Here is a 72,089-nt window from a genome sequence, read left to right as displayed (position 1 = left end):
GGGCATTCACATGAGTCTTTCATACATGTTTACAGCATTTTGTTGTTTCGCTTTGACTTGTGGAATAAAGGGAAAACAAGTTCCTGGGTCAACAGTGTGAGTGTGTACAATCACAGCTCTCTGTGCCTCTATTTGATTCGACTCTCACTACCTATGTAGCAGGAATTCTTTTTCTCATTTCACACACGAGGAAGGTGAGGAAAATGAATCCATGTAGTTAGTTAAGAGGCAATACTGAACTCAAGCTTAAGACTTCTGACTTTTATCTGATATCATTTCCAAGTCCATCTCCATTTTCATTCTCTGGGGGTTGAGGGGCATAACAGAAATTAGCCATAACTTAGGTAGGGTAGAATACACAGGAGCCCTGAAGCTAATATTCTAGGTTGCTATGAGCCCTAAGGAAAGGATTCTGATTTTTATCAAACCACTGTCACCTTCACTGGTGTGTGAATACTTCCCTCTTAGACCCCCTGTATCTGAAGTAGAGGCCCCTTGGCTCCTAACGTAACCTGGTGCTGTCATTTCAATAGCTACCTTCACTTATTTTAAATAGCACCTCCTGGATAAAGTGTGGCGTGTGTTACAAGCCCAGGCTGTTAGAACCAACTGCCTAGGTTCAAATCCTGGCTCTACCACTTCTTCTGGGTGACCTGAGGGATATTACTTAACCTTCTGGTATCTATCTCACTTTTCTTATCTGTAAAATGGGCTAGCAATAGTGCCTTTCCGAGAAGAGTAGGTGTTCAGTAAATGTTAGTTGTTGCTATATTGGCTCTCGAGACAGCAGGAGGAATTCTGTCACAGATCTGACTTTTCTCCAGCAGTATGGAAAGAATACTTTCATAGCTCGTGATAACAGGTAGGCATTCCAGGGTGAGAAGTATCTCACGACATAATCATATACAGTTTACTCCTTGACTCCAGAGAAGGTTTGTTCCGGGCACTCTACTACAAGAGTTATCTTCTTCTCCAACAGCAGAAAGCTTTGGTTCACGCACCTGAAAAGCTGACCCGGAAGTTATGCTTAGAGAAGAAAAAGAGGGAAGAGCCTCTTAGGTAACTTGAAGAGCATAAAGGATCCAATGATAAAAACCACTGCCCTGAAGTGACGTGTGCTACTTTCAGCTGAGGACTCAACTGCTGACATGACACCCTCGAGATCTCTTTTTCTCCTCTGCCATCACATCCCCAAATTCTCCAGAGTGGATGCTTCATCATCGTGGGTTTGGAGCTAAGATGATGACGATACTGAGAAGAGCCTGGGGCAGACTCACTGTGAAAAATAAACTTTTATTGTTTTAAGCCACTGAAGAAAACAGAAAACACTGCCCTGAACTTTCCAAGGTGTAATAAATCTCTCTGCAGTCATTGCCAAGGTATCATTTGTCTTCTTGTTTTGGTCTTAAAATAGACTAGAAAAAATGCTAACAAACCCCTTCCCATTAGATTGTGTATTTGCACGTAAAGCCTATGAAATGCCATTATTTCAAGCTCTTCCCATCGTCTAAAATAACCCCCCTGTGTGTTTTATGGTTCCTGAGCAGTATTGATTGTGACTGATGACTTTGTCTATTTCCTCACATGCAAATGATTCTCCCTCTCCTTTCTGTTTCTCTCTCTCTCTCTCTCTCTCTCTCTCTTTTTTTTTTTGTTTTTTTTTTTTTTTTTTGGGTACGCGGGCCTCTCACTGTTGTGGCCTCTCCCGTTGCGGAGCACAGGCTCCAGATGCACAGGCTCAGCGGCCATGGCTCACGGGCCCAGCCGCTCCGCGGCATGTGGGATCTTCCCGGACCGGGGCACGAACCCGTGTCCCCTGCATCGGCAGGCGGACTCTCAACCACTGCGCCACCAGGGAAGCCCTCTCTCTCTTTTTTTGCATATACTTTTTGCATGTTTAGATCATCTCTCTACCAGCCTTTCAGTGGCTCAGCATTTTGTTGCAATGCATGAGCGAAGCTGGAAAACAGAGCCAAGTGACAAACTGTGAAGCAACAGCTCAGCCTCACAGAGCAAGTGCGCTTTGTGCTCTTTCTGGCCAGGGCAGATGTGGCCTTGATGGGCCGTGAGGAACAGTATCTCTCAGGTAAAAATAAGTTACTAAGATTAACACCAAAATGATGTAAATCCTGCATCTGCAGGCACATCCTGAACTGAGAGCCACGTGGAAAGAGGACTGGAATGGAAATCAGATTCGGGGTCCTGCTTGGGTTTCTTCCAGATGACCCCACCCGTCAGCCATCTGGTCTCAGGTAAGTATCTGTGACTTACAAAAAAAAATTTTTTTTAAACAACAACAACAAATAGGGAGAATATAATAACAGAACTGTGTGTGCCACCATCGAGTTCTAGGCAACCCTGACATTTGGATGAGTTCGCTTCAGACCTAGCTGAGTTTTTTGTGGATTCCTCCTTAACCCCATTTCCCTTCCTCCTACCCCAGAGCTTAACACTGTCCTGAATTTGTGTGCTTTCATACTTCTTCCGTATACATGTTTTCAACAATAGGTACTCTTGTTTTGCATGTTTTAAAACATTAAATAACTTTAAATACAACATGCATATCATTCTGCAACTTTTTTTTTTAATTTAGCATTAGATTTGAGCAGCAAAGCTCTGATCCGTTCATTTTAACTACTATATATTGTAATGATTTGTGAACAGACGTCAGTCTGTCTATCTGTCTATCCATCTATATCTATCTCCATTCTCCTGTTGATGAATAATTAGATTGTTTCTAATTTTGCACTATGATAAACAATGCTTCCATGAGTGTTCTTGTTTATTTCCTGTACTGACATACAAAAGCTTCTCAAAAATAGCATTTTTTCAAAATGTTTTGTCTACGCCCACAGTTAAACATACACTTTACATGGAAACCCGGCACCTACGTGTGCTACATTTCTGTGTGTCTGTGTGTATACACAGTGTGTGTGTAATAAAATTTCTCAGAATAATTACTCACCCTTGTTGTCTATTCGGCTATAATCCAGTTTGGTCTGGTCTATTTCACACACCAAAAAATATGCTGTTTGCAATTTACTAGATGATTCCATGACCCAGTGGTGCATCTCCACTGTTCTGGGGTCCACACTTGGACATGGAATTGCTGGGTCATACGTTATAGCCGTTTTCAGATTGAGGAGTTTATGCCTTTGTGAGTTCCTCTGATGCATTTAAATGGATATTTGCATTTAGCCAGCATTGTAGGGGTTTCTAAGATGGGGCTTTTTGAGTTATTTAGCGGCTGGAAATGGAAGTCCCGTCTTAGCTTTCCGGGCTTCAATTTGTTCATCTGTCACAAGAAGCGGAAACAAAACAAAAAGAGTGGACTCTTCAGTGTTTTGCAGACTGCTTTCTTTTCAGCCCCAAGGTCCTGGAGAGGGGTTCAGGGTCTGCCGTAACGTGTGTAAGCTGCGGGGAGAGAGGGGCTAGGGTAGCGAAAGGAAGAGAATGAGTAGATGGAATTCTGGGCCTTTCGCAACAGTCCTTCCCCAAGGAGCTCATTTTGATATTTATCCATTGTATTTCCATTGTGTGCAGCTTGAAAATATTCTTAAACTATAGGTTTAGATATTCTCCAAGGCTCTTTCCAGATCTAAACTGGAATGAAAATAACTTTTGAGTCTCTGGACAATTTAAAATTGCAGCCAGAATTAGAGAACATGATGGCTTAGGGCATGGGGCGTTGGCAAATAGTGTTGGTTAACCCAAGTTCTTTGCGGATTTCTGCCACTGTAGAATCTGACTTGTAAAGGATGCTTTCAGAGTCCTGTGGGGCAGTGAGTTTGGGGCGCTCTTGGGCTGGGGCTGCCACCTTGGGGACAGCCATTTCTACCCTGTCCCATGGGCTTCATCCACATGAGGCTGCTTTAACGAATTTTGGGGTTTTTTTCAGTACAGTTGATTTAAAGTGTTGTGTTAGTTTCAGGTGTATAGCAAAGTGATTCCGTTTTATATATATATAAAATCTAAACATTGTCTATTATATATATATATATTCTTTTTCAGATTCTTTTCCATTATAGGTATTGCAAGATATTGAATAGAGTTCCCTGTGCTATACAGTGTGTCTTTGTTGTTTATCTATTTTATGTATAGTAGTGTGTATCTGTTATTCCCAAACTCCTGATTTATCCCTTCTGCCCATGCTCGCCCCCTTTGCTAACCATAAGTTTGTTTTCTAGGTCTGTCAGTCTGTTTGTGGTTTGTAAATGTTTGTCTAATTTTTTTCCACATATAAGTGATATCATATGATATTTGTCTTTCTCTGTAAAAAAAAAAAAAATTGCTTTGTTTTCACTGGCTTGTTTATTTGGTGAATAAGGGCTTAATATAAATTTCTCGGAGCTCCATTTCTGCCCTGCAAACCGTTCTACAGGCTCACGGTCAAGCTCATTTACTCAGCAGGGCACACATACAGTTAAATCATTATATTCACAGAGAGGAAATTTTATTGTCATTTTAATGACAATATTCAGCTCCTTGTGGGTTGAGTTTTGCCTTCCCAAATAGGGGATGAGCCTAAAAAACTGGTGGTAACTTGGTAGTAAAGTGACTTCCGGGTGGCATGTGTTAATTCATAGAGAATCCTGGTTCCTGCCCCTAATCCCCATGCTTTCTCTCTCGCTCTCCCTGCCTTCCAGCGCCCGGAAGACTGCCTCCCGTAGTCCCTCCCTTTGATTTGTCCCACTTGCATTTCATCTTCCTTAATCACTGTTTTCATCACATCACTCCCTTGCTCAGAAACCCTCCAGGGATTTTTATTTCCCACCACATCAAATCTAAACGCGGCGGCCTGTTTTCAAGGCTTCTCCTAATCTATTCTTTCCTCGCGTCTCCAGCTTTATTTCCTTTGCCAGATGTGGTTCTGGTTCCTGTGGTTTAGCGATAATGGAATTTTTGTACACACTCACACACAAAAATTGAAATCTGCATCGTTTTTCTTAAGCACAGTTCAGCCTAGTTCCCTTACACAAAGCGCACATCAGCAGTGATGGCTCACTTCCCCCTCCCCCAGGCCACGTGAGCGAGACCGAGGGGTCCTCTGGGGGCAGCGTGTGGAGGAAAACAGTTTATGCCCCCACTCTCTCTCCATATCCTGGGAGAAGATTAGGCACCGAGAAAGGTGACTTTTCACTGGAGTGGCTTGTGAAAAACGCTGCCATTTTGACGAGACAGGCAGGATGCAAGTAGCTTAGAAGGCAAGTATGAAAGATATGAAATTTCAAGCCAGAAGGAGTTGGTTCAGAAACTTGGAAAGAGGTACCCCCTGGATAAGGCAAAACTCAGCAGATCAAGAAGCCCCAGAAAAGATGCTGCTGAGGCTGGTAAAGGAGATTCAAGGGTAGGTCTACCTATCGAAGTAGGCCTATAATATCTGTGAATATAGTTTATTTTTGACTTTTTATTCATTACGCAATGTGTGTGTGCGTGTAATTGTCATTTACTTTGTTTTTCTATAACTATTTCGGTAAGTCCTGGCTCTTCCACTTAGTAGCTGTATGATTTGAGGCACGGTTCTTTATCCATAAAGCGGAGGTTGTGATGCTACATAGTATATGGGGTTGTTGTGAGGACTCAACAAGATAATACATTTAAAGAGCATAGAACGAGGTCCAAGACAAAAATATTAGCCATTATTCCTATCACCATTATTACTATAAGTACACATAAGCTGCTCTACATTTGAGCAGCTGCTAAAATTCCACCTTCTCTCAAAATACCTTCCGGTCAGTTTCGTTGAGCAAACATTTGCTGAGTGCTCAATACATCTCAGGCACTGATGCAACACTGAGGGAACTACAAGCAAGAAATTGACCTCGCCCTTGAGTAGCTTGCCTTCCGGTAGGGAAGACAAACCCATAAGCAGATTATTTCAGTTTAAGGCTTGGCTGTCCAGTGCAGTCACTACTAGCCATGAGTGGCTATTAATTAAGCTTTTGCAATGTGGCTGGTCCGAATTGAGATGTGCTCTATGTGTAAAATACACAGTGGATTTTGGAGACTTGAAATGGTAAAAGAATGTAAAATACCTAATTAATAATTTTTAATATGATATCGATTACCTGTTGAAATGATAACATTCTGGATATGCTGGGCTAAATAAAACACATAATTAAAGTTAATTTCAGCTGTTTCTTTTTCATTTTTAAAAACTGTGCTACTAAAAAAAATTATGTGGCTCCCGTTAAAGATTTCTGTTGGATAGCACTTAGTCTAAGATGATACAATGGAAGTTCAAACGGGGTGTAGGAGGGAGGCACGTCATGCAGCCTGGGGTTGAAGGAAGGCTTCCTGAAGGAGCAGATGCATCCTGAACTGAATCTTAAAGGATGAGCAGAGGTTATCCAGGCAACGACAGATCTAAAGGGCATTCCAGATGGAGGTAACAGGAAGGCGTGGAAAGGATGGTGTTTATGAGGCACTGGAAGCAGTTGGTTATTCCACAGCATAAAGTATGGGGAGTTGGGGACTGGAAGAAAAAGCTACCAGAGAAGTGAGGTCTAATTTTCCCATCATTTAACATCTAGTTGTCATTAAATGCTCTGGTTCTTGTGTTATACTTGAGGTCTGGTTATGTTTCCACTATTGTTTGAAGTTTTAGACTGTCAGCTGTGGGAGAGTTGGAAAGTTATGTCTGTACAAGAATAGGGTTGTCCCAGAGGACGGGACTAATGAATGCACACATGATACTTGGAAGGCAGGATGCCATTGTCCCCTCTGCAGTTAGTCCTAAAGGTGGAAAGGCAGCCTAAAATTGCTGCCTAGAGTGTAGGACTAGTGAATGAGAATCAATATAGGAAGGCAGAGCTTTTGATTTGCTCTCATTCATTGGGTTCAAGGAGAGTATACATGGCTGCGCTCACACTCATTTACCTGTCAGTGGATGTCAGTAGGACTCCTCCCGCTATAAATGCCCACCAATAAGAAATATAATCATTCGTCAGATTATATTAATTTGGAAGTGCATTATACCGTTGTATCACAGATCACCCTCAGGTCTTCTGCCATTACTAACTAATTATTACATGGTTATTTAGTAGACCATGAAAGAGCACGTGGAAGAGGAGTAGCAAAAGAAGACTCTGAAAACCGAAGCAGATGGAGAAACTGGAGAGTTAGAGAGTAGCTTCCAGGTCTGCTTCTCACTCACTAATACACATAAGAATTACATGGGATCTTGTGAAAATACAGGCTCTGATTCATTGGGTCTAGGGATGGAAGCAACAAACTGCACTTTTTATCAAGCTCCCAGGTGATGTTAATGCCATCGGCCCACAGACCTCACTTTGAGCTGCAAGGTCTTAGAGTCTGTTTAGTACAGTCCTTTACCCAGGGCTGCAGTCTCCATTGCAACAGCCCTGAAAAGTAATTGGAAGCCTCCGCAGGAAGACCTCTGGTGTGCCTCACCTCCTGTTCCTTTGTGGGGTGAGTCTGATTGTTGGAAGAGGTTTGCCTTGTCCCTAGATGCTATCTGGGAAATTTCTGTGCATTGGTCCTTGATCTATTTTCGGAACCACTACAATAATGAATCTAATCTCTCTTTCTCATGATAGCCACTTGGAAATTTGAAGAGCATTTGTATCTTCCCGTTAACTCTCCTCTTCAATGGGTTAAATCTCCTCATCTCCTTTAGCTATTAATCACAGAACCCTCTGGACTCGCCCAGGAAACAGTGTACCTCTCCTAAAAGTGTACCTCTCACAATGTTCCAGGCTTTGTCCAAACATCAAAATGTAAAATGGGTTTATTAGCTACCTAGCTGTTGATTCTCTACTTCTGCCAGCGAGTCCTCAGTCTTGGTTGGTTGGCAGCCATGTGAGACTTTAGATTCAGAATGAACTTGGTTGATAAGAAAAAGCCCTGTTTTTTCTTGCTGTTGACTCATCTAGCACTTCCGGAGTTTATTTTTATTTTTAAAAAAAGAAGCTGTGATGACTTCTTTTCTGGTTACGAAATAAATATTTGGAAATGTGGAAAATGCGAACAAGCAAAATGACCATTATTAACATGTTGATGTACGTAAGCCTAATTGTTTTTATGCACAGGGATGCATATGTATTGTCAGTGGCCTTTTGCAATGGCACTGAACCATCCTCTGTGAACGTGTTTCATACAACATTTTTATTAGCTACATATTTAATCATATCAAAACTTCGTAGACTATTCAACTAGTCCCCTGCTGTTGGACATTTAGGTTTTGATTTTTTTTTTGTCACTGTGATCAGTGCTTTAATAAACATCCATGAACCTAAATTTTAAAATTTTTTTATTGAACTACAGTTGATTTACAGTATTGTGTTTCATGTGTACAGCAAAGTGATTTTTTATATATATATTCTTCTTCAGATTCTTTTCCATTATAGGTTATTACAAGATATTGAATATAGTTCCTTATGCTATACAGTAAATCCTTGTTGCTTATCTAGTTTATGTATAGTAGTGTGTATCTGTTAATCTCAAGCTCCTAATATAACCCTCCTCTCCGCCCTTTCTCATTTGGTAATCATGTTTGTTTTCCGTGTCTGTGAGTCAAGAACCTAAATATATATACATTTTTTATTAGGGTAAGTTCCTAGGAGTGAAATTACTGAGCTGAAAGATATGACATTTGAAGTTGTTTCGTTTGTTTGTATATGTCATATTGTCTTCTAGAATCATTGTACTAATATGGATGTGTTACTAGCAACAATAAGGACACTGATTTTTCTACACACTTGCACTCATAATCATAAAAAAGTCTGATGGTTTGAAGAACAAAAACAAGTGAAATTCCATTGTTTTATTTGCATTTTAATAGCTAGTGAGAGTGAACATTTTTTTGCTTGTCTATTGCCATTTTAACTTTATCTTTTGGAGAATTAACTATTCATATCTGTTGCTCATTTTTCTGTTAGGGCATTTTTATTTTTCTTAATGGCTTGATGGCTTAGAGTAGTTATTTTACTGCAAAGAATATTTATCCCAAAAAATTTTCTCAGTTTTATTTGCTTTTTAGTTTTGTATTTCATTATAACTGGATGTGTTCTGGAGTATGTCTTCTGTCCGATTATTCTTGATTTATAGAAAAGTTATATTTGTGTGTGTGTGTGTGTGTGTGTATGTATGTGTTATTTAACTGGTAAGCTTGCTAAACGTTCATATTCATTTGAAATGTGTTTTAAGTTAATTTTGAATTTCTTATCTTTTTCTTGTCTTATTGTACTAGCTAGAAATTCAAGAACAGTGCTACATAATAGTGGTGGTAATGGGCATCCTTGCTTTGTTCCTGACTTTAGGAATACCTTAAAGTTTAATTATTAAACATGATACTGGCTTTTGGTGTGAGATATGTGTCAAAACAAGTATGTATTTGCTAAGTAAATATCCGTTTATTAGATATTTTTACAATTTTAAAATTTAACAGTAATTCCCGAATTTTATCAAATATTTTTTAGCATCTGTTTATATAAATGTGGTCTCTCTCTCAGGAGCTCTCTGTCTCTCTTGAAACAATTGCAAATTTGGAGAAAAGTTGTGAGTACAGTACAAATGACTATTTTTCCAGAATCATTTGAGAGCTTGCTGCTGACATAATACCCATCAACTCTAAATAGTTTTGTGTATATTTTCTACAAACAAGAAATATTCTCTTGCATTACCAAAATACAACCACCAAACCTAAACACCGAAACATTACTGTCATCTAATCTGTAGATCCCATTCAAGTTCTGCCAAATGTCCCAGCCACTTCGCAATGACACTCAGTTCAGAATCACATGCTGTCCATACAAAAAAAATTATACACAAATGTCTATAGCAGCATTATTCATGATAGTCCAAACATGGAAGCAACTCAAATGTTTATCAATTGATAAATAGGTAAACGAAATGTGGTATCTCCATACAATGGAATATTATTCAGCCAGAAAAGAAGGATTGAAGTGCTGATACATGATACAGGGTTCATGGATGAACCTTGAAAATATTATGCTAAGCAAAAGAAACCAGTTAGTCAAGATCACATATGATCTGATTCCATTTATATGAAAGGCCCAGAATAGGCAAATCCATAGCCTGAAAGTAGATTAGTATTACCTAGGGATTGGGGAGTGTTGGGAGAGGGAATGGGGGTGACTACTAATGGGTGCAAGGTTTCTTTTGGGGTGATAAAAATGTTCTTAAATGGTGGTGATGGTTGCACATCTCTGTGAATGTAGTAAAAAAACATGGAAATGTATACTTTGAAAGGGTGAAATTTATGTGGTGTGAATTTTATCTTCATAAGGCTGTTATTAAAGAAAGGACTTGTATGTTGCATTTACTTCTCATGCCCCTTTGGTCTCCTTCAATATGGAACAATTGTTCAGTCTTTTCTGGGCTTTATTGACCTTGACACTTTTGAAAATTATGGGCCAGTTCTTTTGTAGATTGTTCCTCAATTTTAGGTTGTGTTCTTCACATTGTATCTTATCAAGTGGTACATGATTTCGATTTGTCCCATTACTGATGACGTTCAATTTGATCAGTTGATTAAGGTGTTATCTGTCAGGTTTCTCTCCTGTGGGGTTATTCCTTTCCCTTTTAAATAATTTTATTTTGTGGAAAGATACCTTGAAAGGGTATAAAAATCCCATTCTTTATCAAAGGTGTATTCATTTATTATGTTAGTGTGAACCCATGCTTTCATATTTAATTTGTCACGTTATGATCCATTACTCAGATTAATTTTTTGATGTCAAATTATCCCAGATTTGACCCACAGGAGCCCGTCCAACTGGTATCTGTGTCCTTTTAGTGTATCCCCTTCATTCCGTGAATGATCCCTTACTCTCTGGTATAAGAAGATGCTCTAGTTCATTTTGTACTTTGCCTTCCCCAGCCCTGGAATCAGCCATTTTCCCACGAAGCCCCAGTTCCTCTTAGGAGAAAATGTTATTTAGAAACTAAGAGTTGATCTCTAAGGTATGCTCGCTGCTTTTGGGGTTTCACTGCTCCAAACCCCTCTCAGTGGACTGAGCTAGAGGATACATGTAGGTTTCTGTGTACCTACACACACACTTATATGTATGTGATTTTCTGTATTATCTGTGTTTATCCATCCACCCATGTGTCAAAAACCATGACTTTATAGAGATACTTTTACCCCATTCCAACTCCATAAGTTTGAGTGTTCTGCGTTTCCACATTTGTAACTCCCTCCTCTGAGAGTAAGAAATCTGATTTCTGTTATCAGCAAGAGCGTTACCTATGTGATGAAACCCTGTGTAAAACCAGTCTTCCATCTACCACCACTGTTCTCTCCCCTGTGTTTGCCCTTCTCACCACACTCAAGTTCTAATACACACCCATTTCTTCTTGGCCCTAGCTACTGGTTTTTGGATTGAATTGGTCAGGAAGGGAAGGGGGACAAGATGAGAAGGAGGAGAAAGCTGTTTTTCTCTTTTGACTTATAATTTAGTGAATTATACTAATAGGTTTTTCTAATATTGACTCATCCTTGGACTTTTGCAATGTGCCCTGCTTTGATTTCTCTACTCTGTCATTTAAGATTTCTTGATAAGTTTTTTTTTAACATTTAAATTTTATTGGAATATAGTTGATTTGCCATGTTGTGTTAGTTTCAGGTGTACAGCAAAGTGATTCAGTTACACATATACACATATTCATTCTCTTTTAGATTCTTTTCTTATATAGGTTATCACAGAATATTGAGTAGCGTTCCCTGTGCTATACAGTAGGTCCTTGTCGGTTATCTATCTTATGTATAGTAGTGTGTGTCTGTTCATCCTAAACTCCTGATTTATCCCTCCCACGTTTCGCTTTTGGTTAACTGTAAGTTTTCAATATCCGTAAGTCTGTTGCTGTTTTGTAAATAAGTTCATTTGTATCTTTTTTTAAAAATTAGATTCCACATATGAGTGAGATCATATGATATTCATCATTCTGTGTCTGACTTTCTGCAACATGGATTGACCTAGAGATTATCATACTAAGTGAAGTAAGTCAAGGTTTCTTGATAAGTTAATTTATTTTGCTCATCTGAAAAAGCCTTGACATGCTAGAAATTTTCTTAGACATTCCTTTAATTTCATTCTCTTTGATTTCTACAGGGGGAATACATGGCTTTCTCCTCACTTCTTTGCGTTTTTCCAGTGCCTTTGAAAGTACCACCAGAATGATGGCTGCATTTTCAGTGGTGGAAATTATTGCTGTGTCTCAGAAGCAAGGAATCACAGGATATCTGCTTTCCAGCGGTGATCTATGACTCTCATAAATGAAAGCCACACCATCATATATAACACCCTAATGAGTTTTTTTCATAGAGACAGAACAGAGATTCCTAATGTTTCTTGGAACTTCCCGAAAAACAGGGAAAGAAAAAAAATTCAACTACATGCCTGTTTGTTAGCCCAGCATTGGAAGGGAGCAGCCTTAAAGAATAATTGGTGAGTAAACCCACACCAATACCACTATCCTTCATCTCCTTCAGATCAGCCTCACGCAAAAGAATTTGTTGGAGCCCACAATCTTCTTTTAAGCCAAGAAGATTAATTGAAAAGATAAATATGCTTTGCGAAGCACTTGTATTTTGAGGAGAGATGGAATTGGGGAAGTGCCACGTAGACGTCTATCATTCTACAAATCATAATTATTGTCAGTGACCTGAAACCTGGAGCATGTTATGTGGGTTAAATAATGTCCATAGTTTTGCTCTCCGGGAATGGTTTCGTTCCCCACCTGATCTTTACCACACTGCCTTGAGTCTTTTAGGCCTAAAGTACATAAGTTGCTTATATTTATCTGGGTAGTTGGTTAATTTGGGAGATAACCACCTTGCAGGTATGATTTTCTTCTGCTGACAGAGAACAAAGCCTGGATTCTTATCCTTTTTATGTTTCATTATTCATGCTTTCTTCCTCATCTCCTGCCAACCCTCCTACCAGTTCTGTTTAAAGAAGATATTATTTATTATATATGTATGTAGATTCCTCCAGAAAGATCTAGCTATGCCCAGGTTTGCTTGTGTGAATACACATATACCCACCGTGTAAGTGTACTTCAGTATGTTTTTTTTTCCCTTGACCAGGTCGCTCCTAAGAAACCATTAATATAACAAAAGCTGTCAAAACATATGAAGGAAGAAAGGATGGTACTTTTTGATTATGAGGTATGAATTTATTTTTGCATGAACACTTGACCCCTGGGGAACTGTGCCTTCCTGTGAAATGCATGCTCCAGCCATGCCGTTGGCTCTGGTGACCCCCAGAGAGGGTAATCCAATTATCCAGGTAAAGAAATGTCTGAAAACAAAGAATAAATAGCAGTTATATTTTGGAATTAAGCTCATTCATAAAACTGGTAGGTCACATTCATTTCAGTTCATTTCAGAAGTACATCAATTAGAATACTGTGTGAGGCTGTGATTAAAACATTCATTCATTTGTTCATTCAACAAATATTTATTGAGAGCCTTCCATGCGCTAGACACTGTCCTAGGTGCTGGGGGTGTATTAATAAGCAAAGACAAACATGGTCCTTGCTGGTAAATTTAACAACTGGTTTTCCAGAAACAAAAGCCCTGTCTTGGGCTTCCCTGGTGGCGCAGTGGTTGGGAGTCCGCCTGCCGACGCAGGGGACACGGGTTCGTGCCCCGGTCTGGGAGGATCCCACATGCCGCGGAGGGGCTGGGCCCGTGAGCCATGGCCGCTGAGCCTGCGCGTCTGGAGCCTGTGCTCTGCAGCGGGAGAGGCCACGGCAGTGAGAAGCCCGCGTACCAAAAAAAAAAAAAAAAAAAAAAAAAAAAAAAAAAGCCCTGTCTTTTGAGTATTTGCCAGTTTCAAGGTCTCCATATTCTGCATTACCCGGCACAGAGTCAGAACTCAAACATGGCAACCATCGTCATCACCTTTCTGTCTCGATCATAATTCTCATCAGTATTGTGTATGATGATTGTGCTTTAACAACATACTAAAAAGAAACTCATGATCTACGGAGGTAAATGTCCAAGACTTGTGTTCAGGAGTGTGTGAGTGTGTGCGTATAAAGGTAAAGAAAAGCAGAGAAGGGTCTGAAAGGATGCACACTGGATTTGGTATGGTTACCTCAAAAAGATGTGGGATTGAGTGGAAGTTAACTATCAAAGTGGGACTTCTTTTCTTTTACTAAAAATCTGTACAGTTTGAATTTTCATGAGTATGGATTAATTTTATAATTTTTAAAGAAAATTTGCACTGTCCAAGTTAAACAAGCATAGCTCTCTCACATGATGGCAGTCCAACAGTGACCAAATGCCTAGTAGTAGATAAAGGGCGGTTATTATGGGAGAGTCAGGTACCATAATATATGAATCATTGTAGATGGAGTCATCGTTAAATGATTGTTAGGTGGTTTTCCTGGTGAAAAGTGACTTCAGCTGTTGACAGAAGATGAAATAGAATCAAGACACTTGACAAGTGTTCCAGTTGCTGTAGAACAAACCACTCCAAAACAGCAACTTAAAATAATGACAGTGTTTATTTTGCTCACAGATTTGCAGGTGGGGTGGGTGGGGACATTTTGTCCCTTCTCTAGTTGGCATAAAGTGGGGTGACTGGCGGGCGGAAGGTGGAATCATCTGAAGGGCACTCACTCACGTGTCTGGTGGTTGATGCTGACTGTTGGCCGGGACCAACATGGGGCCGTGGCTGGAACACACCTACCTGTGGCCCTTCATACGGCCGCTCATCTTCCCCACAGTATGGTGGCTGGGTTCCAGAGGTGAGTGTCCCAAGAGAGAGCCGGGTGGAAGCTGTATCAGCTTTTATGACCTAACCTTGAAAGTCACACAGCATCACTTTCTTCACATTCTCTTGCTCAAGGTAGTCGCGAAGCATTGCCCAGGTGCCGAGAGAGGAAAACTGGACTCTACCTCTGGATGGGTAAGTAGCAAGTTCTACAGGAACATGTGGGACTGGGAATACTAACGTGGCCATTTTTGGAAAATACAACCTGCCCCAATAAGTCCTCTCCTTTCTGATGTGGTCTGTACTACATATCTACAGAGCAAATATGGGAAATTGCCCAGATCCTCTTGGCTGCCCTGCTGCATGTAAGTATACTACAGTTTCACCTTTACTCCAAAAACCATATTCGTGCGTTGTGAAAGCTGTAAATTCTTATGTGAGAAACAAAAAGAATTTTAGTATTAGAAGATCATATTTCCCACGCTTAGCACAACCATGGTTTTTAAAACAATTTCCCTGTGTGCTGTCAAATTTGCCTTAACCTAAAAGGGAGATTGACACCTTACAGGCATGGTGAAAGTCTACCTTTATTGGTTGGACCCGGGAAGCTGGTGGGTTTGTATTATTTTTATCTCTGAGCTTACTTGTCACATACAACAAAAGATAGAGCACAGAGGAGAGATTCATGAAAATGAATGGTTTGCAATGGAATTTCAAATATTCTTCTTAAAAGCACATTGGTGTTATTACCTACCAGCCACGCTATTCAAGACTATGTTAAGTCTGTTTATTTTTAAAATTTTATTTTATTTATTTTTGGCTGCGTTGGGTCTTCGTTGCTGCGCACGGGCTTTCTCTAGTTGAGGTGAGCGGGGGCTACTCTTCATTGCAGTGCGCGGGCTTCTCGTTGCGGTGGCTTCTCTTGTTGCGGAGCACGGGCTCTAGGCGCGCGGGCTTCAGTACTTGTGGCACACGGGCTTAGTTGCTCCGCAGCACGTGGGGTCTTCCTGGATGGACCAGGTCTCTAACCCGTGTCTGGCAGGCAGATTCTTAACCACTGCACCACCAAGCAAGTCCCAAGGCTCTGTTGTTTAATGTGTTGAGAGTCAGATGCATTTCTCATTTTTTGTTAAGGTTTGAGTCAACTTACTCATTTGTATCCCTAGTGTCCTTGGTTCCCACTAGGGCATGCATGCATAGAAAACATATTTACATAGACTGGCACTTAGAGAATGGTCAGAAAACATCCAATTAATGGAGTCTACTAAGTTCAAATCTCCTTTTACTTTACGGTATGAATTATTATCCCCAAATCAGCTGTAAATTAGATCTGCAGGGATTCTAGTTTTTAAAAACTCTATTACTGTTAACTTTTATTTCTTTGAACATAACCAAGTTCTTTCCTCATTGCAGATGTGGTCATCATGTAACCAAAGTCTTAAAAACGAAGCTCTTTTGGCGATTGACATGTGAAACAAACAAAAAAGAAAAAAACCTGACTTTCACATTGCCTTTTAAAGTGTGAAAAACAGCTTGTATTCATGGTTGGGTAAATCAGTCAAATTGAATTTTAACAAAGTTTTGCCTCCTAATATTTTCTTGTTTAGACTCAAGACAGCCATAAGACATTTCGTTTTAGCTCAGTCCACATTTTATTCTTCAGAAATTTGTTAAAGATTTGAAACTTTCTCCAGTCTGTTCTCTCCCACCTCTACAGCGCCAAAGTAACAAAAGGAGCAAGGTCAGTGCCTGTATCTTCCCTGAAACAGCATAAATGGAATTCAAATATTGTGAGCCCAGATTCTTATGTTCATTGATGTATCCTTGTAAAGAACATTTACTGATATGTCCAGCTCAGACAATTATGCGAACCATTAGCCAAGACAATAAACATGGCTGTTCTTCAGCTCACCTGGGGGAGCTTTTATAAAATACTGATTCTTTGTTCCACTCCCCAAAGATGTTGGCTCACAGGCCGAGTATGAGGCCAAGGAATCTATACTCTACAAAAGTCCCTCTTATGATTCTGGGTGTCAGCCCATGGTGGGAATGACAACTTGCTAACTTTTAAAGTAACTTTTGTGAAGTAAGATGTTTTGCCTTGATAGGGTTTTTATAGCTCAAAACAAAGGGATATTATGTTTGAATTTCTATCATTGTTACCTTTTACAATAGGAATCCAGGCTTTATCTAAACTTTCATATATTGACTTTACAGTAGAAGCTACAGCTTTATTAAAAAAAGGAGGGGGAGATTTAGTTCGTAACTCTCATCATTATTTCCGTCTCTAGTTTTGTATTTGGGCTGAAATATATTTTATATGTAAATAATGTTATATATAATAATAATGATTACTATCATTATCTGGTAAAATTTTTCTTTTACATCCTTTAGGCTCCTCTAGCTGGAACTCATGAAGTAAATGAAGAACTACAAACAATTTATTATGGTTAGAGGATATGAATGGGGCATGCCTCATAAAAGTGGAAATTTTTGTATAGAGCCACAAAGGATACCTAAGATTTCTACAGATAGAGGAAACAGAATAAGCAAAGGCACAGATGCTTGAACTTGCCTGGCACATTCAAGGATGTAGGTAAGTGTAGCCAGCGTACGAGATAATGGGAGATATCCATGGCTTAAAATAGTCAATCTTCAGCAGTGGGGGCAAAGAATTCTGTCTCGGTTCTATTTCCAATTGTCTGGAGTGGCTTTTTGAAAAAGTGTGTTAAGATGGATTCTGAGGATGCATCTGGCTCTGAGGTTGATTAGGGATCAGCTATGGCCAGAAGACCGGGCAGCAGAAAATCAGTGTATTTTCTATTCCTAGTCTACATGCTGTACCTTTTGGGCATGTATTCTTGATCTTAGTGTTTTTTTCCACACTTTCTCTTAATTTGGTATATACATTCAATGTCTTTGTCCTGCTTTTAATTCTCCCTGTGGTATCTTAGATTATATGTTGATCTTTGAGGGGTTCATGAAATACTGATCCTTTGAGAAAGGTGTTTTGCCTTTGGCTGCCCTTCTAACCCTATGGGTGGGCACTGTGAGTGGACTTTGCTGGAACATACTGAAGTGGTGAGAACCGGATGACTACAACCCAGTGTTCGCTTCTGAATTCCTGAATCAGCGATCGAGTCAAAGGGTGACTGATGAGCTGTTAAGCTGATTTGCTGCATTTATGGATTTCCATTGAAAAGCTGATGGGGCACAGACATACGTTTCTCCAGAAGAAAAAGAGCTAACGTAGAAATTAGGTCCTACTTCAGTTTTACCAAGAAAAGTTTACACTGATTGTCAAAGCACCTGTATTATTATACATGTAAATATTGATTGACATAATCAATTTACCAGTTTTCAGAAACAAATCTGAATACTGTACATGCTGCAAGGAAATTTTAAAGTGCATATTTCGTCAAAACTGTAATTTCTGTGAAAGCTCTTTTTGTTCCCACTTTTTTTGGTTCTATCTAGCAGTCTCATTTGGACAAAATATATAGGCTCTTCATTAATACTACTTGAAGACTTTATATTTAATTAGCATGTGTCTTCACTTCTAAGGCTTTCTTGGGGCCACATTTTAACACTCTAAAATCGGGCTATGTGCATTGTAATCCCTGTGAACGTTTCGTGTCGCATTTTCCGTGTCTTTTCCTTCTCCGGCCTCCCCATACCAAAAAGCTGTTAATAAATCTAGGCTGCTTCTTGGCTATTTTAGAATCCAGGAAGTGTGGAAAGTGCATGCGGGGAGGATGGATGACTTTCTTTGATTTTGCCAAAAGGAGAGAATGAGAACTTGATAAATAAGGCAGAAGAAGAATTGCTTTGACTGGAGATTTCGAAACCAGCTCTCCTCTTCCCCTGCATTTTGAATGGGGCTCCGTGAACATCTGAAAGCTGGAAGTGGGTCATGACTTTTTCTGCAGTGTCTTAAAGGAGCAAAAAAATGATGGATCAGCTGCTTATAATCACTTTATTTCCAGTATTATAAAATTGGTTTAGTAAGCTAATGACGTCAATCATTGCTGGTGCTAGACGGAACATTTTTACCTAGAGATTAAAAACCTTCGAAAGTTAAGTCTTTTCTAAAAATGTTTATATTGGAGTACAGTTGATTAACAATGTTGTGTTAGTTTCATAGTTTCAGGTGTACAGCACAGTGATTCAGTTATACATGTATCCATTCTTTTTCTAATTCTTTCCCCTTTTAGGTTATTACAGAAGATTGAGCAGAGCCCCCTGTGCTGTACAGCAGGTCCTTGTTGGTTTTCTACGTTATATACAGCAGTGTGTATATGCTCTGCCCCTCTGTCTCCTGCATACCCACTGCCACTGTCCAGACTTCCCGCATCCTTCTCCGGGACACTTCAGGTAATGCCTGTGTTCATTCACTATCTTGCAGAGAATGTTCTTCCTCTTCTTCCTCCAATATTCTTCATTCAGGTGAGCTCACCAGTTTTCAGAAAAACAGGTATGATCTTTATTTAAATATAGTTGATTTGTAATGATGTGTTAGTTTCAGGTACACAGAAAAGTGATTCAGATATATAGATAGATTCTTTTATAGATTCTTTTCCATTATAGGTTATTATAAGATATCGAGTATAGTCCCCTGTGCTATGCAGTAGGTCCCTGTTTGTTATGTATTTTATATATAGTAGTGTGTATATTTTAATCCCAAACTCCAATTTATCCCTCCCCCCTACTTTTCCTCTTTGGTAACCATAAATTTGTTTATCTAAGTCTGTGAATCTGTTTCTGTTTCATAAATAAGTTCATTTGTACCATTTTTTTAGATTCCACATATAAGCGGTATCATATATTTGTCTTTCTCTGTCTGACTTACTTCACGTAGTATGATAATCTCCAGGTCCATCCATGTTGCTGCAAATGGCATTATTTCATCCTTTTCTGTGGATGAGTAGTATTCCATTGTGTGTATGTACCACATCTTCCATTCATCTGTTGGTGGACACTGAGGCTGCTTCCAGGTCTTGGCTATTGTAAATAGTGCTTCAGTGAACATTTGGGGTGCGTGTATCTTTTCTTTTTTGAATTTTATTTTATACAGCAGGTTCTTATTACTTATCTGTTTTATACATCTTAGTGTATATAGGTCAATCCTAATCTCCCAGTTCACCCCACCACCACCACCCGCCGCCCCTGCTTTCTCCCCTTGGTGTCCATACATTTGTTCTCCACATCTGTGTCTCTGTTTCTACCTTGCAAACTGGTTCATCTGTACCATTTTTCTAGATTCCAGATATATGTGTTAGCATACGGTATTTGTTTTTCTCTTTCTGACTTATGACAGTCTCTAGGTCCATCCACATCTCTACAACTGACCCAGTTTCATTCCTTTTTATGGCTGATTAATATTCCATTGTATATATGTGCCACATCTTCTTTATCTATTCATCTGTCAATGGACAATTAGGTTGCTCCCATGACGTGGCTGTTGTAAATAGTGCTGCTATGAACATAGGTGTGCTTGTATCTTTTCAAATTATAGTTTTGTCTGGGTATATGCCCAGGAGTGGGATTGCTGGGGCATATGGTAATTCTATTTTTAGTCTTTTAAGGAACCTCCATACTGTTCTCCATAGTGGCTGTATCAATCTACATTCCCACCAACAGTGCAAGAGGGTTCCCTTTTCTCCACACCCTCTCCAGCATTTATTGTGTGTAGATTTTTTGATGATGGCCATTCTGACCTGTGTGAGGTGGTACCTCCTTGTAACTTTGATTTGCGTTCCTCTAATGATTAGTGATGTTGAGAATCTAGCCATCTGTATGTCTTCTCTGGAGAAATGTCTATTTAGGTTTTCAGCCCATTTTTTGATTGGGTTGTTTGGTTTTTTGATATTGAGCTGCATGAGCGGCTCGTAAATTTTGGAGATTAATTCCTCGTCGGTTGTTTTGTGAATATTTTCTCCCATGCTGTAGGTTGTTTTCTCGTTTTGTTTATGGTTTCCTTTACTGTGCAAAAGCTTTTGAGTTTAATTAGGTTCCATTTGTTTATTTTTGTTTTTATTTCCATTACTCTAGGTTGCTGCAATTTATGGCAGAGTGTTCTGCCTCTGTTTTCCTCTAAGAGTTTTAGAGTATCAGGTCTTACATTTAGGTCTGTAATCCATTTTGAGGCTATTTTTGGGTATGGTGTCACAGAATGTTCTAGTTTCAGGGACTTTTAAAGGTTGTCCCATCCTGCCATATCCTGTAAAAACCTTCTTCCAGCTTTAGGTCCAGAGTTCTGCTTGGTCATTCCTCAGCCTCATGAATATGGGAAGTTCTTAGACACTTCCTGCCCCATGACTTCTGACCTTAGAGCAGCAGCCTTTCAGCCAAGTTAAATTTTCTAGTTGCCATAGACAGATAAGTTGCTTAATGCTCAGCAAGGCAGAGGAGATATTTGGGGGTCAGACAGACTGCAGTTCAAGCCTCAATTCTGCCATGTCTTAGCTGTGTGACTGGTCAGGTTACTCAACCTCTCTGAGCCTTATTCATTTATTCACATCATTCCAAAAGTCATCAGCATACGGGAGGCTTGCGCATCTAGAAAGCGCCAGCACTAGCCTGGATGCTGGGTGTATGTTGCTAAACAAAACGGACATATGGTTCCTGCTCTCTAAGAGCTTAGCTCAGGAGGATACTTGGGAATGAGTTGCCAGTGACACTCCAGAGCGTAAGTTCTCCGGTAGGTTAGCCCAGGCTTGGAAATGCAGGCAAAACTTCTGGAGAAATTACAGCAAAGCTGAAATGCGAAGAATCACTCGGGGTAGTCAGGTGGTGAGGAATAATCACGAGTGCCTTAACTTTCTTCCCTGTAAGGTGGGGACACACCTACGTAGAGACCATGCATCTAACACACCAGAACTGTGCCTGGCAGGTCAATCTTGGGCCAGAAAACATGTAGTGAATAGGTACCATCCTAGGCAATGGGGATGGGAAAATGAGTAGGTTGCTGTCTCTGGGCTCCTGGGTCTTAGAGGCTTGAGGTCTACCTCTAGCTGCGTAGGGCTGCCTCTATTACCGCTCTTGTCCCACTGTCTCTTGTACTTGCCTGTTGTCATGTCTGAGTCTTGAGACCATGAGCTTAGTGAGGCCAGGAATGCTTCTCTCTTATCCACTGTCATATCTTCAACGCTGAGCAGTTCCTAGTGGACCTTCGCTCTTCTTATCCACCGTGGCTGATGTGGTAGGTTCCCTGTCGCCCCTTACCTTTTCAGCTGCTCTCCCCACTGCTTTTATTTGCCTGAAGGTTTGCTCTGGCCCACGAGGGCCACTCAGCTCACTAGTAGGGGAGGGAAGCTGGGAGTGCAGGAGAATTAAGGCCCACCCCAGCTGCTCTCAGCAGCTTGGGATAGAGCTGGTGTATAAATAACTCAGCTCCTAGGCCCTGGAATGACTCTGAGACATGTCTTCTACACTGGCTCCAAGTCCCCCGTGGAGGATTTACATCTAGTTACCTCATAACAATAACTCGATTGATAAGTTACCCTCCCTTCCTTTCCCCACTTCCTTACCAGTGATTCCTGGGATTTTCACAACTCCCAAAGAAAGCACTTACACTTGAATCCTTGTCTCAAGGTCTACTCAGGCATCCAGATCTCTATCGTATGTTTAGGGAATTCTGCCTATAAAGAGCCCGTCTCCCGTGACAGGAATGGAGAATGTCAGATACTCAGATACACTTGTGGCCAGGGTTGGGCACATGACCTGGGCATTGAGCATTAGATGTACCCATCTCCGCACTCTCTAAATGGGAAGCTAATGTCATGAAGAAGTAGGAGATGCCCAGATTTGATTCTGTTGACAGATGGTAGCTGAATGGCACCTTGCAGCATCCGGTGTTGCTGGCACACATGGCACGACCCACGACATCGAGCATGGCTTCCCCCACACGGTGTCGCCTGGAGATTTTCGAGCACTGTTCTTTCCCTTGTAGTCTCGGAGCTGGGTTCTGGGGTCCTCTCGGAGATTCTTTGATCTCTCCAATAGCTTTCGTGGTAAAATCCTTTCCTGCCAACATGTCAAGGGTGATTTCTGTAGCTTGTAACTAAGAATGGTGTCTGTGTCAGTCAGGATAGAGCCAGGAAAACAGCCCTCTAAATCTTGCACGCAGATGGGGTTTAATAGTTTAATACAGATAAAAGGGTGATGGAAAAGCTGGCAAGCCAAACAAGAAGAAAGGAAGCTGCTACCACCACTAGGGCTGGAGGGGCCGTGGAGGAAGGGAACCCGTCATCTGACAGGAGCTAGAACCATGTAGGGGCTGTGCAGAGGGTTGACCAGTGAGATCCAGGACCTGAAGCTCACAGGAAGGATGGGCAAGAGGGCGAGAAAGAAATATCTGGTCTTCTTTCTTTTTCCCTCCCTCCAATTTTACACCGTACCTCCCATCAGTTGGAAGTAATCACCAGAAGCTAGAGGGCAAGGGAGCCTATAGTACACAGGAGAAGAGGGGAAGAGCCAGAAGCAGACCTGAAAGCCGACAGGCAATTGCCATGCCCATGTGCTAGGAGTTCAAATGCTCTTTGGCTGAATGAGTGAAGAGAATAACCAAGGAGAGGGCTGGCACCAGAATCTTGGGCTTGTACCAACTCTTAAAAGAACAGGGAAATGAGAGGATTTCCCTTAAGAAGAAGCAGTCGGAGAGAAAGGAGGAAAATGAGGCAAGAGTAAGGCCCTGGATGTCTTGGCTCTGAAGCAATCAACTCTGCCAGGCTCCTAACTGGACACCCACCAACTAGATCTATGAATTATTCATCGAGTCTAGACGGGAGACTCAGAGCGCTTATCCAGGAGCTTTGAGTATCATAGCTTCTAATCCAGGCTATTCCCTGGGTAACGTGGGTTATTAAGTGAGGATAACAGTGCTTGCCAACTTTCATTGGGCAAGGTAAGAAACAACGAATCATGAAGAGTTTTAAATACTTGGCAAAATAGAGAAATGAGTCACAGCAGCAAGAATCTTGATAACCAAGAGATGAGCGCATTCACTCACAGTTTGAACTGATGGTATCGTCCTCGATGAGTTCCATGAATAAATGGGATGTAGTCTCTTTGTTAGTGGCAGTGCATAAGAGGAAGCAAAGGTCTGTGTTTGGATTTGTGAGAAGGAGCATGGTATACAGGCAAAGCTTCTAGGCCATTATAAATATTTGTTCCCTTCCTCAGCCTCCCTTCTTTTTATCATAGCTGTAACCTAGAGGGAAAAAAGTGAGAAAGTGAAATATTGTCTAGAAAAAGTGGCTGGGGTGAATCCCTTTTATAGGAAAATGCTTAGAGGAATTAAACCCCAAATTCCTGCGTATTATTAAAACACCAGAAATCCATGGGCATTGTAAATCCAAGGCCATTTACTCAGGATTTCAGATGTTCTAAAAAAAAAATCCATCTGCACTTATTTTGTTTCTTCAATGTGAGGAATGAGGAGGTGAGGAATCCTCACTTCCCATGGGTGCCGTGAAATGTCTATTGGTTTCTATTTTCTGTGGGATTTCATCCTCAGGTGGTGTCTTGGTGTTTCTGTGACCCAAGCAAGGAGTCCCGTGGCTATAGCACACTTTTGACATGGTTGGAAATATGATCACCTCGAGGCCCATGGCAAAAGGAGCCGGGCCTCTGCCATGGGTCAGCAGCAGCCAGGAGGGTTGCCAAGATACGGTACAAAACACAAGACCCCTACATCTCCCTCTGGGTTTCTGGAGCAGCTTTCTTGAACTCAGCTGTTGAAATTTCACTTCCTTCACTGAAATCCAAACACACCTGTCCCCCCAGATAGGAAAGTGCTTATTAAGTGACTTCCTCCATGCTGGCTAGTCTTGTGGTTTTATTCAGCCCTTAACGAGTGTGTGGGGGCTTCCCTGCTGGCGCAGTGGTTGAGAGTCCGCCTGCCGATGCAGGGGACATGGGTTTGTGCCCCGGTCCGGGAAGATCCCACATGCCGCGGAGCGGCTGGGCCCGTGAGCCAGGGCCGCTGAGCCTGCGCGTCCAGAGCCTGTGCTCCGCAATGGGGGAGGCCACAACAGTAAGAGGCCAACAGTGAGAGGCCTGCGTACCACAAAAAAGAGAAAAAAAAAGACAGTGTGGGCGCTGAGTACCACAAGGATACCTGAGTACCAGGGATGAAGGCAAAGCCCAGTGATGGGTCGCTGGGGTGGAAGCGTGCCAGCCGGCACTGATACCTGGAGACGGTCGTCAGGGTACTCACCGCTTGGCTTTGAAACATCAGCTGGAGCCCAGGCAATATCAGGTCTCTCTCATTCTTCTACTTGTCATGGACACAATCCTTTTCATCTGTTTAATTCCAGAGCACAACAGGGTTATTGATTGCTTTATTTACGTGTTGGTCAGGTGCATTCAAATATCAATTTTGTCATGACTTGTTGTTTTAGAAACTGTGATTTCAAACCAAAATGTAATTTTTTTTTTTTTAACAAAATGAATGGTGGTAGTGTCGAGCCAAGCTTATCCTATGTCCTAGGTGGTGGAGGTCAAAAAGGGAATCTCTCCCCCATGAATTTTTGGGATGGGGCTGCCCATCAGGCCCTATTCCAGACCAGAAAAGAACCTTCCCAGAATAGGCGAGACCCATGTTCGGGGTTTGTGTGATGGAATGCTAAGGAGGGCAACTCTTCCCTTCCTAGCATTGTTCCCAGCAGTGCCAACCCCATGGTGGACCCCTCACCCTCAGGTCCCTCTGGGAAGCTGGTGCTCTGGAAGCCCAGCAGCAGAGCAGTCCCTGGTCCCCCTGCGTGTGTCTCACTCACTCAGTCACTTATCACGGTACCCAAAGGGCCATCATTACCCATGTCCTGTTCTTTCAGGACTATCTTAAACATATTTCTTCATTCATTTTAATATTTAAGTCCTCATTCTACATAGAATGCCTACCTCTAATTCACTTCTTATTGTGGTAAAGAGGTATCTCATATCCCTTTACCCTTCCTCCATCCTTCTAACTTTTTACACTACAGTTTTTACTATTTGTATTATCTGACAATGGAATATTCACTGTTGACCTGAGTCTATTATCATTATGTTTCCTTTCTTATTCAATTGTTATTTTTTTTCCTAGAGCTGATAAATTACTTACGTTTTAGAAATGTACTTACTTTTCTCTGTACACGTCGTTAATGTTTTCTCAGCCCCTCCGAGCGCCTGTAATATTCAAAACACTATTTTAACACATTAAGTAGTGTATTTAATTTTTTAAGAAACTCTGTGCGGCAGGTACATTACAATCCACATTTTATAGATGGGAAACATGAAGCACCGGGAGGCTGCCTGTGCTTCACGGGGATGTAAGATCATTGTGGCAGAGGCAGCATTGGAGCCCGGCCCCTCTGGCTTTTGTATCCACATTCCCAAACTGAAGCAGCACAGCCTTTGAGGAAAACTTTCTACACAAGCAAGTTTACCCGATAAGCAATTGGTTTTTTTTTTTTTTTTTTTTTTTTTTTACACTAGAACTTTCTCCTGCATGTCCCTGTGCTCTCATTTTCCTCTGGATTTTGCTTGTTTACTATACCTGTACCTGCTGTCATAGTAGGGTTGATTTTCAGTATTGTCAACTCATTTTCTGGATATCACTTCTTTTGGGTGTACCTTATTGCTTTAGGGGGAAGCCAGGCCTTTAGAAGACTTCTTGAGAAAAGGTGAATGGGAGACAAATAATTTTTAGATCTTAAATGTTAGCAAGTGTTTGTATTCTAGTTTGATAGCCCTGGGTATAGTGTCCACTGCCCTCTTATCCTCGATTGTTTACATGTGACCTGTCTTTTACTATCTTCCTGGTATTCTGAAATTTTACAGCAGTGGTTGGTATTTTTCATTTATTGTGCTGGGTGTTCAGGAGGACTTTTCTGCAGGTCCAGAAAATGTTCTTGTACTATTTTGCTTCACATTCTTCTCTTGTGGATCCTTACGGTAGGCTGTCGGGCCTCTGGGATTGGCCTTCTAGTTTCATCTTTTTTTCTGTCCCATTTTTTAAAGGTTTTGAGGTATTTTCCTGTTTTCCATATATATACAATATGCATGTAAATGTATATTTATCCATGCAATTTTAGCTCTCATATTTACATTTCTAAGAACGCTTTCTTATCCTGATAATAATGTCTGCTTATTCCTTTTCCTTTTTCTTAATAGCATCCTGACCTTGTTTTAACCATAAGCTTATCTTCTCTTTCTGAGATCATTAAATATAAGTTTTTTAAAATTTTCTTCTTTTCTTTTTTGAGTTTTCTTTCCTCCTTGCTTCTGTTTTGATGTCTCTATCTTTTATGTTAGAGGCTTTCTTCAACTCACTGGTTTTCTGTTCATATTTTAAAAGTTAGAATGCTGGAAGCTCTGTGTGCTTAGACTTGGCTTGTCAACTGTAAAGTGCACTGTAGAGTAACTGGGTGATGAGTTGGCTTTTTAATTGGGAGATTCCTACGTGTCAGGACCTACAGAGTGTTCTCTAAGCACATGACGTATTTATTTGTGTAAATGTGTATTGAAGTCTTGAGAAGATTGAGATAATTTCTATTACGGCAGCACAAACAAACAACAACAAAGTCCCTGTGAGATACGTGCGTGGGTTCCTAAAGCTCTTCCTGCTATTTCTGCACCTTGGACTCATCTATCTCCCCACTGTATTGCTTATCATGGTCTCCTCTCCCCACTACTAAATTCGTACCCATTTTAAGGTAGAGCTATTAGGGTCATGCTGACGTATGTCCTCAGAATAATCAGCTTTCCGAATTCTCACGAATTCTGAAGACAGTTCTAGCCCAAAGAAGAATCATTCTTTTTTTTTTTTTTTTTTTTTGCGGTACGCGGGCCTCTCACCGTTGCGGCCTCTCCCGTCGCGGAGCACAGGCTCCGGACGCGCAGGCTCAGCGGCCATGGCTCACGGGCCCAGCCGCTCCGCGGCATGTGGGATCCTCCCGGACCGGGGCACGAACCCGCGTCCCCTGCATCGACAGGTGGACTCTCAACCACGGCGCCACCAGGGAAGCCCAGAAGAAGCATTCTTAAGTTTGTGCCACATACCCAACTATTAGAGGTGAAAACTCTAGTAGTTACATGATAGCTATCAGGAAACTTGACTTCTGGACTGGTGCCAATTGACATATAATCCTTATTTCTGTAATTACTGCGTGTAGATCCATTCTACGCCTCACGATAATTACATCTATCTTGATGTACCTCCTTCTCCTTGTTTCAGTGACTCTGCTGAAACCACATGTTTCTTTATCCTCTTGATGCTTGAGATTTTCTCCATTTTGGGACAGTCACACTAGACTGTCCCGCTATGGACTTTCAATTTAACGCTCTAGACCTCTCGTCTAACATATTGTTGAGAGTTCCTCCCCAAGCCCTCAAGGTTACAGAAACTAGTTGTAGACAGAGCCGGATCCTTAAACATGATTTCCTTTATGTGGACTCACATACTTGATCTTTCTGGTATTATTGTAACTTGACCTCCTAGCAGCATTTAATACACTGGATTGGTTTCTGCTTCTTAAAGGTTCCCTGGATACCACAGTCTCCCAAGATTGCTGCTACCTCCGATCACGTTGGCCACTCTTTTCTCTCCTCCTGTGTTAGGTCCACCTCCTCAACCTGACCTCTAATGTAAGAGTGCTTCAGGATCCTGTACTCACCTCTTCTCTTCTGTCTACCAGGTCTCTTTAGGTGATGCCATCTAGTCCATATTTTTATGCTAATGACTCCCAGACGTTTATCTTTAACTAACTGTGTTGTATCCCCAGGACTCCTGACTCCAGTTGCCTCCTTGACATCTTCATACAAATGTTCAGTAGGCGTCTAGTGCTTAGCATGACCAGTACACAACTCTTGAGTCACTGCTGTCTGGATAACATCCTAATTAGCCCTTACATACCTCTTTCTTCCCATTTTGGAAAACGGCACCAAAATCCAGCTACTTGCTCAAGCCCCTAATCTGACAATTACCCTTGATTCATTTCTTTCACTTTACCCACGAAAACTATTTATCTACGAACACTATGGGTTCTACTCCCATAAATACCTTGAATCTGTCCAATTCTCTGCATTTTCTTGACTCTTACCTTAGGCAAAGACATCATAATATTTCTTCTAGGCTACTGCGGTAGCTTCTTACCTGGGATCCCTGCTTCCAAGCTTGCACATAGCAAACTTTTAGAAGCATAAATCAGATCACGCCACTGCTTAAAATCCTCCAAGTCTTTATGATTTACAGAACCATACATGTCCTAGCTCTGGTCTACCAACCCTTCCTTTGGTTCCTCACAGCACCAGGCTCATTCCTTCCCTAGAGTTTTTGACCCAGCTCTTCCTCTGCCTAGAATGAGCTTCTCTCTCATTCTCACAGCGCACATTCAATATTCTCTTCTTATCTAAAAAGTCACCGCCTCAGAGAATCCTTCCCAGGGTACCCACCTAGAGTACTTATTCAGTCATTTTCTCTACTATCAGCCTATTTTAATTCTATGGATAACACTTATTACTCTCTGATATTTTTCTTGTCTGTTTATTGTCTAACGCCCACCACTCCTTGAGAGAAGTGACCTCATCCATCTTTACTCAACTAGTATCATCAGTGCCTGGAACTTAAAAAAAAAAAAAAAAAAAAATCACTCAGTGCCTATTTCTAGAATGAATGGATTAACAGATGGCCTTAGGGGCCATCTAGTCCGACTTCCTCACTTTCAGAGGTGAGAAAACCAGAGAGAAAAGCGACTTGCCAAAGATGATGTAGTTCTCAGGCCCTTTGGCTTATTGTTTTAAATTTGTTCCTTGTTATAGTGGCCTCAACTACATCTCAAGGCAACTATCTTTACTTGTACTCTTGGCTCTGCCAATTTCACTAGTTCATCATCTCACCTTAGGGTCATATCTTATTAGCGTTATCCTACCCAAGGATGTTTGGGATAGGAGCCAACTCTACATTCTATTGTGTCAGTTTGCCATTAACACAGGTCATATTTTTCCTGGGGCAGTTATAAGTTTATAAACAAAGCTTATAGAGACCTGACTTTTTGGCTGTTCTCACCTGCTGACCCACTAAAAACCCACCTTTTTACCAAACTAGGTACTTGATAGTGTTTATGTGCAGGGTAGAATTATAAATCTATTTTGTCATCATCGTAGTGGCCCAGTTTACAGGGCAGTCATGGTTTGGCAGAAAGACCTTCGCCTTGGGAAACCTGGTTTTTCGTCCATTCTATTACTCAGAAGCTGTCTGAGCTTAAGCAAGCCCTTAATACTCTAAGCTTCAATTTCGTAGCCTGTCCAGCTTTGCCATGAGCAGGGAAAAAACAACAACAAAACCAAAAAAACCAATAACCACTCTCTCACACTTCCTCTCAAGCACTCTCTCTCACTTCCTCTCAAGCACTCTCTCTCACTTCCTCTCTCCCCTTTTTTTTTCTTCTATTTTTTGCCCAATGCAGGATCTTTGCGGGATCTTAGTTCCCCGACCAAGGATGGAACCCGCACTCCCTGTAATAGAAGCACACAGTCTTAACCACTGGACCGCCAGGGAAGTCCCTCTCTTCCCTTCTTTATTTGGAATAACAAATATGAAAATTCACTTCACAGGGACTAAGTGAACTTATTAATAAACCAGTTAGTTGGATTAAATCAACTCATGAATGTGAAGGCATTTTGCTAAGTGTAAAATGCATTACAGATATAAGGGATTAGATGTAAGGGATTGCTTACATTCATCAGTTTCTAATGTATTAAATATACAGCCGTCAGTAATTGTGATTTTGGTTAAGTCCCTGTTACATGTCAAACTTTCAAAGCAAGCGTCTTCTTATCCAGTATACTTCTGAATAATGATTTTAATTATTCTTTTTAATAAAAGTACTGTGTTCACTGTAACTAATCCAAATGATATAAAATGAAAATGGAAAAGTCTACTCTTTCACCTCAAACTCCACAAGTATAAGCCCCAGAAATAAGCAGTTAGCATTAGTTATTTTTAGTTACTACTCATAATAGCTAACTTAACAGCTAACATAATGATAGTTTAGTACTTCACTGTGAGTCTGATGTTGTTATAAGCACTTCATGTATGAACTTATTTTGGTGCTTACAATAACCCTGTGGCTTAAATATTACTGTTATCCTCATCTGATACGTGAGCAAACTGAGGCACAGAGCTGGGAAGCTATCTGCCTGGTGTCACACAGGCATTTGGGCTCAGGCAGACTGGCTCCAAAGCTCACGCTCTCAGTCACTATAAACAGCGTATCTCGGACACCGTTCCATTTGCGTATACAGAGATCTACTGCGTAATTTTAGTACCTACAGAACAACTCCGTTGTGTGATGGCGCTTATCAGCTCCCAATCGATGAGAATTTTTATTCTCTTCCACATTTTTCATTATGAGAACCTGCTAAAAATTAAAAATTGAACTGCCCTGGACAACCTCATACTTCTGTGCGAGTGTGCCTGTGGCATATACTTCTAGAAGTGAGTAGCTGAAACAAAGGACGTGTACACTGAACTTTTTGAGCGCCACCACCACCTTGCCTTCTGTAATGATTACTGATTTTCACCTGGAGTCTACCAACCACCAGCATCACTGAGCGAACTGGTTATTTTTACGTGCTACTGTTTTTTTCTCTAATTGTGTTTTACATCTCATTGCTCTGCTGTTTGACAAGGAATTTTACCATATGGTAAATACAGCATTTGGGGAAAGCTCCTCCTAGGCCTGTGGGGTGATGTCTCTGCTCCTGGGCCTAAGGTGAGCAGGAATCCAGGGACCTCCCTGCTTGTGCTGCCTGATACCTGAGGCTCTGGAGAAATTACTGTGTGACCGTGCACCTTGGCTCAGCCTGAGAGCTACCTGTGACAGATTTAGTGGCTCTGAAACATTTATCCAAGCAGAACCTCTAAACCAATATACGTTTTCACTCACATGCACCCTAGGAAGAGAAGGAGAACTCTACGGAGTGAAGCTCCACAGAAATGTAGTCTACCCCGCACTTCACCCTTGGAAACTTCTTGAGAAATGAAATTCATTTCTTCCAATCCCAGGTCTGTCTTTCTTTAACCAGTTTTTCTCGGTCGGTCGGTACGGAAAAGTACATTAATAAAAGGAAATTAACAAGGTCCTTCAATCAACTACTATTTCATTATTTGCTTTGTAAGAGAAAATATTGAATAGTCTATGGTTCTTGCCTCCAAGAAACTTGCAGTCTGCTCCCACCTTTGTAGGTATGGAGGCTGGAGAAATGGCTTGAGTTTATCAAGGAAGGAATTTAGAGCAATAAGGAAGAACATAGAAGGAAAACTACTAATAGTATTATCCCTAGTTTCCTGATGATAAAAATAAAGCTCAGAGAGATTATGTGACTTAGCAGAGCTTACTCAAGTAGAAAGTAGTAAAGTTAAACAGTTCAAACTCTGGTTCCAGTTTCAAAGATCACATATTCTCTACTGCACTTGCTGGTGGTCTCCAAACCTGATTAATGCAGGGTTGTAGTTTCAACTACTTAACATATTGACGTCCTTCTGTGTACTACATGCACGCAGAAAGAAATGCCGGATAAAATATAACAAAACTATTTGATATACATTGCCAAGGAAGAAAGAGAGGGAGAGAGAAAGGAAATTCTTACAGGCCAAAAATAAAGAAGAATCTCATAACCGATACGGTAAGTGCATGAGCTGATGCCAGAACAAAGAGGATATCAGACATGGCTATATGACCTAACGGCTAGGGGCTGTGGTTTCTAACACATGTCTAGAACAAAAGACTTGCCTTTGGGCCTGTGAAAGGTGAGGAGTTGGAACTGAAATAGAGCTGCTCCCACCATATAAAGGGACTATGAAACATCGTTCACTTACTTACTACAAACGCACAAGTGGCAAAATTCTCACTGATTAGATATCTGGATGGGAAGAAGTTCCACACGATAAATGGCAATTTAAAAATCTATGTTATGCACAGGTGTAGAATCCAAATTTTAGACTATTTTCATAGAATAGGAATCCCAAATGGAGATACTTATGGAGATACTGGAAATATTTCTGACCAGTGAAACTCCTGGAATCCTCAGAAAAATCAAATGTAAGACTTCTCTGAATGGTTACCACCAAATCTTTCAGTACACACAGGGATTCCACAGGGAAATATAACCTAGCCGAAAATATGCTCACAATTAAAAAGTACAGATTAAGTAAGAAAGTGGTTCACAACATGGGAGAGTCAGCAGATACATGTGGGAGGAACAGCACCACAAGAACCTGAGATATAATGATCAAAAGCTGTCTGTAAATTAAGTATATTTACAATCATTGAAGAGATAAAGGGAGAAATAACAACCCTCATAAAAAAACCGGGCATTCAAAAAGAACAAGCAGATATGAAACACAACCCAATAGAACGATTCAAAATGAAAAGCTGTGAATAAAATGAAACACAATGACCAATTTAAGAGCAGATTGGGACAGTTAGTTATAGAGAGAATTGATGATATGAAAGATGTACGTGAGAAAATTACCCAGAGGGAGATAAAGAGATATGAAACCCAAAGGAGAGGTTAGGATAAATGGATGATCAAACTAGAAACTGGAGGAATCAGATTCCCTGATTTCAGGCTATATTACCAAGCTACAGTCATCAAAACAATATGGTACTAGCACAAAAACAGAAATACAGATCAATGAAACAGGACAAAAAGCCCAGAAATAAACCCACACACCTATGGTCAATTAATCTACAACAAAGAAGGCAAGACTATACAATGGAGAAAAGACAGTCTCTTCAATAAATGGTGCTGGGAAAACTGGACAGTTACATGTAAAAAAAATGAAATTAGAACATCTCTAACAACATACACAAAAATAAACTCAAAATGGATTAAAGACCTAAATATAAGGCCAGCTGCTATAAAACGCTTAGAGGAAAACATAGGCAGAACACTCTATGACATAAATCACAGCAGTATCTTTTTGGATCCATCTCTTAGAGTAATCAAAATAAAAACAAAAATAAACCAATGGGATCTGATTGAACTTAAAAGCTTTTAAGCCATAAACAAAATGAAAAGATAGCCCACACGATGGGAGAAGATATTTGCAAACAAGGCGACTGACAAGGGGTTAATCTCCAAAATATAAAAACAGCTCACGCATCTCTATATCAAAAAAAAAAAAAAAAAAAAAAAACAATCAAAAAAACGGGCATATGAACTAAATAGACATTTCTCCAAAGAAGACATACAGATGGCCAAAAAGTACATGAAGAGGTGCTCAACATCACTAATTATGAGAGAAATGCAAATCAAAACTACAGTGAGAGATCACCTCACATGGGTCAGAATGGCCATCATCAAAAAATCTACAAATGATAAATGCTGGAGAAGGTGTGGAGAAGTGGGGACCCTCCTACACTGTTGGTGGGAATGTAAATTGGTACAGTCACTATGGAGAACAGTATGGAGGTTCCTTAAAATACTAAAAATAAAACTACCTATGATCCAGCAATCCCACTCCTGGGCATATATCTGGAGAAAACCATAATTTGAAAAGGTACATGCACCCCAATGTTCATTGCAGCACTATTTACAAAAGCAAAGACATGGAAGCAACCTAAATATCCATCGACAGATGAATGGATAAAGAAGATGTCGTACATATACACGATGGAATATTACTCAGCCATAAAAAAGAATGAAATAATGCCATTTGCAGCAACATGGATGGACCTAGAGATGATCATACTAAGTGAACTAAGTCAGAGAAAGACAAATATCATATCACGATATCACTTACATGTGAAATCTAAAAAAAATAATACAAATGAACTTACTTATAAAACAGATTCACAGACTTCAAAAACAAACTTACGGTTACCAAAGGAAAAACGTGGGTGGGAGGGATAAATTAGCAGTTTGGGATTAACATATACACACTACTATATATAAAACAGATAATCAACTAGGACCTACTTTATAGCACCGGGAGCTCTACTCAATATTCCGTAATAACCTATATGGAAAAAGAACCCGAGAAAGAATGGATATATGTGTACATATAACTGAATCACTTTGCTGTACACCTGAAACTAATTTCACTCATCTGATAAAAATTAGTTGAAGAAAAAAAGATCGGTAACACCCAGTGTTGGTGAAATTGTGGAGAAATGGGCATAACTTTGCTGTTGCTAGTATAAGTTGGTACATAGCTTCTAGACAGAAAGTTGGTAGTATGTAAGCAAAGTCTTAATTCTTTTTTTTTTTTTTTTGCTCAGCAAATCCATATAGAAATATATTTTTTAAAAAATTGAACAAGTGTAACATTGTTTATATTAAGAAAAAATTGGGAACTTAAATATCCCCAAATAGGAACTAATACAATATGGTGCTATACAATGGAATATAGTTAGCAAAAATATTAATAATATATAGGTAATAATAAAAAATGAAGAATAGCTGAAATATTATAATTTTGGTAAATTATAGATCAGAACACATAAAACGCCAAGAAAGAGTGGTACTAAGAATTGGTAATGATTATCTCTGGGTGGTTGGAACTTATGGTTAGTTTTCTTTTTGCGTAGTATTGCTTATAAATTTTGTAATGAAATTTTATTTTTTAACAATAAGATACAATGATTTGTTGATAAAACTTTTTAATCTGAGATAATACTGAATATGGCAAAAAGATTACAACTATGTATAAATTAAAAGAATAAAGGATATAAATAAAGGAAAAAAGGAGGAAGGGCTGAAAACTCTCTCCTTATAGTTTTCTTTGGCCAGTGAAACATGGGGCAAATGTTTTCTACTTATGACTTTTTCATACTTTCTAATATAATACCAATTTTATTCTTAGAAGAATGAGTAGGAAATTTATTTTTTAAATATAAAATTGAACTTAATAAAGTAATCAGCATCTTTCCATCATATCTTACACACCTCTCTGCTCTGTCAAATGTCCATACTGAGTCCTAGTGCCAAGTTTCTGGGCTCCAACCAGGCCACCACATTAGGTAAGTTTACATACAAATATTGCTGCTGAATTTATGATTTGAATCATGAAAACAAAGGCTTGGAAACTTTTCTAGAATCCTCTCAGGATTCTAGCAGGGAGCTGGGTGGGATTCGAACTGGCTGGTTTCCACTCAACATTCCATCTTAGTCTCCAGTGCGGATGGGGAGTGATGAGATCCTGTTCGAGACCCAAGTTGTAGTGCATTGGTTTTTTGGCTGGAACTCCTCACACATATGGTTTGCCTTTCTGCAATCAAGCAGAGGGCTCCTTGCCTGCACCAGTCTGGATGTCAGCAGGTGGCCTGCTGTCCCCCAAAGCCTTCTGCATGAATTACTGTGTGTGGTTTCTACACATTGAAACATGGAACCCACACACATCCACACCTCCCTGCCCCCCACCCCCTCAACATACACTCTGTATTCCATTAGAAGCCTGTTCCGTTTGGCCACGATATTGGGCCACCGGCAGACCTTCAAAGAATCACCAAGTTTCCATCTGCTAAGATACCATATTTCTTTTCCCCTTTCCAGATAAAGCACACTCTCTGGTCCCTTTCCAACTCCTTGGTTCTTTCCTCTCCAGTCCTGCCTTTGCAGAGCCACCTGAATGAACTGATCTTGTCACTCCATGGCCCTTGAATCTTCTGTGGCTTCCCATCACATTCAGGATAATATATGTATTCCTTGGATGGCTAGCCGGGTCCTTCGTGATATGCCCCCAACTTACCGAGTTAGCCCTCACTGTCACCACAGACTTCCCACCTTCCGCTATTTCTCTAACACACTGTATTTGGACTTGACCTGCTTTCTCACTTGCATCTGCTTTTCCACAGGTTGTTCCCTTCCCTTCTTCCCTTGGTCCCCCCGTCAATGCCTCCTTGTCTTTCAAAACGCAATTTGAGTGTCATCCCTACTGAGAGAAACCTTTTCTGCCTCTCCCTCCCTCCCTCCCTCTCACCTCCCTTGTCCCCCCCATTCAGTCCAAGGCTCTCTCACACATGACCCCTACAAACAGCTAAGAGTATTTGCTGGCCCATCTCTGTCCTTGATTGGGTCTTGAGGTCCTTGCAAGCAAGGGCTGGGTTTTTCTATGACTTTATTCCAGTGCCTAGCCTACTTTCATCGTTTCCAGTCAATAGCAAGCACTCAAAAATATGTCCAATAAAAATTTCACTCTTGGGTATGATCCCAACATATGCAAGACATGTACAAGAATGTTCAAAGCAGCATTTTCTGGTTTAGTCCCAAACTGTAAATAACCCAAATATCTCGTAACCATAGAATGGGTAAGTAAATCATGGCATTTAAAATAAATAAATCCTATACAACAGTGAGACTGACTGACTGTGAATGCATTTCACAAACGTAATGTTGAGTGAAGGAAGCCAGAAATAAATGATGCAGAATTCCATTTATATAAGCTCAAAAAGCAGGTAAAAGTTATATATGGTGTTAGAAATCATGAGAATAGTTACTCTCCAATGTGCAGGGTAACTGATAGAAGGGGCATCTGGGACCCCAGTAGTGTCTACTTCTTGATCTGGGTGCTGGCTGTGGAGTTCTCATCCAGCTGTATGTTTATGATTTGGGCATGTATCTGTCTCTCACATTTTAATAAAAATTTTAATTTAGAGACGTTCCCCTTGTGAAACATGTTTCTCTGTGGCATTGACGACAGTGACAGAAGTGGGGAGTGTAGGTTTGACTCAAATGAATTTCCAGGCTTCACTAATGCTCTTTTCCCCACTCAGAGCAGTGTTTCGTGGCAGAAAGGAAAATTTTAAAAAAAAAAGGAAAATCTCTCCCGTACAGAGTTTAGCATTTGCTTTAAATGTGATACTCAGTGGTGTCAGCAGGTGTTAATTTGAATAGTTCGACTTCGCCACTTGAATTTCGGCAAGCTCAAATAATTTTAGAATGAGTCAGGGTATAAATAAATAGCTATAACTGCAATTTCACTCTTTGCTTGCTATCTTCATCCTTCTGCTTTTAAGGCTTCTGTCACCGATAGGCATAAGCTTATTGGCATGCACACATCAGTCAAACCTTCTATATACTTTGTTGATTCACAGTTCACTGCTGCAGTTGAAAATTGGGTTTTTTCCCTCTTGGTGTAAGGATTGTGGTTAATTATCGAAATTAACATCTTTGAGCTAATAGGAGTTTTTCCCCTCCCTTCCAAATCTTAAGGGCTCTAGAAATCCCAGACTATGGGACATCTTTAAAAACACATTTTCTTCTCTTTAAACAGATCAGTGTGGGAAAGGAGCCTTGAACCCTTGTCTCTGAAATCATTGCAGCCATTTTGGCTGTGGCCTTCTGCAGCCTCCACGCTGGAGCCCATCCAGCCATCAGTGCGGGAACTCACCGAGTTTCTCTCTCAAGTTCTGTAATAAAGGCCTTTCGGTGTCTGCACAGATGGGAATTCTGCCACCTTCTCATTTCACATTTCCTGCACTTTTCTTCCTAAGCACTCTACTGCCCAAAATAGAATCACCGTTTTTTAAGTCCCTGTGTAGGAATTTACAGGGAGAACGGACAGGGTCTCTGGAGCTCCCTGTAATTATCACACCCTGAAGTAATTTTTCTACTGGCTACGAGGTAGATAAAGGATTCAGAAGGATGCTCCGAGTGTCTCTCAGAGAACAGCGTGGATTTTCTTTCAGGGGAATAGTTGGGGAGGAACCCATCGCGAGGCAGGGCATTAGCGCTGACTCTGTGGACAGCGAGGATACAATAGGACGGGCCTGTGCCAGCCCTGCCACCCATGAACCCCCTTCATGAGTCCTCTGCTCTCCTGAGGTCTCTTCCTGATGGGATATATCCTTCCTCTCTACCTTTTTTTTTGAGGGGGGGGAGATGTTCCCAAAGGGATCAACTCCCCTTACTCCTCTCTGCCTAGTTGAATTATCTCCATCCTTTAAGGTCTTGTTCAAATCTCGCCTCCTCTGGGAAGCCTTCCTGGATGACTTCAGCTAGAAGTGATTTCCCCCTTGTTTGAATTTTTAGATCCCTTAATGACTGTACATTCTGGGGGTGCCCACATGAAATATAATTTACAGCAATAATAAATATTAACTGAGTACTTATGTGCCAGGCATTATTCTTGCCACTTTACTGATATAAAGTCAGAATCCATACAGTGACTCCATAAATTAGGCTGTATTATTATTCCCATTTTACAGATGAGGATCCCAGAGCCCATAGTGCTATCCTATCTCCCTCATCAGATTAGAAGCTCCATTTACCATCTCTTTGACTTACTGACTTGTCTCTTTTTCAGCACAAGGTTTAGGGACTTGCAGTTGGTGATTGTTCACCTCATATTTGTCCATTTAATTGTGTGCTTAAAGGACTTGAGATCATGAAAATAGCATTTGAAAATAATTTGTGTTACATATGCTACCTTTCCATTTCTGTCAACAGGGAGGATGGTGCAGTGCAGTAGGTGAGACTGATAAAAAATCGTAATAAAAGAAAAAAGACCTCATTTCATATGTACTGTACGCCAGGTACTGTGAGAAGTGGTATATGTTCACTCTCTTTCTTCTCAGCTTTCCCCCCGCCGCCCCCACAAAGATCAGAGAGACGTTGCAAAATGCTTGCAAAATGATCAAATAAGTAGATGAAGGCGTTTTAGCAAAAGGAATATGAATGTAGGAAGTCAAACAGATTCCTGGGTTCAGTCATTACCCAAGAATGCATGCCCTGAGGACCCTCGTTTGTAGGTGAACCACAAACTTGGCTCTAGGCTTCCTAGTGTTTGACAAAAAAGGATACACAATCAATTACAACACTTATATTGCCTTTAAGATAAAGATAAACCAGCTATTCAGAGGAAGCACACATAAATGTCACATCGAATAATTTCCTAATACAATTCTCAGTGCAGGCCAGTCTCATTTTGCTGAAGGGCAGAATGGTAAAATCCATTCGAGGAAGAGACAGAACTATAGGGTCTAGCTATGCAGTCTAATTTGGTTTAAGACATTCATAGACTGTACACATTTCAGGAAACTCTCTCTCAAGTGGGCTCCATACTATCTGCTCCAGACAATTACCTTTCCACCTTCAACTAAAAGCTGAATAGGAGTTTTCCTTTAACACCTATTAACAGTCTGTAAAACTAGCATGCCCAGGAAGAGATTTTGGAAAACCTAGTCGTACAGGCAACATAAATCTTTAAAAATTGAGGTTTTCAGTGGGGAAAATGAAATGCAAACTCCTTTCCGCGATTTATGATGCTTTTCACAACCCAACCTCAACCTGCCGTTCCAGACCTAATTTATTCCCACCCCTCACCCTTCACCATCTTTGTTTAGCCCAAACTACATAGAGTTCCAGGAATATACTCCATACTCTCTCATTGAGACCTCATAGATGCTTCCTGAAACATCCTTTCTTCTCTCCCTTATCCCCTGGCTTCTCTGCCTACTGGGGCTTGAAGGATGTCAACTTTTCTGATTCCACCTAACAATTAATCTTACCCTTTACTACGCTTCCATAGCACTTTGCTTCTATCACATTTTATTATCCCCTTTTGTTAGCTTCTTTGATTTTTCTGCCAAACTGTGACCTCCTCCAGCGTGGAATGTGTCTTATTTAACTTTTTTTCCTAGCACTGGGGACATAGTCTGACCTGGATTTATTTCATCAAATATTTATTGAGTGCTTCCTGTACTGACAAAGCTGGGACAATTTCCATCCTGCAACGCTAAGTAAAAAAAAGCATGAGTTACTCCATGGTGACCTAAATATGTTTCCACTATTCTTTGAAGCCATCCAGTATTGTGTAGACGGATTGCTCTATATGGCTTGATTTAGAAAAGGATGACCCAGTAAATAGGTTGGACCATGAACTGATTCTACTGAACTCTTTCTTTTTCCTGACTCAGTATTTCCCAGATTTGAAAAGCTCCAAAGGAAGCTGCACTTGTATGTTGCTATTTATTCCAAGTGCCTTCTCTCGTTTGTGTAACATCTGTGATGCCAAAGAACTTTGGAAAATTACACTTGGCATAAGGATGCATCACTTCATCCACCAATAAAACGTATGCCCCTTACAAGTCAAACAGAGCAACCATCCCAGGAGACCTTCATAATTTTACCGCAGAGCTAAGAGGAGGGTCAGAAATCTTAAAAAGCTGTCTACTCCTCCATGATCTCTTGACATGAATAGGATATTTAAGAACTAAGTTACCAAATTTCATTGTCAATGAAACAACCTATTGAATGGAGGCTGTATACAGTAAGTATCGTGCAAATCTGACCTTATTTCTGGACTTCCAGAGCACTTCATCAGCCGTCCGTTACAAAAACCCATATTGTGGCCATTCAGATCCACATAAACACTGTGCAAATATGAGAATGTTTCCATAAATGGTGTTCCAAAAATGTGTTGAGCAAGCAATGGAAGCATTTGAGATACAGAAATCAGAACCAGTATTGGAATTTACTTTACATCAAATTGTTTATATTTATAACTAGCCTAACAGAGTTTCTTTTGCTTTGTTAAGTATATACTCAAAGTAGAATGACACTAGTGAAATTTGTTAGGAAATGTTATTTTACTTTACAAAGGATGTTCAATATAACAGAACATACATCTTTCAGCAGAAGGTAGATCTAGTGGACAAGAAAGATTAAGTCCAGGACCTTATAAATTCACCATTAGTTTTCTATTTTTATTTTCAAAACCTCACCAAATTTATATTGAGAGTTAATTGTGTGCCAGCCTCTGTAGTTGGTACCAGAGAAAGAAAGATGACTAAAATACTCTATCCAGGTGGAGATTATACTACATTAGGGAAGACAGACCAGCAAAGATACAATTTCAACATTATATTATATAAATTCTAAGTTGCAGATACTCACGAGTGCTATGGAAACTCAGAGGAAAGGCATTGAGGAGAGGTCAATGAAAGGCTTCCGGAAGTTGCTGAGTCTTAGAAGGATGAGCAAAGTGAGCACCATTTATCAGATGGAGAAAAAATGACAATGAAATAAGAACAGTAGGGACCAAAGACAAGATCTGGGATATCCCATAGATTAAGGGGTAGGTGGAGGAAAAGGAGACTTTGAAGGGGATCAAGAAGTGATGAGAGAGATAGAAATAGAACCGGGAGAAAATAGTGCCAGAGAAGCCTGTTGTGCAGAGCAAGAAATTATAGACAGCAACTCAAGGAGAAGGTAATATTCAACAGTAAAGTACAGAGAAAAAGTAGAGAGAAGACATCATTGCTAATTATTAGAGAAATGCAAATCAAAACTACAGTGAGGTACCACCTCACACTGGTCAGAATGGCCATCATTAAAAACGTCTGCAATTAATAAATGCTGGCGAGAGTGTGGAGAAATGGGAACCCTCTTACACTGTTGGTGGGAATGTAAATTGGTGCAGCCACTATGGAGAACAGTATGGAGATTCCTGAAAAGACTAAAAATTGAGTTGCCACATGATCCAGAAATCTCACTCCTGGGCATATACACAGACAAAACTACAATCCAAAAAGATATATGTACCCCTACGTTCATAGCAGCACTACTTACAATAGCCAAGACATGGAAACAGCCTAAATGTCCATCAACAGATGAATGGATAAAGAAGATGTGTGTGTGTGTGTGTGTGTGTGTGTGTGTGTGTGTGTGTATGATGGAATATTACTCAGCCATTAAAAAGAATGAAACAATGCCATTTCCAGCAGCATGGATGGACAGAGATTATCATACTAAGTGAAGTAAGTCAGAAAGAGAAAGACAAATACCATATGATATACTTAAATGTGGGATCTAAAATATGACATGAATCAACGTATCTGTGAAACAAAAAAAGACTCATAGAGAACAGACTTGTGGTTGCCAAGGGGGAGGGGGGGTGGAGGAGGGAAGGATTAGGAGTTTGGGATTAGCAGATACAGACTATTGTATATAGGATGGGTAAACAACAGGGTCCTACTATATGGCACAGGGAAGTATATTCAATATCTTATAATAAGCCATAATGGAAGAGAATAGGAAAAAGAATATATATATATGTATATGTATAACTGAGTCACTTTGCTGTACAGCAGAAATTAATACAACATTGTATACCAACTACAGTAAAATTTTTTTTAAAAAGTAGGGAGAAGAGAGGTTGGAGCAATGTCCCCAAGCTGATGGGAGGCCAAGTGTATGGGTTGGAAGAGTTGACCATGAGTACCTCTAATCCTCCAAGACCATAGGGAAAGATCCAAGAATGGAAGCAGAGGTAGGTAAACTTGGAGGTGGGAACACCACAGGATGGTACAGTTCAAGGCAGACGGCTTCAGTTTTTGTTGAAGTAGGTTACAAAGTCACATCTGCTGGTAGTAAGGACATTGAGACTGGGGAAAGAGCTGAGGGAAAATGGTAGCTTGGGAACATCAGAGAAGTAAGTAGAAGGAGAAATATCACTGATGGCAGGGGAGTGCATTGTGTTTGAGATGCCTCTGGTTTTCATGGTCGTGACTTTTTCCACCTGCAAGCAGAAGCCCAGGAACAGAGGCAGAAAAGAACAGCAAACATTTATTGAGCATTTCCTATGTACCTGAAACTTATCTTAGCATCTCTACATATTGTGGTAAGCAGAATAATGACCTTCTAGTAATGCCCACATCCTAATCTCTGGAATCTGTGAATTTGCTACATTATGTGGCAAAGGGGAATTAAGGTTACAGATGGAATGCAGGTTGCTGATCAGCCAACTGCGAAATAGGGAGATCATCCTAGATTATATGGGTTATGTGGGCCCAATATAATAATAAGGGTCCAAGAAGTAGAAGATGGAAGTGCAAGAGAAGATCAGAGTGATATGAAGTGAGAAGGACTTAACCTGCCATTGCTGGTTTTGAAGAAGGAGGAAGGGGCCCTGAGTCAAGGAATGTGGGTGGCCTCTAAAATCTAGAAAAGGCAAGGAAACGGATCCTACCCTCTAGCCTCTAAAAGGACGGCAGCCCTGCTGACAACTTGATTTTAACCCCTGAGGCTCTGCCAGACTTCTGATCTACAGAAACGTAAAACAGTAAATTGTATTATTGAATTTTTAAAATGTGTGGTAACTGGGTACAGCAGCAACATAAAACTAAAACCTATATATGTTTTCTTTTATCCTTCACAACATTATTTTATAGTTGGGCAGTTTGGGGAGTTGATCCTGGTTATTGACCTGGATGTCATGAAGGAGGTGGAGACAAATTTTGAGAAAGAAATGTTTCCAACTTGCAAGGTGTCTGCCTCAAGGGAAGCCTTTGTAGTATTTTTAGGCAAGGAATAATGGACCACTTCTGAAGGCCCAGAGGGTTCAAGGGATTCTGAGGACCCAGAGTACTCAATTCTTCCATCTAGATGTCCCCATTCTATGCCCCAGTATCCCATGCGTTCCCTATCAAACCTTGACTTTGGCGTATGAGATTTGGTGGGGCTACATATTAAGGCTTCTCTGTAATTTGTTTTTCACAGTCAGGTCCTGGGCCCGATTTTCAGCCCAATCTGCCTTCTGTCTGTGGTAGTGCAGGATCTCTTTAAGTCCGTGAGAGAGGCCTCTTGAGTTGCACATTATGCCCTGAATAAGTGGTTGGTTTGGTTGAGCCTGCCAACTCCACAGCCCTTATAGTTACCACTGGACTTTATCTCTCAAGTATTAGCAAGTTTGCAAATGCCAGTATCTCATCCCACCTGGCCTCAGGTGAGATGCTTAGTAATTGTGATATTACACAGCATACTCACCTTAAATGTCACTTCACCTAAATCCTAGGGAGTCCTTCCTTGACTCTTCAGTCTAAAACCTCATAAAATTCACCATCCCTACACACTATTTCTTTTATAATATGTATAACACTGTATTTTATTTTTGTGTCTAAAATTTATTGTTTGTACGCCCAGATATAATGAGGCCTTTTAAAATGCAGTGCTAGTTCAAGGCTTGGCACAAAATGGACTCAATAAATATTTGCAAAACAAATATCTGAATCTAATTCACTGAGCTTGAGTGTATTAACAATGCAGTATATGTGAAAAACATTTTAGTTGTAAAGAATTTTTATCTGTACCAAGCACTAGATGAAAACATTTTGTAATGTTCAAAACTGTGCCTTGGTGGATCAGTGATTTGATGCTACACCAAAAATAGCAGTACTTGTAGGAACTTTATGGATATTTATTATATAACAGTATTTCAAATGCTCACATCCATGTTTTTTGCAATATTTTTTGAAATGTGTCATTTTATCTTTAGAAAATGAATTCCGTGCAAAATTCGAGCTGTGAAAAACTGGCACATTTTGGGGGTTCTGAATGTGTAAATGATTATATATACAGTGAATAATTACTTTCCCTTTACCCACCAGCCAAATTGTTTAAATTCCTTTGAGGCTGGAGTTAAAAGAGAAAGGCAATATAGGGCCGAAACTAATACACCTCTGAAACGCCAGTCACAGAGGCACCAATCAGCTTTGAGCCCTGATGTAATTGAGCACTGGATATGTGTAAGAATGAGTTGCTTGCCACTGTCGCATGATTTGTATCTATAGTCAGAAAAATATGAGTCTTAAATGTCAGGTGCATATTGACATTCTCCACCCTGTTGAAGGAGGCCACGAGCTATCCCTTAATGTCCGTTTCTTCTCAGCCACCTAGGACATCAAATCAAGAAGCATCTTTGGAAGGCTCAGATTTTGAATTGTAAAGTGATCTAGCTATTACACAACTTGGGCAAGGGGAAATTAATCAAGCAGTAGATTTTTAAAGGAGAAATTTGGCCTGCATCTTTTATACATGAGTTGAAGGAGGCTTATGTTGAAAACATTTTCCAGAAACAAAATCCTTTGTGACTGTAATTCTTTCAACAGCTTAATGATAATTGCCCTGAAGTCATCATTAGAAATACGTAGGGGACTTCTGTGGTGGAGCATTGGTTAAGAAGCTCCCTGCCAATGCAGGGGACATGGATTTGAGCCCTAGTCTGGGAAGATCCCACATGCCACAGAGCAACTAAGCCCATGCACCACAACTACAGAGCCTGCACTCTAGGGCCCATGAGCCACAACTACAGAGCCTACATGCTGCAACTACTGAAGCCCACGTGCCTAGAACCCATGCTGTGCCACAAAGAGAGGCCACGGCAATGGGAGGCCTGTGCACCACAACAAGCAGTGGCCCCCGCTCACCGCAACTAGAGAAAGACCATGCACAGGAGCGAAGACCCAACGCAGCAATAAATAAAGAAGAAAAGGGGGTGAGGGAGAGAGGGAGGGAGAGAGTGAGACAGAGAGAGAGAGAGAGAGGAAGGGAGGGAGGGAGTGAGAGAGAGAAAGAAAAAGAGAGGAAGGGAGGGAGGGAGAAAGAGAGGAAGGGAGGGAGGGAGGAAGAAAGAAAGAAAAAGAAAGAAAGGAAGGAAAGAAAGAAAAGAAAGAAAGAAAAATAGAATGGGTATGCCAGCTTCTATAGCACATGAAATTTCTAGGATCAATCCCAAGTCCACCTCCTTATAATAGAGTGCTAGCTCTCACAGGCACAGGGCCTGCTTCTCATACTTTATTTAACGAATTTCCCAAACAACACTCTTCTAGATTATTTCCATAGGAGTACAAGAAACAAGTTATAATTCAAGGATTCAGTAACTGGCTGGGTGCCTTAGAGTTTCATGCTTTCCATTTCACATGGGGTTCAGATAGGAAAGAACACTGCTGGCTATCACAGTCTGAGAACATACCATGCACCAGTGGTATCGCCTGTATTATCTCATTCAGCCCTCTCTGTAACATCCTGACATGATTTTTCTAAATGTTGGTGACAAGGAAACTGAGACAAATCATCAATGGACACAAAAGTATGTATCAGAGCAAGGATACAAACCCAGCTCTAATAGGCTCCAAGGCTCATGCTCTTTCAACCATACTATCTGCTCTTCCCACCAACGTTAAGACCAATGCTTACCACTGGCCTGCAAAGAATGCTCCCAATTTTGGAATCTAAATTCAGCCCCCTGGAGAGTTTTCTCTCAGTGGCTCACAGCAGTATCTATTGACAGCACCAGTCGAATTAGTGGTGTCCTTAGGAAAAGCCCAGTTGAGCCCGTTCCCATCAGTGCCAACCGTCAGGAGCTGAAGTTGGTCCCCACTGAACAGTACACCCTGGAGCCTCTGTAGTAGGAACTCTCAGCAGCAGCAGGTGCTCTTAGAAGTGGTGGCTCCCAATTGTAGGTCACTTAAGCTGCCTTCTAGCCATCTCTCCTAGCAATGAGACCTCTTGCCAGTAAATAGGCAAATTATCATCAGGGTCCTCTGTGGGCTTTCCAGTCTCAGGTAGCTATGACTACCCAATAAGTGATGATGAATAAAGTCACATAGCTCTTTGGAGATCATTATTGCAATTTCAGTGCAAATTTCCACTCAGTGTTATACTTCTGGTTGTCCCTTCAGCCATATTCTATTTTGCTTGAGGCCAAGAAGTACTCAGCCTTCTCTTAATCTCCAAGGGGAACTATTCTCCAAAGAGAGAGGAATAGAGAACTACTTACTCTCTTCTGAAAGTACTGGATTCAGGTTATTTCAAGATGGACTGCTGTAAAAATCTGACTCTCTTCTTGGAGGCACAGAAGCATCTCAACAAATCAAGACCCCAAAAGAGTATAAGAAATTCCTTAGGTAGTATTCAAATGCAGTACTATTAGAAACCCAGTCTAATGCAGGCTACATACTGCATGTTCTCCTTTCTCTTCAGCTTTCTATGATAAATGATCTCTTAGCTTAAAAGAAAGCCTTTATTTGATTGAACTGTCTCTCTGGTTACCAACCAATCTCTCTATTGCCTTTAAGCATTTACATTCTGGACTAGAGATGAACCTGCTTCAATTCTATTTCCTCCTCTGTTTGCAATTTGATCTCTTTCCCCCAAATTCTAGTATGCTTGGATTCTAATGTAGGTGATTCCAATGACCTCTTTAAGTCCTCATTTTCCTTGCTCCCTCTTTAGAACTTTCCAGGTGAGAAACCAAGATCTCTGGCTCTCAGCACCATCTCACTAGTCACATGAGGGCACCATCTTGGAAGCAAATCCTCCAGCCCTCTGCTAATCATTATTACCCACCAGCTACTCCGCAGTTAACACTGCATGGAGTAGAGACAAGCCTTTCCCAGGAGTCTTGCCCAAATTGAAGATTTATGAGGAAGAGGGAAAAAATGCTACTGTTTTAAGCCACTGGTTTTTGTTTGTTTGTTTGTTTTTTTGTTTTTTTGTTTTTTTTTTTTTTGCGGTATGTGGGCCTCTCACTGTTGTGGTCTCTCCCGTTGCGGAGCACAGGCTCTGCACACGCAGGCTCAGTGGCCATGGCTCACGGGCCCAGCCGCTTCGCAGCATGTGGGATCCTCCCGGACCGGGGCGTGAACCCGCGTCCCCTGCATCGGCAGGTGGACTCCCAACCACTGCGCCACCAGGGAAGCCCTAAGCCACTGTTTTAACTAAACTATATGACTTTAATCCTAAAGGGCCTGACTATCCTCTGAATCCCCTAGTACCACTCATCTGTCATTGAACTCTGCTATCTTGAGTTAGAAATTATTTTTTCTTGTGTTTAGAGAATACCTTACCAGCTCAGTAATTAGCTTCTTGGAGACAGGTGTCTTAGACTACATTTGTGGAGTTTGCTGTATCTTGTAGCACAGTGACTTTTGAGGCAGTATATACTCTATAAATATTTCTTGGCTAATTAAATCAGAGATTATGTGTTCTATAAGATAAAATAATTTCTTACTGTGCCAGTTCGGCAAACATGAGATATGGTGTAGAGCAGACATATTAAAACCTACCCAGACTCTGGGTAGATAAGCACACTGACATTTAAGATACTAAAGTATTTGCATTATAGAAAATGTATATAATCACCAATTCTTCAATCCTCTAAAGTGCTTATTTAATGCTCCACTGGAATTTGATATCCAAATCTTGGAATTTATTTAAAAAGTCAAACCACATTAGAGTCTCATCACTCAACATATTTTTTTGATTAATGGGTTATAACACAAATGAAGCAAGTTTGCAGTTAATGAGCTACAAATAATCTATCTGTAAATAATAATTACTACTAATATACAAATTAGTTAGACTTCAGGTTTGTTCTAACTCTTTGTATTTACACCAATTTATTTCCTTTACCCTAATCAGCTAAGTTTCATCTAAAGATAATTAGAGATGACTTCTGGAATGGCAATATGAAGAATTCTGCAAACTAACTCCCACAAAAACAACCTTAATTGGTCAAAATTATTTCAAATAACAATAACTATTTAAAAATCTCTGTAAGATGCCCAAGGAAATACAGAAATTGAGGAAACATTTATCTAAGAAAATCTAATAAAACTTGGACAGAACAGTGAGCACCTATGTCACTTGAGTCAGGGTCTAGTCCCTCCCTTGCTCCTCCCCCATGGCTCAGCACAATGGAAACTCCACTTCAGAGGGGGCTCCCTCTATACCAAGCTACCAGTCAAGCACTAGAGTATCTCTCTGGGATCGACAGGCTGCCAACACTTCTCACCCTCCCCTAGCCACCTGCAGCAAAGGCTAATTTTTAGACAAGTGTGGTCATGAGGTCAGGGGCTCCCTTCTTCCGTCCAGCTCCTTTTGTAGCCCCACTGGTTCTATCCCACGCAAAGAGGGCTGATAATACTGGGGCCAATTACCCTCACCACAGTTTGCTCATAGGGAGAATATTTCACACTGGGAGAAGAAAGCTGAGAGGACAAGAGGCTACCGCCCCTTCCCATTGCCCTCCTCAATAGAGCAGGAATGGTACTCTAAGAGAAGTGGGTCATTGTCCCTGCTCTCAGATCCAAAGCAGTGGCTCTGATATTTTGCTTAGAGGGAGAGGCAGGCCAAAAGAATATGAATTTGAATTGATTTGCAACAGAATGTGGAGAAGCTCAATCCTACGTGCATTCTCAAACAACAATGGAGGTTCTGGTGGTAAGCAATTCAGAGGAGGTTGGTAGCTCCATGAAAGCAAGAAGAAAAACTACAGGCCAGCTGGATTACCAGAGGAAATGAGGTAAAGAGAGAACTGCTAAGATGAGCAGTCCTGGAGTCAAAAAACACCTGAAATACTGGCCCTATGAAGAGGTCCAAATTTAATTGTATCAGACTGTGGAGCAATGTATGTATTAGGACATTATCAATAACAAAAATCAACCAGGAATTAGTGGAGCCTAACAGCTGGATGTAATACCAACAGAGACAAACAGCTTAACAGAGAGATCAGAAAAATAGACAAAGAGAGCCCTACTAAAACCAGTCATCCCAGAGCAACTGTGCCCATGCCTAGCCTGCATCCTCTTAAGAATGACATCAGAGACTTCACAATGCATGAAACATAGATATCACTAAAATACTCCAGCCAAGTTACTAAACAAATAAGCAAACAAATAGCAACAAGAAGGCTGGGGGAAGAGAAATCAGATCCAGAGTTCCTACAATATATTATAAAAAATGTTCTGTTTTCAGGGGGGAAAAAAAAGGGAGAAATGTAAAGAAGCAGGATAGTATGACCAATATATGGCAGCTGGGGGAGTGGAGGAGGAGAAACCACCTCTAAGATGGCCCAGATACCTGACTTAATAGACTTCACAACATCCATCATAATATGTTCAAAGAACTAAAGGAAACCATGCATTAAAAAGTAAAGCAAGGGACAACTAGGGAACCTGCTGGACGCTGGTGGGAAACCTCGACACCCAAGGAGATGGGAGGAACCCCCAAGCGAACTGGTAAAACGGGGGGGAACTGAGGGGGTAGGAGAGGTGGAAGCCAGACAGGACTGGTGCCCCTGAGAGGTGGCTGGGAGGGGGGAGGCTTTCCCACGCCTGGAGGGACCCTCAGGGGCTCAGATTGGGGGCAGTGTGCTGAGCATTTCCCCTGCCCAATCGGCCTGGTTAGACTGCTGAGCTCCCAGGCCAGGTCCCCTGCCCTCCAAGGTCCCCTTCTGGGCCACATTGGTCCTGGGAACATAGGAAGGAGGCTGGGGAAGAGCAGGAGAGGCAGGTGAGAGGGGCTCTCCAGGACTAGAGGAACGAGAGAGGAGCAGAGGGCATTTGCTTTGCCTGCTCGGGCCCAGGGAAGCCTGCTGGGTCCCCGACCCTCTGAGACCAGAGGCACACCTGGGCCCCTTCTGTTCCGTTGACACTAGGCCCCACCCCACACCCACCCCAGGGCCTTTTCCAGCCCTGTGGGTCCTAAGCATAGGCCCCACCCACCATCTAAACCCCACCACTGCATAAGCCACACCCTCCACAGCGAAGACTTTTTCTACCTTTTTTTTTTCTTTTTCTCCTTTTCTTTTACTATTGTGGTTCTGTTTTACCTTCTGGTTGTTGTTTCATCTATACTTTTATTTTTATATCCTTTCTAACATATTGGTTAGTTTCCTAGTCTAATTTTATTTTTTATTCTTTGTTATTGCTCTCCCTTTTTTATTTCTTTTTTTTTTTTTTTGCCACGCCACATGGCTTGCGGGAGCTTGGTTCATGAGCCAGGGGGTGGGCCAAAGCTCCTGCAGTAGGACCTCTGAGTCCAAATCACTGGACTAACAGAGAACCTCAGACACCAGGGAATATTCATGGGAGTGAAGTCTCCTGAAGGTCCTCATCTCAGCACCAAGACCCAGCTCTACCCAATAGCCTACAAACTCCAATGTTGGAAGCCTCAGGCCAAACAACCAGGAAGACAGGAACACAATCCCACTCATTAAAAAAAAAAAAAAAAAAAATCAGACAGCAAAAAATATGTCACAGGTGAAGAAGCAAGGACCAAATAAATGAAGAGGAAATAGCCAACCTACCTGAAAAAGATTTCAGAGTAATGATAGTAAAGATGATCCAGAATCTCAGAAATAGAATGGAGACACGGATTGAGAAAATACAAGAACTGTTTAACAAAGATCTACAAGAACTAAAGAACAAACAAACAGAGATAAACAACACAGTAACTGAAGTGAAAAATACACTAGAAGGAATCAATAACAGAATAACTGAGGCCGAAGAATGAATAAGTGAGCTGGAAGACAAAATGGTGGAAATAACTGCCAAGGAGCAGAATAAAGAAGAAAAGAATGAAAAGAACTGAATACAAACTCAGAGACCTCTGGGACAGTGCTAAATGCATCAACATTCGAAGTATAGGGATCCCAGAAGAGGAAGAGAACAATGAAAGGTTTGAGAAAATATTTGAAGAGATTAGAGTTGAAAACTTCCCTAACATGGGAAAGGAAATAGTCACCCAAGTCCAGAAAGTGCAGAGTCCCATACAGGATGAACCCTAGGAGAAACACACCAAGATACATATTAATCAAACTAACAACACTAAAATTCAAAGAAAAAATATTAAAAGCAGCAGGGGAAAAGCAAAAAATAACATACAAAGGAATCCCCATAAGGTTATCAGCTGATTTTTCAGTGGAAACTCTGCAGGCCACAGAGAGTGGCAGGATATACTTAAAGTGATGAAAGAGAAAAACGTACAAGCAAGATTACACTACCCAGCAAGCATCTCATTCAGATTCAACAGAGAAATCAAAAGCTTTTCAGACAAGCAAAAGCTAAGAGAATTCAGCACCACCAAACCAGCTTTACAACAAATGCTAAAGAAACTTCTCTAGGTGGGAAACACAAAAGAAGAAAAAGACCCACAATAACAAACTCAAAAAAATTAAGAAAATGGTAATAGGAACATACATATCGATAATAACCTTGAATGTAAATGGATTAAATACCCCAACTAAAGACACAGACTGGCTGAATGGATACAAAAACAAGACCCATATATATGCTATCTACAAGAGACCCACTTCAGACATAGGGACACATACAGACTGAAAGTGAAGGGATGGAAAAAGTTATTCCATGTAAATGGAAATCAAAAGAAAACTGAACTAGCAATATTCATATCAGATAAAACAGACTGTAAAATAAAGACTGTTACAAGACATAAGGAAGCATACTACATAATGATTAAGGGATCAATCCAAGAAGAAGATAAAACAGTTATAAATGCTCATGCACCCAACACAGGAGCACCTCAATACATAAAGCAAATGCTAACAATAATAGCACAATAATAGTAGGGGACTTTAACACTCCACTTCCATAAATTCCAAACAGAAAATAAATAAGGAAACACAAGCTTTAAATGACACAACAGACCAGATAGATTTAATTGATATTTATAGAACATTCCACCCAAAAGAGGCAGAATACCCTTTCTTCTCAAGTGCACAAGGAACACTCTCCAGGAAAGATAACATCTTGAATCACAAATAAAGCCTCAGTAAATTTGAGAAAATTGAAATTATATCAAGCATCTTTTCTGACCACAACACTATGAGATTGGAAATCAATTACAGGAAGAGAAAACAAAACTGTGTACTACTAAATAACCAAGAGATCACTGAAGGAATCAAAGAAGAAATTAAATACATAGAAACAAATGACAATGAGAACACAACAACTCAAAACATATGGGCTGCAGCAAAAGCAGTTCTAAGAGGGAAGTTTATAGCAACTCAATTTCACTTCAAGAAACAAGAAAAATCTCAAATAAACAATCTAACCCTACAGCGAAAGCAACTAGAGAAAGAAGAACAATGAATACCCAAAGTCCGTAGAAGGAAAGAAATCATAAATATCAGAGCAGAAATAAATGAAATAGAAATGAAGAAAACAATAGCAAAGATCAATAAATCTAAAAGTTGGTTCTTTGAGGAGATAAACAAAATTGATAAACCCTTAGCCAGACTCATCAAGAAAAAAAGGGAGAGGATGCAAATCAATAAAATTAGAAACAAAAAAGGAGAAATCACAACTGATACAGCTGAAATACAAAGAATTATAAGAGACTACTACAGACAACTACATGCCAATAAACTGGACAACCACGAAGAAATGGACAAATTCTTGGAAAGGTACAATTTTCCAAGACTGAACTAGGAAGAATTAGAAAACGTAAACAGACCTATCACAAGCAATGAAATTGAAACTGTAATTAACAGTCTTCCAACAAACAAAAGTTCAGGACCAGATGGCTTCACAGGAGAATTCTATCAAACATTTAGAGAAGAGCTAACAGCCATCCTTCTCAAACTCTTCCAAATAATTGCAGAAGGAGGAACACTCCCAGATTAGTTCTACAAAGCCACCATCACCCTGATGCCAAAACCAAAAAAAGGTATCACAAAAAAAGAAAATTATATACCAATATCACCAGTGAACATAGATGCAAAAATTCTGAACAGAATCCAACAACATATTAAAAGGCTCATACACCATGATCAAGTTGGATTTATCCCAGGGATGCAAGGATTCTCCAATATATGCAAATCAATCAATGTGATATACCATATAACAAATTAAGGAATAAAAACCATATGATCATCTCAACAGATGCAGAAAAAGCTTTTGAAAAAATTTTGATACCCATTTATGATAAAAACTCTCCAGAAAATGGGCATAGAGGGAACTTACTCAACATGATAAAGGCCATATATGACAAACCCACAGCAAACATCATATTTAATGGTGAAAAACTGGAAGCATTTCCACTAAGAACAGGAACAAGACAAGGAAGTCCACTCTCACCACTCTTATTCAACAGTTTTGGAAGTCCTAGCCATGGCAATCAGAGGAGAAAATGAAACGAAAGGAATACAAATTGGAAAAGAAGAAGTAAAACTGTCACTGTTTGCAGATGACATGATACTATACATAGAAAATCCTAAAGATGTCACCAGAAAACTACTAGAACTAATCAATGGATTTGGTAAGGTTGAAGGATACAAAATTAATGCACAGAAACCTCTGGCATCCCTATACACTAACAACAAAAAATCAGAAAGAGAAATTAAGGAGACAATCACATTTACCGTGGCAACAAAAAGAATAAAATACCTAGGAATAAACCTAAGGAAGTGAAAGACTTGTACTCCGAAAACTATAAAACACTGATGAAAGAAATCAAAGATGACATAAACAGATGGAGAAATATACCATGTTCTTGGATTGGAAGAATCAATATTGTGAAAATTACCATACTACTCAAAGCAATCTACAGATTCAATGCAATCCCTATCAAATTACCAATGGCATTCTTCACAGAATTAGAACAAAAAAATTTTACAATCTGTATGGAAACACAGAAGAGCCCGAATAGCGAAAGCAATCTTGAGAAAGAAAAATGGAGCTGGAGGAATCAGACTCCCTGACTTCGGACTATACTACAAAGCTACAGTAATCAAGACAGTATGGTACTGGCACAAAAACAGAAATATAGATCAATGGTACAGGATAGAAAGCCCAGAGATAAACCCACGCACATATGGACACCTTATCTTTGATAAAGGAGGCAGGAATGTACAGTGGAGAAAGGACAGCCTCTTCAATAAGTGGTGCTGGGAAAACTGGACAGGTACATGTAAAAGAATGAAATTAGAACACTCCCTAACGCCATACACAAAAATGAACCCAAAATGGATTAAATACCTAAATATAAGACCAGACACTATAAAACTCTTAGAGGAAAACAAAGGAAAAATACTCTTTGACATAAACCACAGAAGATCTTTTTTGACCCACCTCCTTGAGTAATGAAAATGAAAACAAAAATAAACAAATGGGACCTAATTAAACTTAAAAGCTTTTGCACAGCAAAGGAAACCATAAACAAGACAAAAAGATAACCTTCAGAATGGGAGACAATATTTGCAAACGAAACAATGGACAAAGGATTAATCTTCAAAATATACAAACAGCTCATGGAGCTCAATATCAAAAAAAAAAACCCAATTAAAAAATGGACAGACACTTCTCCAAAGAAGACATACAGAAGGCCAAGAGGCACATGAAAAAATGCTCAACATCACTAATTATTAGAGAAATGCAAATCAAAACTACAATGAGGTATCACCTCGTACCAGTCAGAATGGCCATTATCAAAATATCTAGAAACAATAAATGCTGGAGAGGGTGTGGAGAAAAGGGAACCTTCCTGCACTGTTGGTGGGAATGTAAATTGATACAACCACTGTGGAGAACAGTATGGAGGTTCCTTCAAAAACTAAAAATAGAACTATCATATGATCCAGCAATCCCACTACTTGGCATATACCCTGAGAAAACCATAATTCAAAAAGAGACATGTACCACAGTGTTCATTGTATCACTATTTACATTTGCCAGGACATGGAAGCAACCTAAGTGTCCACTGACAGATGAATGGATAAAGAAGATGTGGCACATATATACAATGGAATATTACTCAGCTATAAAAAGAAACAAAGTTGAGTTGTTTGTAGTGAGGTGGATGGGCCTAGAGTCTGTCATACAGAGTGAAGTCAGTCAGAAAGAGAAAAACAAATACTGTATGCTAAGACATATATATGGAATTAAAAAAGAATGGTACCAATGCACCTAGTGGTAGGGCAGGAATAAAGAGACAGAGAGGATGGACTTGAGGACACGGGGAAGGGAGTTGGAAGCTGGGGCGAAGTGAGAGTAACATCAACATATATACACTACCACATGTAAAATACATAGCTAGTGGGAAGCAGCAGCATAGCACAGGGAGATCAGCTCAGTGCTTTGCGATGACCTAGAGGGGTGGCATAGGGAGGGTGAGAGGGAGGGAGGTAGGTGATATGGGGATACATGTATGCATGTGGCTGATTCACTTTGTTGAACAAGAGAAACTAACACAGTAGTGTGAAGCAATTATACTCCCATAAAGATGTATAAAAAAAAAGTAAAGGAAGGTATGATGACAATGTCTCATCAAATAAAGAATAACAAAGTGATAGAAACTCTAAAAAATGAGCACAATGCAGATTCTAGAGCTGAAAATACATAACTGAAATGAAAAATCCACTAAAGGGACTCAACAGTGATTTTTGAACTGGCAAAGAAGGAATCAATGATCTTGAAGACAGTTTGATACAGGTTGCAGAATCCAAATAACAGAGAGATTAAAAAAATGATGAAAAATTAACAGTGGCTCAGAGAAATGTGAGACATCATTAAGAGCACTAACATATACAGAATGTGGATGCAAAATGAGAGGAAAGAGAAGGAAGTAGAAAAAATATTCAATAATAGCTGAAAATTCCCAAACTTTGATGAAAAACAGTAATCTATACATAGAAGTTCAACATATTCCGAGGAGGATACAGGCAATGAGATCCATAGCCAGACACTTCATAATTGAAGCACTGAAAGATAAAGATAGAAAATCTTGAAAGCAGTAAGAAAATGGATTCATCATGTACAATGGAATCCCAAAAAGATTAATAGCTGACTTCTCCCTAGAAACAATGAGACTGGCAGTGGGATGGCATATTCAAAGTGCTAAAATTTTTAATAAATGAACAATTAAGAAACTTAAATCCAGTAAAACAGTCTTTCAAAAATAAAGACAAAAATCAGACATACCCAGATAAATAAAACTCAGAGAATTTATTGCTATCAGAGTGTCTTACAAGAAATACTAAAGAAGGAGTTCTCCAAGATAAAATCGAGTGGCTGCAACCAGTAACTTAAATCTACGTGAAAAAAACCAAAGAGCACTGATAGAGGTAATTATGTAGTCATATAAGACAGTATAAGTGCATATTTCTTCTCCTTTCTCTTATTTAGAAAGCAGCTGTGTAAAGCAATATGTATATAATTGTATTTGGGGGACTATATAATGGAAATGTAATATACTTGATCATAACAGCAAAAAGGAGGTGGGTGGGAGCAAGGCTATATTGTAGTAAGGAAATAACATCATATGCTAACTAAAAAACACAGGAACAAATGAAGAGAACAAGAAATGGCAAATAAGACAGTTACTATAACAAACTCTGTAAGTATATGCTTGCTCTTTTTTCTTCTCTTACCTCCTTGAAACACGTAAAATTATATAAAGTAATAATTACAAGAATGTGTTGTTGGGTTTGTGAGATACACACACACACACACAATAATCACACAAAAGGGAGGAAGAGACTATAGAACTAAAAGGAGCAGCTTTTCTATATTTCACTGGAATAAAGTTGGTAAATCTGAAGTAGAATCTGAAAATTAAGATGTGTATGGTAATTCATAGAGTAAACACTAAGAGAATAACTCAAAAAATATACAGTTGACCCTTTAACAGCACAATGGTTAGGTACTCCAACCCTCTACACAGTTGAAAATCTGCATATAACTTATAGTTGTCCCGGTGTATCTGCAGTTTCTCTGTATCTGCAGTTCTAAGTCTGCAGCTTCATCCAACTATGGATTGTGTAGTACTGTAGTATTCACTATTAAAAAAAAAATCTGTGTTTAAATAGACTTATACATTTCAAACCTGTGTTGTTCAAAGGTCAACTGTATAGTGAAAAGTTACACTAGAAAATATTCATTAATGCAAAAGCAAGTAGTAAAAGAAGACTAGTGGAACAAAATATTATTATGGGTTGAGTTGTGTCTCTACAAAATTTACATATTGAAGTCATAACCCTCAGTACCTCAGAATATGACTGTATTTGGAGATAGGGTCTTTACACCTCAATTTAAAATGAGGTTATTAGGGTGAGCCCTAATCCAATATGACTAGTGTCCTTTTAAGAATGGGAAATCTGGGCACAAACACAGAGGAGAGATGATATGACTAGAGACACAGGGAGAAGATGGCTATTCTCAAGCAAAGAAGAGGGGCGTGGGACAGATCCTTTTCTCACAGTCCTCAGAAGGAACCAAACCTGACAACTTGGTCTTAGACTTCTAGCCTCCAGAACTGTGTAACAACAAATTTCTGTTGTTTAAGCCACCCACTTTGTTGTACTTTGTTATAGCAGCCCTAGAAAACTAATATGCACATAGAAAACAAAGGAATATGGCAGATGTAAATCTAACTACTTCAATAATAACATTAAGTGTGAATGGATTAAACGTTTCAATTAAAAGGCAGAGATGGTCAGAGAGAATAAAAAGACAACACCCAACTATATGATGTCTGCAGGAAACCTAGTTTAGATTCAAAAATACAAGTAATTATGAATAAAAGAATAGAATAAGGGCTTTCCTGGTGGCGCAGTGGTTGAGAGTCCGCCTGCCAGTGCAGGGGACATGGGTTCGTGCCCCAGTCTGGGAAGATCCCACATGCTGCGGAGCGACTGGGCCCGTGAGCCGTGGCCACTGAGCCTGTGCGTCCGGAGCCTGTGCTCCGCAACAGGAGAGGCCACAACAGTGAGAGGCCCACATACCTCAAAAGAAAAAAAAAAAAAGAATAGAATAAGATACATCTTGCAAACAGTAAACATAAGAAAGCTGGATTGACTATACATATATCAGGCAAAATAGGCTTTAGAACAAAAATTTTAATAAAGATAAAGAGAGACATTTTCTTATTACAGGAGGGTCAATCCATCTAGAAGATATAACAATTATAAACATATGTTCACCTAAAAACAGCCTAAAATACATGAAACAAAAACTCACAGAAATAAAGGAAGAAAGACAATTTAACAAGATTTGGAGACTTTTATACTCCAATTTCAATAATGGATAGAACAACAAGGCAGAAGATGAACAAATAGAAGAGTTCAACAATACTATAAACCAATTAGACCTAATAGAAGCCTCTACCTAACAGTCATAGAATATGCATTCTTCACACATGCACATAGATTCTCCTTGATCGACCATATGTTAGGCAATAAAACAAGCCTCAATAAATTTAAAAGGATTTAAATCATACAAATGATGATCTCCACAATAGAATGAACTTAGAAGTCAATAAAAGAAAGAAATTTGGAGAATTTATAAATATGTTCATATTAAAAAACACACTCCTAAACACCCAATAGGTCCACAAAGGAATCAGAAGATACTCTGAAATGAAATTAAAGTTAAAATACAATATAGCAAAACTTATGGGATGTGAATAAAGCTTAGAGGGAAATTTGTAGCAGAGGGAAATCTCACAGCAGTAACCTAGTATTCCACATTAAGACACTAGAAAAAGAAGAGCAGGCAAAAGGAAATAAATAATAAAGATTACAGCAGAAATTAATGAAATGGGAAGAGAAAATCAATAGAAAAAACTTTTTTCTTTGAAAAAAATCAACAAAACCTTTAGCTAAACTAACAAAAAAAGAGAGAAGAGTCATTTTACTAAAATCAGGATGAAAGAGGGAACAGAACTACCAACCTTACAGAAATGAAAAAATTATAAGGATACGCTATGAACAATTGTATGCCAATAAGTTAATCTAGATAAAACAAATTCCTAGAAAGATACAAACTACTAAAAGTGACTCAAGGAGCAAAAGACAATCTGACTAGATATATAATAGTAGATTAATTAGTACAAACTTAAAAAGAAATTATACACAAAGAAAACCCCAGAACCAGATAGCTTCACTGGTTAATTCTACAAAATATTTAAAGAATTTGCACCAATACTTCATAAACTCTTTCAAAAAATAGGAGAGAAAGAAAAAATGCATTTTATGAGGTCCGTATTACCCTGCTACCAAAACCATATGAAGACATCACAAGAAAAAAGAAACTATAGATCATTATCTCTTATGAATATAGACACAAAAACCAACAAAATTCTAGCAAACCAAACTGAGCAACATTTTAAAAGATTATAAATCATGATCAAGATATAAAAAGACTATACATCATGACCAAGTGGGATTTATCACAGGAATGCAAGATTGGTCCAACATTCAAAAATCAATGCTATACAAATAAAAAAATGACAAAGCATATGATCATTTCAATAGTTGCTGAAAAAGCATTTAACACAACAGAACACCACTTCGTAATAAAAACGCTTATCCAGGAATAGAAAGGAACATTCTCAGTCTGAAAAAGGACACCTATGGAAAACCCAGAGCTAAAAGGAACTAGCGTGAAGGTTCTGCCAGCTGCTATTTATATCTATTCCAATTATGCACTCTCAGACTGGAGAAATAACCACAGATGGGTTCAGGAACCCCATGGAACCACTGTGAGAGATACCTATGCTAAAACTCCATTGATCACCAGACCACCATAAGCCGCTACTCTGGTACACCACAGCTGACATTGTGTCACTTAGAATTAGTGTCAGTTAGGAGCCAGTGTTCAGATCTGAAAGGTCTGATTATTTCCTTTTCCCCAATATGCAGTTACCCTCGTAAAAGGTCATAGGTTCCTTTAGGGAAGTCTGGGAGAAAGGTTAACAGTACAGTTGATTCTTGAACAATGTGAGATTGAACTGCAAGTGTTCCACTTATATGTGGGTTTGTTTCATACATACTGCGCAGTACTACACAATCTGAGGTTCATTGAATCCATGGCTGTGGAACTGTGAATGTGGAGGGCTAACTGTAAAGTTAGACTCGGATTTTTGACTGCATGGAGAGTCAGCACCCCTAACCTCCACATTGTTTAAGGGTCAGCTCTATAAACTTTTGGTAGATACAAGATACAAGTACTTGATAGTACTTAGATTTTTCTTCAAGGGGACTTGGCTTCTCTTTCATCCAAGGAGTTCAGGGTCTGTAAACTGGCTGAAGTCTGGGAAGTGACTGAAGGACCATGACTGTGTTTTATGATTCAGGTTAGACTTTTGTTCACTTGACTTAGAAATTTTCTGCTAATACATATCAAGAATAAGTAGCCTTTCTATCTCTTTGACTTCTAGGAACACCATGATTAATTAGCCAGCACCAAAACTCTGTGCAGGTCAAACTATTCTGATTGTTGCTTTGACTGCTGTTCATCATGGTAACGACGCCATTGTCTTTGGTGCCTGAGTGTCTTCACTTGGACCCTGCCACCCCGGGATCCAATTTCTTCCATTGCATTTAGGTTTCCCAATTCAGTGACTGCATTTCCCACTGTGAGGTCTGACCTACAGAGAAGAGGGAATCACAAAGCTCCCCTCACAAATTTATGTCTCAAAGTGTTGGTGAAAGGTATATCTTTTGGACCCTCCCACTGCAGGTAATTCAGTCTTAAATGAAAAATCCACTCTAACATTCCAGTCTCCCTACGTCTTTGAATCCTTTCTCCTCTACATTAAATCAAGGCATGTCTGGCATTTCCAGTTTGCTCATGGTGAGCCACCTTTTGGTCCATGTTTCATAATCCTTAAAGGGGAAAATCTCATTGCTGCCCTCTAAAACCAGGGATGACTGCTCTTACCATTTCTATTCAGTATTATACTGGAGGTTCTAACCAGGGCAAATTAGACAAAAAAATAAAATTAAAATAAAACAAAAGGCATCAGATTGTAAAGGAAGAAGTAAAACTATCTCTGCAGATGATGTGATCATGTATATAGAAAATCCCAAGGAATCCACCCAAAGCTGTTAGAACTAGTAAATGAAATCAGCCAGCTTGCAGGCTAGATGATCAATATACAAAAATCAATTGTATGTCGACACAAGAGCAGTGGATAATCCAAAAAAATGCAATTAAGAAAATAATTCCATTTACAATAACTTCAAAAAGAATATAATACTTAGAAATAAGTTTCACAAAAGAAATGCAAACCTCACACTCTGAAAACTACAAAATACTGCTGCAAGAAATTAAAGACCTAATTGAATGGGAAGCATCCTGTGTTCATGCCTTGCAAGACTTAATATTGTCAAGATGGCAAAATGCCTCAAACTGATCTATAGATTCAACACAATTCCTATTAAACCCAAACAGCCTTCTTTACAGAAATTGACAAGTTGACCTTAAAATTTATATGGAAATTTAAGGGACCCAGAGTAGCCAAAACAATCTTGAAAAAAAAAATTGGAGGACTTGATACTTTCCAATTTTAAAATTTACTGCAAAGTTACAACCATCAAGACTGTGTGACACTGGCTTAAGTCTAGACATACAGATCAAGTAAACTGAATTGAGAGTCCATATTTCATTCCCACATTTATGATCCATTGATTGTCAACAAGAATGACAAGAAAATCCAATAGAGGAAAGAACAGTCTTTTCAACAAATGGTACTAGGGCAACTGGATTTCCACAAGCCAAAGAATGAAGTTACACCCACACACCACAACACTATATATAAAAATTAACTCACACTGAATATAACAACCTAAACGTAAAAGCTAAAGTTAGAAAATACTTTGAAAAAATCATAGGCATAAATTTTCATGACCTTGGATTAGACAGTGGTTTCTTAGATATAATACTAAAAGCCCAACATCAAAAGGAAAATAAATTGGACACCATCAAAATTAAAAACTTTTGCACTCTAAAGAATACCATTAAGAAAGTTAAAATACAGTCCACAGAATTGGAGAAAATATTTGCAAATCATGTATCTGATAAAGGATAAAGAGCTCTTACAACACAATAATAAAAGAAAAATAACAAATAAGAAGTGGCAACGGATCTGGATAGACAGTTTTCCTAAGACGATATACAAATGGCCAATAAGCACATGAAAAGATGCTTGACATCATTACTTATTAGGTAAATGGCAATCAAAACTACAATGAGATACCACTTTACACCCACTAGGATGGCTACAATAAAAAGAGAAAAACAAATGTTGATGAAATTGGAGCCCTCATACACTGCTCATAGGAATGTAACATGGTGCATTTGGAAAAGTACTCAGGCAGTTTCTAAAAAGGTTAAACATAGGGTTATCCTATTGCCCAGCAATTCACCTTCTAGGTATAGATTTAAGAAAAAATGAAAATGTCCACATGATAACTTGTACATGAATATTCATAGCAACATTATTCATAATAACCAAAATGGATGCAACTCAAATGTCCATCAATGATGAATGCATAAAATGTGGTGTATTTATATAATGGAATACTATTCAACCATAAACTAGAATGGACTACCCCACATATCTCAACCTGGATAGACTTTGAAAACATTATGCTAAGTAAAGGAAGCCAATCACAAATGAGCACCTATTGTATGATTCCATTCATATGAAATTTCCAGTTTAGGCAAATTTATAGAGACATAAAGTACTTTTGTGATTGACTAGGGCTGAGGGTTTGGGGAGAAATGGGGAGATCACTAATGAGTATGGGGTTTCTTTTGGAAGTAATGATATACTAAAAATTATTTAATTTTATACTGTAGGTAAATCTGGCATACAAATTATATCTCAATAGAGCTGTATAAAATGTAAAAGATAATTATAACATGTTTAATTTGTATGAATTATGTTCAATTCTACTCTGAGGTTATTATAATGTCCCAGGAGAGGTTTAAAATTCACAGTATTTCCCAAACTTATTTGGCCAGAGAAGAGTTTTTCACAGAATTTTTCATGTAACTAATGTTCTATAGGACACAGAGAAACACTGGCGTAGCCCAGTCCATCCCTTTTACTGATGAGGACACTGGGGCCCAGAGAGGCAAAGTGACTTGCTTAAGTCATGCAATAAATTATTGATGGAGCCAGAACTTGAACCCACATCTCCCACTTCTCAGGTGGACTTTTCTCAGTGGCAGCACAACGGTCACGGGTTTACCTGGGATGGACAGCTTGTGAATTGTCCTTTCTCTGTTTTGTTTGTCTTTTGTTTTGTTTTGTTTTTTGTTTTTTAGAGTCCTGTGGTATGTTTGTGGTGTAGGAATGTCATGGTAAATTGTTTTTCAATAAATATTTTGAAACTTTAAAAAAAAGTAATAAAATAATTTTTGATAGTTTCATTAATATGTTTTCTGCATTATAGTTAACATATGTACTTCCTGCCTGTCACCTTATTTTCCGTTATGTATTGATATTTTGTTATATTCAGACATGAGTACATTTCAACAGTTTTTGCAGTAAATATAATAGATTCGCATAATAAATATTCTTTACAATAAAAAAGTTTAACAGACTTTTGTCTTTAAAATAGTCAGAATTCAACTGTGTGATTTATACATAAAATATACAAAAAGCACCACGATTTGTGGTTAAGGCAATGAAAACAGAAAAGATTAGAACTACTCAGCTGTTAACTAACCAAGGGTCCAAAAACCATTAAGGGTTTTTTTTGTTGTTTTGTTTTGTTTTTTGGTGCATTAGAGGAGTGTCATCCTCCTTCAGAGTCTAAACCAGAGGAATGAAATGTGTCATTCCGGTGATCAGGAAATGTCAACGAGTGGAAGCAGCTAAATAAAAATAAGGGAGGGCTTCCCTGGTGGCGCAGTGGTTGGGAGTCCGCCTGCCGACGCAGGGGACACGGGTTCGTGCCCCGGTCCGGGAAGATCCCACATGCCGCGGAGCGGCTGGGCCCGTGAGCCATGGCCGCTGAGCCGACGTGTCCGGAGCCTGTGCTCCGCAACGGGAGAGGCCACAGCAGTGAGAGCCCGCGTACCGCAAAAAAAAAAAAAAAAAAAAGGAAAAAAAATCAGTTAATATGCAGGCCTGTGTCAGAGGTGGCTGTCTAGCAAACCTTCATGTGCCCTCCCTCATGTTCGTGTGTAGGTATAAACTATGCAACCAGATGTGGCCATGCAACGAGTTCTCACTAATGGACATACAAATGAGGTTCTATGCACCAAGGTTACTTTCTTCAATCTCTCTTGCTCCTTCTACTAAACTGGATGCTGAGAGCACTGGGGCCCTAGGGAATGGCCAAGCCATATAATAGAAGGAGGCCTGCTTTCTGAATGTGCATATGGAGGAAAGCCACTGGCCCACCTGGGAAGATTCTTACATGGGCAAGAAATAAACTTTTATTGTGCTAAGCCACTGAAAGTTCTGGGTTTGATGCCACAGTTCACATTGCCCTAGTTATCACACTGAAGAATGAAAGAAAATGTAGGGCCAAAGAAGCGATGAGAGACGTCAAAAAGCATGGGATGATGGATTCAGAAATTGGGGGACACAAAACCATTCCATCTTAACTGGGAAAAGCCTGAAACAAGATGGACCACCCCTTATTTTCAGGGATGGTGAGGGCTGGCACAGACACAACATCCCTGACACCATGCCTTCCCCACCCCCATCTTCACTCAATCACATCACCTCCCTAAACATTCTTCATAGTACCTGCTTCTCTCCATTCCCACTGCCAGTGCCCCAGGCTGAGTCATCTTCAGCTTTTGGTTGAATTACTCCAGGAATGGTTAGGTCTATCTTCTGTTACCTGCCCTCCCCCCCTCCCCTCATTAATCTATTTTCCATGCTAGGGCCAGAGTCATCTTTGCAACACACAAAGCAGATTAGAACCCACCTCCCCACCACCCGGCTTGAACCCTTTCAATTAATTCTCAATGTGATTACAATAAAGTCCGATCTCCTTTGCATGATATATATGACCCTGCATGATACGGCTTCCTTTTCAGCTCTCATCTCCCATCTTTGGGCTCTGTCCTTCAGCCATTCTGAACTCCTTTTGGCTCTCCGAATGGGTCATGCCTCTCTTGCCTCTTAGCCACCGCATAGGACGTTCCCACTTCCTGAACTGTCCTGCCCCTTTCCTTCCTCCCCACCATGTCCTTGCCCCCCTCCCTTCCAAAAGCTTGACCCTCACTCAGCTTAGCTGTCACCTTTTCTGGGAAGTCTTCTCTGGTGCTCTCAGACTGGATTAGCTTCTTAGGTTCTGTTTGTCCTCCCCCAACCCACCCCAAAGGACTTTCAGGCTCTACTTGTCTATCAGTCTCCTTCACCAGAATGATCCTTGAGGGCACAAACGCCTCACTCGTCACTGAATCTGAGCACTTCTCGGGTGCATGACACAGAGTAGGCACTCGAAAAATTGTTCTTAAAAGAATGAATTTGGAGGTGGGTGTTGGATGGTTGGGATGGATGCCACCCTGTACAAGCCTATGAAAAAGTTTGTCATAAGGCAGTAAGCAATGTTGCTTGACTATTAGTGAAAATACGCTTTTTAAAATGCATGCATTTATTTAACTATGCACCTTAAATATCTTTTAAGATATGTATTCCAAAGTTGCTGTGTTTGGCTGTTTTAAAGGATTTAATTAATTTAGTTCGTTTATCAAGGTGAGTAGACAAGCCAGCACATCTCACTCATTCTCTGCCAGCCAGGACTTAAAGAAACCGGGCTGTTTGGGCACAAGGAATGAAGCGAAGTGCTCTTGGGGTTAAGATCTTGGCTCTGGAGTCGGGGATGTCTGGGTTGAGTCCTGCAGTAAGATTTACCAGCCATGTGACCTTGGCCAGTGACCTAATGTTTCTACAGTCCTTAGTAGAGTGTGTGGTACATAATAAGAGCTCAGCTGGTAGCAATAGTTATTTTTCTATTTGCTACAAAAATTAATATTAATTTTATCATCATCCTGCAGCAATATTGTCATTAGATTGTGATGAAGACATCACGGGTTGTGGTGGAGGGAGTGTTGTGCACTCTGTGTAGGAAAAGTAACCAACAAAGGCCAGCCCATGAGGTCATCAGGGAAGATCTAATTCTCCCCATTGGACAGACAAGAAAACCCACACTCGGCTGGGTGAGCAGACCTGCTCCTAGTCACGTAGCCAGTAAGGGCAGAGCTGAGACTCAGACCAGAACTTCTGATCGCAAAGCCAGGTCTCTTTCCACCACACTGCAAGGCCTCTGGACGTGAGCACTTCCAGGTCCTAAAGGCTTCCAAGTTTCTAAGATCAAACAGGACACAGGCACACTGGGACTGGCTGTCCCCTGCCTCCATTCATGGGCGTTTGGGATCGCGGCCCCCAGGGCATTCTGCCCAAGCTGCAGCACACGGATGTGTCTCCTCTCCCCAGGCTGCCCTCTGCCAAGAGGACAGACCTGCTCCCATGGAGACCAAAGTGTCCTTTAGTGGAGTAGCTGCTGCATCTCCCCCAGGACTGGGCAGGGAATGCCAGCTGCCCCCGGCACTCCAGATGCCAGAGATGCCTGGTAGATGCATACCAGGGAAACCGAATATGCTTACCACTTGAGTGAACCTCAGGACGTGCTACATCTCTGAAGTCCAGTTCTCAGTGCAAACTGCCAAAGCAGATACATCAAGTACTCAGAAGTCATAGATCGTCCAAGCTCGATAGGACCGGAGGCCCCGTCTTAGTCTGAACTATTTATTTTGTAAAGGAGAAAATCTGGGCAGAGAAATGAGCAGAAAGAAATACCTAGGCTTTGGTGGGGTTGGGGGGCTCTTTCTAAAGCATTATCATAATTGGGTTCCAGTTATGGTCATGAACTGCCTCCGACATAGGAAACTGCTTAGGACGTTTGCCATCACCATGGGGAGCATTTTTTGATGCAGGTCATCTTCAATGATCTGTAATTCCTTCTCAGGATGGGATAGTTAGGGTGGGATCCCAGTCTCTGGGGGCTTTGTATAGCAGGAGGCCATATAGAGGTGTGGATAATTCTAGAGCTGTTTCAGGAACGGTGCTCATCACTGGTTTTTCAGTGTCCAGAGAAAGGCACTGGAGAGGTGAGACTTTCATTAGGATCTGTGAGTCAAGCTGAAAGGCCAGACCAGGGGGAATGGCTATCAGCCATCCAGTTGCAGGGGTTATCTCTTGAGTAGACTTGGAGAATGAAGACTGCCCCCAAACACCTGCCTTACCCACGGCCTAGCCGCTTCACAGGTGGGAGGGAAATCTTAAAGGGACCACTTTGGGCTGATCAGTTCTTGGAACCTTTGATGTCTTCAAAATCCCATAGGATATTGATGTCTCAGAACCTCATAGGAGGTCCCTGGACCAGGATTTGCTCCAATCAAACAGATCAACAGAGGACATATCTAATGTCTTCCATTCTTTACAGTATCCCAATCCTAAATTAGGGACAGGCAACTCTCTCCAGTATAGCAGTGCCATGCCGGAGGACTAAAGGAGGTCTGTCTATAGCAGAGAACCATTCACGGATAACGCGGAGCTGAAAGTAGATACGAAGGAGAAAACTGCCGTCTCTTGTGAGCATATTTAAATTCCATTCAAGGCAGGAAACAGTGCTTTTTTTTTTTCCATTTTCTTTTATTCTTAAGCCTCCATTATCCTCCTTGGTACCCAGTACATGGAAGAGATTGAATAAACATCTGACAAATGACTAGGGAAAGAAGAAAGAAAGAAAAGAAAGAAACGGAAAAAAGGAAGGAAGGAGGGAGGGAGGGAGGGAGGAAGGAAAATTGAGTGTTTGAGTTAATGAATGAACTATCTGGGTAGAGAATGATTGTGGAAATACACAAGGGAATTGCAAAACCTTGATGATGCGTGAATAAATTTGCATGAATTCTACGCTGGGGAAAGAGGTTCATCTGTTTATCTAATTCCTATTAGTACAGCATTTCCTCTTCTGTTCTTTAGTCTACTGAACTCTGTAGAAAAAGAAACATTTAACTTAGCTCTTTTGTTCTCTGAACATTTGGGCAGGATTAAAATAACTTTTTGGTGTCATTTCTTGTATTTTTCTAACCAGTTGAACATTTGTTCCCAATCCAGAGTCCAAATGAACTATTTTTCATTATAAACTCTCTCACTGTCTTGTCTTTTGCTAACACCTGGCCTTGTTGCCACAATACTCCTTCACACCCTAGTGGGAAAAAGACGAACTGGAAGCAGACAGCAAAGTGGTAGAGTGGGGTGTGGGATGCGGCGGGTTCTGGGGGCAGACAGCCCTGAACCCTGGAGTCCGCCATCTAATGCAGTAGCTTTGGGCAAGTTACCAACCTCTGGATAATAATGGAACTTATACCATGAATGTGATCATAAGTAATCATACAAGGAAAGTACTCTGTAACCTGTCCATCACAGGGAATGCTCGGTAAGTTTTAGTTACTCTTTGTTAGGTTATATTGTATTACATTATATCACATGATATTATATATACAGTATTGTACATATCACATTATATATAGCAGCAGTATAGAGTGTAGCCTTGTAAAACCAGCGCCAATGGGTGTGTTGACCAAAGTCACATCCCCCTGTAGAGATCTCTTCCAGTCACCTTTTTTCCCCCAGACTCAGACCACTTTTTATTTCTCTCATGTATATTCTAAAAGCAATACCCAGTGCTCTTCAGGGAGAAAAATCTACTTGTTCTTCCTCTAAAATGACATTCAGCTACACCTGTGGCTGGGCGGGGCCACTCAGGAGAAGCCACTGGAGTTGAGTCCTGACAGGAACCCTCTGTCTAAAGAAGGAAATCCACTTCAAATCTCTTTCACTGACCTGACTTTCACCCTTCCCCTCCAGCATTCCTAACTCCCACTCACATCAACAAACTGCATTTTGTGAAATTGGTTAGACTTGTGAAAGCTTAAGGTTATGGGAGCTCAACATAAGGCCACAGCTGAGTCTGACAGCTTATTTTACTCCCTGCACTGGGGCGGTCAACGCCAGGGCAGAGTCAGTGAAAGGCCAGGGCTTTGGGCGTGATGCTAGGGAAGGCATGTGGGGCTAAACACGTGTCATTAATAAGAGAAAATAGGTACAGTACATGGCACAACTCATGGAAAATAGGTACAAAATAGACACAACTCTGCTTAACCTGTTGGCAAGCATAGTTGGTTACCTTCTCCTTCCATCTTCTTTAGGTTATAGGATCCCCACTTCTGGGTGTGGCAACATACTTAAGGAAAATGGAACCCTTCCCCCAGCCTGAGAGAATGAAGCATAATTGGCTTACACCAAACATAGCAATTCCCTTCCCCTCTCCTGGTGACAGAATTGGAAGTGGGCATGTGACCCAGTTCTGACCGTTGAGACCAAAGGGGCAGTTTGTTGAAGGGATCTGTCTGTTACAAAGAGAAACAGTAAGTTCCTTCCTACCTGACTTGAATGCAACTGCGTGAGAACATGGTGCTTGGAGTGACAGCAACCATTTTGTGACCATGAGGCAACAAGCCAAAGGGCACAGGATAAAACAGTGAAAAGACAGAACACAGGTTTTTGATAATATTGTTGAACTGCTGAACTAATCTGCAACCATTTTCTTCCAGAATTTGATAATCTGTGAGATGATTAAAATTTTCTTTTGTTTTAGCCACTATTTCATTTCTCTTACTTGCAGCCAAAGACATCTTCTGTGATATAAACACTATCCAATTCATGCTGTAATTTATATATGTTATGTCTGGATTCTGTCTTATTAATTTTTGTACTTTTAGCATTGAATATTATCCTGGCACTTAGTAAGATTTCAATAAATGCCTGTTGAAAAGGTGTGTAAGTGATTAAAAAAAAAAACCTCTGAAGTTCCTGAGGTATGAATATTGGGATCCAATTTTAAGTTTTATAAAGGTCTTGATTCCCTCACTGCCAGGGACTTCTTGATTTCTGTCTCATCCTACCTTTTCTGGGGCCAAAGAATGACTGAGAAACACTATGGGAAATGATGGATGTTGCAGCTACTGCTGAGAAATAGCTCCTCAGAATTCCCAGCAATTCCCATGAGCCACATTTAGACCTAACTCTCTGGTGATCAATGTTTCTGAACTTGAATTGGAGTACATAATCCATGGAATATTTAAATTGGTATTGCCCTAGAAAATCTAGGGTGTGTGTTCTATACATTTAGTAAGCATTTATTTAGCATCCCTTATCTACCAGGCACTTTATGATGCATTGGGGATGTTGAGATGCACCACATAGCCCTTATCCTTGAAAAGCTTACAGTGACAAAACAGAATGTTACAATGTGAATAGAGGTATTTACAAGGTATCATATCTAGCCCTCTTAGCACAGCACAGTACTACCATTGAGTTAATTAGGAAAACCATGTTCCCAGGCATATATCTCTGACAAAATGTTGCCCATGAAAGCTTCCCAAGCTTGGTCCTCCCTGGCTGAGTTTATTTTGGGAGGTGACTTTCTGCTGTCATCGCCCAAGATCCTCAACATTTACCCTCTATTCTCCAAAGTTATTCCTTGCCCAAAGCACACCCTCTGCGTGGTTCACCCAGAGCAGTTATTTCAAGGGGCAAACAAATTTGATAATTTAGTGAAGATTTGTGGGGGGGGGGGGCATGTTTAAGGTGGAGGGGATGATGAGTTATGCCTTACTTCCTTTTGAATCAGCAAATGTAGGATAGAGAAATCGGATTCTGTCCTCCTGAGCTGACTGTGACTTCTGAACAAGGCCCGAGCTCTCATGCTCAGCATCTCTGGCCCATCAGCCTCAAGGGCATCTTTTATTCCTGCATGGAATATAAGCACACAAAGGTACCAGACCAGGAGTATTGCTTTCTCCATTGGTCTGCCTTTTGTAGAACTGCCAGAACTGTTTTTTCTATCCCTTCCCAACATAAGCCTTCCTGCGCTCTCCTGTACATCTTTTCCCCCTCTGCTGATATCCAGTCATCAAGCCTTGAGGGATAGCTCTGGCCTTCTGCTTGTTGCCGCAGCTATATTTTTTCCTTCTTGGAGAGGCATTGATTCCA

At 40.2% G+C, this 72,089-nt stretch overlaps 2 long non-coding RNA genes across 2 annotated transcripts; both read left to right on the top strand.

Annotated features, from left to right (window-relative positions):
• Nucleotides 1-12,109: 12,109 nt before the first annotated feature.
• On the top strand, nt 12,110-15,473 carry LOC116755669. The gene is made up of 4 exons (XR_004350423.1): nt 12,110-12,431; nt 13,073-13,153; nt 14,844-14,903; nt 15,027-15,473. It is a non-coding gene; the product is annotated as an uncharacterized LOC116755669 (long non-coding RNA).
• A 250-nt stretch (nt 15,474-15,723) lies between these two features.
• On the top strand, nt 15,724-64,496 carry LOC116755668. The gene is made up of 6 exons (XR_004350422.1): nt 15,724-16,449; nt 17,103-17,304; nt 18,430-18,614; nt 18,923-19,082; nt 42,841-42,969; nt 64,073-64,496. It is a non-coding gene; the product is annotated as an uncharacterized LOC116755668 (long non-coding RNA).
• Nucleotides 64,497-72,089: the final 7,593 nt, after the last annotated feature.

The sequence above is a fragment of the Phocoena sinus genome, chromosome 6 (genome assembly GCF_008692025.1).
Source record: "Phocoena sinus isolate mPhoSin1 chromosome 6, mPhoSin1.pri, whole genome shotgun sequence".
NCBI classification, from domain to species: domain Eukaryota; kingdom Metazoa; phylum Chordata; class Mammalia; order Artiodactyla; family Phocoenidae; genus Phocoena; species Phocoena sinus.
This window is presented reverse-complemented; position numbering and strand designations above follow the sequence as displayed.